We start from the raw sequence: 72,089 nt of genomic DNA on the forward strand, positions 1-72,089 counted from the left end.
TTTTTACGGAAAACCATGGTGATTTCTGATTGCAACCCCATGACCTATATTTTGACTTGTCAATTACTTGGGGGAAAATACTCCAAAGGGATTGTTATCCTGTAGGAATTTGATTTGGATTTTACATCTGCCAAATCAAAGAAATCACTTGTTTTCTCCGAGCTGGTATGTACCCTTCCATGTGCAAGTAATTCTACTGATTTTACTAAGAAGATTCTTGATGAGACTTTATTTCTCATCAGCACTCTTGACCTGTGGTATGGAGATATTGTCATTTATCTTCAAACCCAAACCTTCCAAGCCTAGTTGTCTCGATCTAACCGACGCTGCATCCGAAATCAGTCCCAACCTTATCATATTCTTGGTGATACATTGCACTAAGTTGGAGTTCAATCTGTTCTTCACAGATGTCTCACGTTTGAAGAAGTTGAATAGGTCTTGAATGACTGCCACTCTAGGGCATGTGGTGGTCATATGTCAGGCTATGCCACCGCTCAGAAAATCCTTCATGCTAGTTATATCTGGCCTTCCATCTTTAAAGATTTTATTATGGCTAATCATAAATGGCGCGTGTCATATTTTTAATCGCAAGTAGCACGCCCCAACAACACCCTTACACCTAGTAGTTACCATTGGCCCATTCACTAAATGGGGCATAGACTTCATGATATATAACCCTCACTCGGCCAGGGGGCATGGCTATATTATCATCGTCGTCGACTACTTCACTAAATGGGCCAAGGTGATGCCGACATATAATGCTGACGGTATCATTGTTGCTCAGTTCCTCTTCAACCATGTCATAATGCGTTTTGGCATTCCTCAAGCCATTGTAACTAACCATGGATCACATTTTCGTCAGTATATGATGAAAAAGATGACTTCTCAGTAGGGCCTTCGTCATGATAGCTCAACTCCTTACTATCCACAGGCCAATGACCAAGTCAAAGCAATTAATAAAGTTTTGATTACTATGCTTCGACACACCATTGGGAAGCATAAAAACGACTAGCATCTCATGCTATTATCACCTCTCTGTGATTACAGGACCTCCACTAACATGGGCATTGGATTTACTCCATTCCAGTTGGTTTATTGTGTAGAGGCAACTCTTTCGATTGAATGCGAAATCCCTTCGCTCAAATTAGCATTCAAACTTCTTCCTGATACCTCGCCTGAACAAGAGCAGTTACTCTACCTTGAGAGGCTTGATGAGACTCGACGCATTGTTGCGATGGTAGTCAAAGCCCAAACAAAACATGTCAATGCTCATTTTGATCAAACCATTTCTCCTCGTACTTTTTCTAAAGGCGACCTAGCCCTCCTTTATGATCAGGCTAACGATAAGTTAGGCACTGGAAAGTTCAAACCTGTGGCATGGGACTGTTGAGGGCCCCGAAATCGGGTCAACAACAAGGGGGGTACCCACCCGGTCGGGAACCTGGTTGGCAGCTCCTTGCCCGTTTGGTGTGGCGGGTCTGACTGGGGATGATGGGACCAGCTTCCCAATCTAAAAGATGTGTGTGTGTGTGTGTAGATTTTGAAGACACTAATCTAAAGGTAATTTTAAACTAATTTAATTCTAGACTCTAAACTGACTCTATGCTACTATAATCTAACAAAAACAGCACATCTAATCTATACTAACCCAGAGTAATAATTCTTTCATTATGCGATCTAAAAATATTTCATACAACAATTGGTAATAAAGATCATTCAGCTATCATAAGAATATAAATCAATTTAAGATGAACCGTTCTGCATAAGAAGTTAGGCAAAACAATTGTGAACAACATATCGCATAATCAGTTATTCATATGTTAAGCACAAACAAATGATTCCACCGTACAAAAGTGCCAAATGGTAATCCAGACATTCATACATTAACATATAAACAAATCAGCTGTATATTACTTTAAGAGTATGAGCAGAAATTAATCAAGAGATAAAAGTACCATTTATGACTGATTTCACTCACAAACTTCAAGCAATAACGATTTATCTCTACTTACTTCTAACATCTACTAAGATTACAGAAGTGCAACATCAGTAGCAGACATTAAAATGCAAACATAAATAAATCTCGATCCATCCGTTCATCAAAAACCCCCTCCGAGGGTGCAAAAGTGCATGTTCTGAGGACAAGTTTTTTGACAAATTTCCGGACCCTTCTCCAAATTCCATGAGAAGGGTTAAATACTACTAACTAACTAATCTTAATTACACAAATTTAGGGAACGACTTCAAATGACCGCCCTTTTACTAAAGCAAATTTATTTCTAAAAATTGAATATAATTTCTAACCGTTTCTGTATCTGCTCCTTAGTGCTGTAAGCAATGTGAGGTTCGCCTGGAAAGAGTCGGTTGGTTGTCTTTTCCTTTTGCCCGGGCGATGAAAGTAGAAATAACAAAAGTTGGCACCTCTTTCTGACAACTCGGAAGATATTTTTGAAAATCTCCCTCTGACTGGGTGTTTTTTGCTGTGTGTATACTTAGTATAACCCAGATTTCTTTCAAACTGATTGTGTTGTTGCTATTTCGGTTTCCGGCCGTGTGAATGACTCAATGAGTTAGGGATTTCATTTCCTGAACAATCTTACGTATTGAAAATGGCTTCCATTCTTTGTTCCAGGCTTTTCTGAAGCATCATCCCTTTTCAGCGTTTTTCTTTTTGCTTTACCCAATCTGAGCTTCAGGATCTTTTGCAAACATGTTGCTTTTGTGCGCCTTTGACTCTGAGTCTTGGATAGTCTATTTTCATCAGTGTCTGTGGAGTGATACTCTAGACTCCGTGGCTCTGCTGCATGCGGCATTCACTTGCGAAGGCATCTCCTCTCTGTTCTTCAAGTATTGGCGCTTTCCCCTTTTCATTGGATGTTTCCTGCATATAGATTTATATTAGTTGCTGCCTTACAGTTTACGCAAAGGAAAAGAGATATGAAAAGATTGACGTGAAAGCTTTAAACTCTAATGAATGCATAATCATGACACTCATAAGGACTTGACTCTTCGAAAAACGCAACATGATCATCTTTGGATACTCAGGCGTGCCATCATTAATTTCGCTTAAGGTGAGCGCTCGATTTTGGGTTTACAGATCATGCCGAAGAAAATTTGCGATGAGTGATTTCTGCGATTTGTACTGCAGCAATTAATAGTTTCATTCGTTGCAAATCACAAATCGCAAAATCGCAGTTTGTAGGATCGCAAATCGCAATATCGCAATTTTCATTTGCTCGTTGCGTGCTGATTTTGCGACGTTTGCGATATGCGACGTTGCACATCGTCTGTCGGCGATTCCTTCTCATTTTCTTTTAAGGGCGCTTTCAAAATATGCGATGCGATGAATTTCACATCGCTTCTTTGCAGCTTATTTATGCGCATAGGAAAACTCTTCACTCTCTCTCTGCGATGCGATATAGCTTTTAGGGAGTTAAAATACAAAAATTTGGATAAAAATATTTTTGGGATTTTTGTTAAGGGTCCCCCTTTGCTTGATATTATTGCTAATACTAAACAAAGAGGGGGGTTGTTGTTGACCACAACAATGGCGATTCACTGTGAAGAACCAGTTATCTCTGTTTTTCTATTGACATTTTCACTTCCGAAACAGAAAAGTTTCATATGTCTAAATTTTGTTATGGACAGATAGAGTAGATTACCCCTCATCCTGTCAATGATATTTTGTTTCAACCCTTATTTTATTCCAATTGTCTACTTCCCTGGGCTTAGTTCTTGCATTCATACCAGACATTACTCGGTTCTTTTTAAAAGATAAAATAAGGTCTTCTCTGCGTGCTGGCTTTAAAATATGCTCATTTGTCGTAGGTAGAGCCTCTGCTGCCCGCAAGCGTCCATAGCCTCGACAGGGTTACCATGTTATCCAGCAATGATCCTTTTTCTTGCTTGAGGTTATTTACAACATTTCAGAGAAAAATCCTTTTTTGGCACTTTTTCCTTTTTTACTCTCTAAAGAACAATGTCTTGGTTTGGTGGCCAAATTATGACACAGTCATTCACTTGATTTACACTTTTGCTGAAGAAGCTGGCTCGTGATGAGACCCCTTGTCTTTTGATTGCAACAATCTTGAGTCGTTGCCCTGTTTTGATAGACAGTTTTGGCAAAGTCAGCAAGTTATAATATCTGTGATCATGATAAGCCGGCTCGTGATGAGACCTCTTATTCTTTGAGATATAGTTCTTTCTCGGATTGTTTCTCTGAATGTTGCGGTTTCCTTTGGCAGGGAGGAAGTCATTGTTTTTCCTTAAGAAAGCTCTGGACGAAAATAATAGAGCTTTGAAAATCACAGCTTTGCAGAGAATATTTATTTTATTATTGATGATACCTTTCATTGTGCTGGGATAAAACAATTTTTAACCAAAGGTTGATTTCATCAAAGTCTTTCGAAAGGTTGAAACTAATATCATTATTCAGGCTAAAGTTAACTCTATTTTTCAATAATAAAAATCAGACTTTTTGAAAAGTTTTGCTATTTGTACAAGTGAAATCAAAATCTGATAGAGAGTTAGTGTGCTCTTTCATGAATCTTATTCAATGATCATTTACAACCGGTTTTATTTATAAGAAAGAGAAAACAAAAATAAAAGAAACTAAAACTATCCTACAAAAAATAGAAGAGTGATCTTCTATGGAAAATACATTTTAAGAATCTGTCCATTCACAGGCAAAGAATCTCTTCTACCTGCCAAATCTTGCAACACAAACGTCGATGGGCCTATGACTTCTACAATCTAAAAAGGACCAAGCCACAGCTTCTGAAATTTTGTATGTTTGCCCTTTTCTTCATGAGCCTTATCCCATTTCAAAACTAAATCTCCCATCTGAAAGTTCTTTCTGGTTATGATGGCTGAGTCAAAAGAGGATTTTATTAGCGCTTGGTGGTGAGCATGGGTTTTCTTAGCTTGTTCTCGGTGTTCTTCTAGTTTGATTATTTCCATTTGTCTTAATTGCAAAGAGGAAGTAGATACTTCATCGATGTGTTGTACTAGAGACAAAGAGGGAATGACTAAGTGAGTTGGAAGAACCACTTCTTTCCCATAAACTAAATTAAAGGGAGAAGTGCCGATTGAAGCTTTCTTCGTGATTCTATCTGCCCATAAAGCATTTACCAGCGCTTTGTGCCAATTCTTTTGGTTTTGGTCGACTGTTCTTTTGATAATCCTGATTAGGTTTTTGTTTGTTGATTCAGCCAACCCATTACCTTACGGATAGTAATTAGCAGAATATTTCAATTTGAACCCTCTTTTTAATGCAAACTCAGTCATTGCATTTCCAAAAAAGTATGATGCATTATCAAACATTAAGGCCATTGGCAATCCAAACCTAGTGATGATAAATTGATCTATGAATTCAATAATGTTTTCAGAATTAACTGCCTTGAGAGGAACTGCTTCTACCCATTTAGTAAAATAATCTTTTGCCGTGAGGATATACCTATGCTACTTAGAAGAGTGAGGAACGATCTCACCTATTATGTCCAAGCCCCATTGGTTGAATGGTTGCTCGATGTTGACCGGCTGTAGTGGCATGGACGATTTCCTTTGTTTCCCCGCAGCAGTCTGGCAGATTTGGCATTTCCTTACGTAATTGTATGAGTGTTTGAACAGCGTGGGCCAATAATATCCTGCACGTAAGATCTTATGCACAGTAGTCTCTCCAGCATAGTGTCCACCTGCCGGTCCATCGTGGAGTTCCTGCAAAACCTTTTCGGCTTCAGTTTTCTCAAGACACCTAAGAAGTACAGAATCATAATTCCTTTTAAAGAGAACATCATTTACGAGCTGGTATTGTTTAGCTTTCAACCTCAGAGCTCTTTTCTTGGTGTGATCCAGGTGTGATGGAGCATACGCATTCTTAAGATAATAAATGGTGTCCGCATATAATGTTTCTGCGTCATTTAGGCTTACCTCATACGTGTGTACCTCTTCAGATGAGTTCTCCGGAATTTGCGATGCTCCAGCTAACATCTTGCAGAAGCCTTGACCTCTTACGATGCTTGCTGGTTTGATCTCAAGATCATATTCTTGTAGCGCGGTAATCCAATTTGCTCTCTTTTCGCCCACATCCTTTTGTACCAAAAGGTTTCTTACCACTGGAAACGGTACTACAACTTTGGTATGGGCTTTAAGTAAGAAAGGTCTAAAATATTTGATCACTTTGAAAACAGCATAAGCCCGTTTCTCCACGTCTGAGTAATTGAGTTCAGCACCTTGTAAGTTCGAGCTAAAGAATGCGATTGGAGCTTCCGCCTTTTCTTGATTTACTTGAGTCAAAATCGCGGCATAAGATTTCTCTGAGGCAAAAGTGTATAAGATGAAGGATTCTGAAAATTTGGGGTATCTAAAGATGGAGCATTGATGATAGCTTGTTTGATCAAGTTGAATGCTTCATGCTCATCTATGCCCCATTTAAAATTTGAATTCTTTTTTATCATATTTTGTAAAGGAGAAATAATACGTGAAAAATCGGGGACAAATCTTTTTACAAAATTGATTTGTCTGAGGAAAGATTGCATGACCTTTTTGTTATGGGGTATGGATATTTCGGAAATTTCTTTGATTCTGTCAGGTTCAATGTTAATACCAGATTTCGACACTATGAATCCGAGCAATTTCCCTTCACTTAATGCGAAAAAAGATTTCTTTGGGTTAAGTGAAATTCCATACCTTAAGCACCTTTGAAAGATCTGTTTCAGATCTTTGAGATGGTCGCTTCGCTTCTTGGAGTACACTGTTATATCATCCAGGTAAATCACTATTGATTTATTGACCAAACCTTTAAATGCGATGTCCATGGCTCTCTGAAAGGTAGCGCCGGCATTGATCAGACCAAATGGCATCTTCCGATATGCGTATGTGCCCCACTTGGTTCGGAATGTGGTTTTCAACTGATCATCGGGATGCACCAGCACTTGATTGTATCCTGAAAATCCATCCAGGAAAGACATTAATTCTGAGCCCGCTACTGCCTGTAGTATTTGCTCCATAGGTGGGAGGGGAAAATTGTCTTTTTGACAGGATTTGTTGAGATTCCGGAAATCAATACAGATTCTAATATCTCCGTTTTTCTTCCTAACAGGCACCATATTGGATACCCATTTGGAGTGTCTGACGGGGAAAATTATTCTGGCTCTCAACAATTTATTTAGCTCAGTCTTTATCTGATTTTCTAAGTTGGGGTGGATTTTTCTGAGCTTCTGCTGGACAGGTTTTTCATTGTCAATCATAGGGATAGTGTGTTGAATGATAGAATTGTTGTATGTTTTCAGCTCATCGTAATTCCACGCAAAAACGTTTTTGAATTGTCTTAGAAGACGGATATATGCTGATTTTTCTTCAGGAGCTAGGCCGTGGCCCAGATTAACGTTTTGCGGCTTCTGATCAGCTCTTAGGTTCACTAATTCATAGTTCAGAGTTGAACTGTAGAGTTTAGAATTGGCAGACCTTTTAAACCAACTTTTCAAATCATATAAATCTTCTAACTTAACCACTGATTTAGGTATAGCGTTATCAGTGCTATTTTGCTGAATTTGGTGATCATGATGGTCTTCGTCAATTATTTGATTTGAGTAGGATCCTTCAGAAGTGAGGAAATTTACGATGTCTGGATCGTCGTTGAATACTCTCCAGTTGGTGATGTTGTCAGGGATGGATGGTTTAAAGATTAATTCTATTGAAAACCTATCGGGACTAAAATCTTCCGAGGGAATCAATCTAGAGGCTACATTAGCTAACAGGTCTGCGCTCGCATTTTGGAGTCTTAGGATTGACGAAATATTAAATGCTATGAAATGTGAAGTCAGATCTTGTACTAAAGATTGATAGTGCTTTAAATGACTTGACAGGCAATGTATGGTGTTACGTACCTGTTTGACGACAATTTTGGAATCTCCAAAGACTTGAAGATACTTAACATTCAAGTCGATTGCTTTGTATAGGCCTTGCACCAAGGCTTTGTATTCCGCTGTATTGTTTGTGCAATCGAACTCAAGTCTGCATGTAAGCATGGTCTTGTTCCCATCTGGGTTAACCAGAACGCATCCTGATCCTGCTCCCTCGTTAGATTTAGAGCCGTCAAAATATAATTTCCAAAATAAAGATGTATTTACAGAACTATCTAAAAAATTAAAACACTTTGAATCATCAGTTTGGGAAAAATTTTCAATTTGGGACACAACCGAATTTTCTAAGTAAGGTGAAGTGTGAGCATTGAAATTGCCGAGGAAAGAATCTACCGAGTAATTGCCTATGATACTGTTGTTGTATGCTATCGTTTCGTTCTCTCCTTCCAATTCTGTCGCTATGTACTTTTGGTGCAATTCTCGTTCAACCTTTATTTGATTGGGTTTGCCGTTGTAGGGTAACCACATGTGCGACCAGTCGGTTGAGAAATATCCGTGGAGTTTCTCGGACCAATCCCTGCTAAGAATTAAACCATAGAATTCAGGGATATCAGCTACTAGAATGTCGATAACCTGACAGACTTTCGGGTTAGACGACAATCTTATGGTCACCTGGTTAAGTTCACCAATCACTTCGACTTGAGATCGATCAAGTTGAACTATGCGCATTGCAGATTTCTGAGGTTGAACATTCAATTTGGCACATATTGATCTGGGTAGAATATTCGTTGAAGCGCCAGAATCAATCAGGCAATTGTGCACGTTTTTATTGAAGATTTCATAAGTGAGGAGAAAAGGAGGAGTATGGGATCTTGACCTTCCTCCAATCAAGGCAATGTCATTCGGATCAATCTTATTGATCATGTTGGTTGGAGGTCTTCCCATGTTGTGGGAAGCTACAGCTGTAGGTAAAGATGTAGTAGGCACGGCATGTAGTTCTTTCATCATTATTTTCTGTTGATGTTTCAGTTTGCTCAATTCGTAAAGAGTGATATTAGCCCTAGTCTTTTTCATGTCGTCGATAATGTTATACTCCATTTCATCTGACACTATCAGTGTTCTTGATGGAGGTGCTTGATCTGATTGGACTGGGCTAAGTTGGGTCGCTCTAGCGGTTGTTTTCTTTGTTGCGACCTTTGCAGGGCTTGCGCCCTTCTGTTTAGGGGTAGTTTGGGGAGGATCAAGTTGATTTTTGCTTCGTGTGCTAACCGGAAATGCTTCTTCATCTTCTTCTTGTGGGAGGATGAAATCCCACATTCCTTGTAGTTCCACAACTTCTTCATCATCGGTCTGCCCTTCAGTGGTATTCTCTTCTTCTTCTTCTTCTTCTTCAGATACGACGTTTGAGACAACATTGGGTGGTTTCACCTCCATGGGAAGGTTTCTTTTAAAAGATTTGTAGGGCTTCTTTGAAGAAGTTTCTGCTACTTGCTTTCTTATGTCAATCATCTCGTTGGACATGGCCTTTAACACCTTTTTTAATCCTTCCATATCGAAAGGATCTTTCGTTTGCTTCTTCTTGGTGTCTTCTTTGAAAGAGATCTTCTTAGATTTGTGTTCTTCTATTGCAGTTCTCTTTTCTAGGGCAACTACGCGTTTTTCTACTGCTAGCGCCTCAGTTAAGTTTTCAACTAAGGTTGTCTTGCTTGCCCTATCTACGAAGATAGCCAAGTTAGATGGTAAGGCCGTGATGTACCATTCACATCTTACTTCCTCGCTGGGTTGAGAAGCAGCGGGAATCTTGTTGAGGATCTTATTGAACCGTAAGTTGAAATCTTTAATGGGTTCTCTAGCCTCAGCTTTAAGATTAGATAGGTCATTGATCAATGTCGTTTTTGATCTGTCATCGCCGAACTTGGTGAGGAATTGACTTTGAAAAATGTCCCAACTTGTGATGGACCCGGACGGTAACGAAAAGTACCATGACCCGGCTATTCCTTGCATTGTGTAAGGAAAAAGTCGGACGACAGCATCTTCGTTGGTAACTCCGTTGAGATTAACAAAAAGCATGAAATTATTGATATGCTCTTCAACTAGCATGCCTGTTTCTGGATTGAATTTAGGTAGCCACTTCTCAGGATGGGCCGGTATTGGGCTCAGGGGTGGAGGCATTAAAACCACCCCGGGATTGTTCCATGGAGCCTGGGCCATCGTTGAGCCGCTAGTTAATGAGAGTGCAGAAGACGGTCCTTGATGCTGAGAAGATGAAGGTATTATGATAGTTGATGATTGAAGAGGAAGTGTGGAAGATGGATGAGTGATTTGGGATGAGGATGTGGGTGGTTGACTTCGCGGTGAGGGTGTTGAAATGGACGAAGTGGATGAAAGAGTCTCACGGTCAGACTCTGGTGGTGCTTTCCTTGCTCTTTTCCTAGTAGGGAGAGGGAGTTCACTTGGTTGAATACCAAATTTTTCACTCTTCAATCTGGTCAGAGGGTGAGCAAGATTGTACTGCAAAGTCACGCTGCTGTTAGATTTATCAGACCTATGAGAAAAAATAGAGAATCCCTGGAGTTTACGAATCAAATTTTGAATTTCAGGGGATTCAATAATGAGTTGGTCTGATATATTGGAGTAGGTAGCAGTGGTGGATACTCGGGCGACTTGTAACTCTGGGTTTAACCGTAGTGGAGAAGTCGGGGGAGTTGGTGAGGGTGATTTACTCTCAGAATGGCATTTAGATTTTGACTTAGTTGCCATTCATAGTTCGTGCCCTCCTTCTAGCGCCAAATATGTTGAGGGCCCCGAAATCGGGTCAACAACAAGGGGGGTACCCACCCAGTCGGGAACCTGGTTGGCGGCTCCTTGCCCGTTTGGTGTGGCGGGTCCGATTGGGGATGATGGGACCAGCTTCCCAATCTAAAAGATGTGTGTGTGTGTGTTTATTTTGAAGACACTAATCTAAAGGTAATTTTAAACTAATTTAATTCTAGACTCTAAACTGACTCTATGCTACTGTAATCTAACAAAAACAGCACATCTAATCTATACTAACCCAGGGTAATAATTCTTTCATTATGCGATCTAAAAATATTTCATACAACAACTGGTAATAAAGATCATTCAGCTATCATAAGAATATAAATCAATTTAAGATGAACCGTTCTGCATAAGAAGTTAGGCAAAACAATTGTGAACAGCATATCGCATAATCAGTTATTCATATGTTAAGCACAAACAAATGATTCCACCGTACAAAAGTGCCAAATGGTAATCCAGACATTCATACATTAACATATAAACAAATCAGCTGTATATTACTTTAAGAGTATGAGCAGAAATTAATCAAGAGATAAAAGTACCATTTATGATTGATTTCACTCACAAACTTCAAGCAATAACGATTTATCTCTACTTACTTCTAACATCTACTAAGAGTACAGAAGTGCAACATCAGTAGCAGACATTAAAATGCAAACATAAATAAATCTCGATCCATCCATTCATCAAAAACCCCCTCCGAGGGTGCAAAAGTGCATGTTCTGAGGACAAGTTTTTTGACAAATTTCCGAACCCTTCTCCAAATTCCATGAGAAGGGTTAAATACTACTAACTAACTAATCTTAATTACAAAAATTTAGGGAACGGCTTCAAATGACCGCCCTTTTACTAAAGCAAATTTATTTCTAAAAATTGAATCTAATTTCTAACTGTTTATGTATCTGCTCCTTAGTGTTGTAAGCAATGTGAGGTTCGCCTGGAAAGAGTCGGCTGGTTGTCCTTTCCTTTTGCCCGGGCGATGAAAGTAGAAATAACAAAAGTTGGCACCTCTGTCTGACAACTCAGAAGATATTTTTGAAAATCTCCCTCTGACTGGGTGTTTTTTGCTGTGTGTATACTTAGTATAACCCAGATTTCTTTCAAATTGATTGTGCTGTTGCTATTTCGGTTTCCGGCCGTGTGAATGACTCAATGAGTTAGGGATTTCATTGCCTGAACAATCTTACGTATTGAAAAATGCTTCCATTCTTTGTTCCAGGCTTTTCTGAAGCATCATCCCGTTTCAGCGTTTTTCTTTTTGCTTTACCCAATCTGAGCTTCAGGATCTTTTGCAAACATGCTGCTTTTGTGCGCCTTTGACTCCGAGTCTTGGATAGTCTATTTTCATCAGTGTTTGTGGAGTGATACTCTAGACTCCGCGACTCTGCTGCATGCGGTATTCACTTGCGAAGGCATCTCCTCTCTGTTCTTCAAGTATTGACACTTTCCCCTTTTCCTTAGATGTTTCCTGCATATAGATTTATATTAGTTGCTGCCTTACAGTTTACGCAAAGGAAAAGAGATATGAAAAGATTGACGTGAAAGCTTTAAACTCTAATGAATGCATAATCATGACACTCATAAGGACTTGACTCTTCGTAAAACGCAACATGATCATCTTTGGATACTTAGGCGTGCCATCATTAATTTCGCTTAAGGTGAGCGCTCGATTTTGGGTTTACAGATCATGCTGAAGAAACTTTGCGATGAGTGATTTCTGCAATTTGTATTGTAGCAATTAATAGTTTCATTCGCCGCAGATCGCAAATCGGAAAATCGCAGTTTGTAGGATCGCAGATCGCAAATCGCAATATCGCAATTTTCATTTGCTCGTTGCGTGCTGCTTTTGCGACGTTTGCGATATGCGACGTCGCACATCGGCCGTCGGCGATTCCTTCTCATTTTCTTTTAAGGGCGCTTTCAAAATATGCGATGCGATGAATTTCGCATCGCTTCTTTGTAGCTTATTTATGCGCATAGGAAAACTCTTCACTCTCTCTTTGCGATGCGATATAGCTTTTAGGGAGTTAAAATACAAAAATTTGGATAAAAATATTTTTGGGATTTTTTTTAAGGGTCCCCCTTTGCTTGATATTATTGCTAATACTAAACAAAGAGGGGGGTTGTTGTTGACCACAACAGGGCCATATATCGTCAAACGTGTCTTGCAAAAAGGTGCCTATGAAGCAGTTTATTACGATGGAAATGCATTGTCGCAGCCCTAAAATGGGTTGTATTTTCAAAAATTATTATGCCTTAAATTCATGTAATTACTTTTTGTACATTAGTGTGTGAATTCATTGGTGTGTGCTTGTTGATTTTTGGCGTGCTTGTTTGCTTTACAGACATGTTTTTTCTTTTTACCTTGTGTTCCACTCAGTTTGTAGATGTCATCAAGTCATTATGTTAGTATTGTTGATGGTGCTTGTCATAGCACATGGAATTTGTCTTCCACAGCTTGGGCACTCTTTGCCCCTGATGGCAAGTTGATTGGATTACAAGGTATATGCCTCGGTTGAACAACTAACAATATTGCGGAATACAGTGCAGTCATTGAACTATTGTCAGAAGCAATTTCTCTTGGCATTAGAGATTTAGTTGTCAATTTAGATACACAACTCGTTGTGCTATAGTTAAACAATCATTAATCGGTAAGAAATCCACAGATATTGCATATGTATCTATGTGTTCGATTATTGGAAATAAATTTTGATTTTATCTCATATCAACATATTCCATGCAATTTGAATACATTAACAGTTGCATTAGCAAACTATGTTCTTGATATACATTTGCGTAATTCATTCAACCAATCACATCATCATGATACATGAACACATAAGTAGAAAATAAGGCATGCATATGTATATATGTATGTATATGTATGTATATATATATATATATATATATATATATATATATATATATATATCACGTCTATTAGAGTTTTTACATCAAAATCTTAAAAAATAAAGTGTCCTGAGACACTTGGCTTTTAAAGCCTACAAAATGTGTAAAAGCAACTAGAAAGGCTATCAGCCCACATGATACTCATGGTAGCACAAGACTGCATTGATCACTCAGCCTAACAGTCAATGTAGTCTCGCTAACACACCTATAGTGTGCCTCTGCCATCACAGTGGCACCTCATCTTTGGTGGCATACTCTAGTATCCGCCATGTAATCACATCCAGGTTGCACTCCATCTCTACCAAGAGGTTCACCCCTTCACCATAATCAATGCCTACTATCTGATAGTTTTCCTATCGTGCTATTGGAGACATTCCAGGCAGTGTTTCTGGTCCAACATCTTCACATTTATCATAATTTAAATCTCAGTTACACTTTTACAAAAATTTCATAAACTTAAAAAAATCCAAAAACAAGCTATACCTGCGTCAATCCACTATTCTCTCAATGGTCGAGGTAGATTTGGATCCAATTTGAAATCTGTTCCACAATAAGAATAATTGTTAACAACAAGTAACTAATGATGTAGCCAACCAAAAAGTTGTGGATGGAAATGCATCTGTTGGCCCCCTCCTCCTCGAGGCATGAGCTCACTCCACCGCACTAGCCTCAGATCCTGGGGGGCAGGATGTGGTACCTCTGCACACTAGTTCCAAAACAAGGTCACCCGCCCTAGAAAGAAAGTAACCAGTATCAAATCGAAACCAAATTGTTTCAGGTTCCCTCGTTTACCCTTGGTTAATTGTCTCTTCATATTTTCGAGTAGTCCTCCAGACCAGTTGAATATTGTGGGAGTCAGAAAATCTACTGCATATCAAAATTGTGACTGTGAGGCTTCGTGAAGAGCTTGCATGCCAAATATGCGAGCTATGGTGAACATAATCATTCTTAGGTGGTGATTAGTGACTTTTTCTATCTTCACTTTCCCACCCGTGGTCATCTCAGAATGTACGCAATGTCTCCTGACTAGACTACTCATACTCTCACCTCCTGGACAAGATCTAAAGAGTTGGACTCTCTCTCCCCTCCTAGATAATCTTGTGATGAAATAAATGTCTGTTTCTTTGAACATTAGCTCCTGGTCTTTTATTATGAAGAGTTCCTGATCAAAATCCCATAAGTTTATCAAATAAAGCAGCAACTCCATTTGAGCTCTCAGTCCTGTAGTTCTGAAGAACTTAAGTAATCCACAGTTCCTAAGAGCATTGATACATTTGGAATCTTGGGCTACCTGATGGCCCTGTTCTTTCCATTCTAGCACCATGGTGGTAGAAATCTCCTGCGAAACATCATTCAACACAAGTTAGAAAAATTTTCATGGATCAGAATTGAGAATTTTTCCTTCAAAAAATTCAACCTTGGAACCAACATGCCTATTTTTATTAACAGATCGATGGCATCACTAGGGCCTTTTTGCTCGGGAGCGATCATCCTAGGTTCGATGAGAAAACCTACGATGACAGCCCGTGCGATTTAAAAACACAAATCCTCCTACTGAAAATCAAAAACTGAATGAAAAATCATAAAAATAGAATGAATTGCAAGAGTACAGGAAAATATCTTACCTGCTAAAGACGGCTTGAGGAATGATGCACTAGATCTCCTACACTGGTCATTTGAAAATCAAGCAAAATAGTGCACAAACGCACTCTCAAAACTTACTTTGGTGAAATGGTAAAAATATTTTTACTTATGGCCTATTTATAAATTTTTAGCTCATTTTTATCAATATTTTATAATATTTTATTATTATTTCTCAATATAAGTGATGGGTGAATTTCCTTGTGCAGTTACAGGTACTTTCTTGTGAACATGTGATTATTATTGACTGATTCAAGATGAGTTTTTGTTTTATCTCTTTTCCTTTCTCATTAAAAATAAACGAAAAAGGAACCCCCTAGAGTCATCTTTAAGGTCTTTTTTGACTCTCAAAACATGAAAAGATCGTTGAGTACTTGTCATTACGAACTTGTTAAAATAAATGAATTGAGATCATCTTAGTATATGTTTACCCTTTTTTGGGCTGATATTGACTATTTACAAAAAAGGTACACCTTGGTTGACATGGTCAAGAGTTTCTCTCGAATATTGTTTTCTACATTTTTGGATTCGAGAGACAAATTACGAAAAGGAACATGATGGATTTTTATTTTTTGTCTCTTTTTAAAACTCTCTAAATGTGAAATATATATCGAGTTATTATTAGGTCAAACTCATTAAAATTTTACGATGAAAGACTCGTCACCATGATGAGACCAAGTTTCTCCTTCCCAGGACTCGTTAAACTTACTAGGATGGATTCATTTGAAGAATGAATTTACGTGACAAGCATATGGTATCCTCTTCAAGCTTGTGTAAAAATAAAGAGGTACTCACTAGAAATAGAGGGGAAACTAAAAGTGAAACATCTCTTGTATAGGAAGCATGTCGCTCTTAAGCATGACACTCATCTGTATCTCATGTCAAGTTTGGGATTTCCTTTCTCAATCACTTGTGTTTCTAGGTTTGGGTGATCCATTTTGGCTCTCATCTGACTATTCCACTTCATCATTATGACCCTTGGTCCTATGTTGAGTCTAGTGCTGCCACACTATGGAGTTGTGTCGCCAATATGTTCAAGAGAAGTCCTATCTTCAGTCTATTACCTATACATTGTCTGACACATTGTTACAGTCTTGGATATTATTCATTTCATTCCACTTTATTCCTTGTTTTTTGTTGATGATGGGGGACTCGTCGTGGCCCTCCTTCAATGGGTTACTTCCTGCTGACTTCAGCTCATTATCTAAGAAGATGACTTAGAAACTCCCTTTCAGTTCATTAGAGCTTGCATGCCTTAATAGCAAGTTCTTTTCATTTGACGATAACATTTTGTCATTGGCCTTCGATCGGATGATTCCAAGAGTGTTTGACTTCAACTTCATTATCACATTCACGTATTGTACTATTGTACCTTGAGATCCATTGTTGTTATTGGTGGTTTCTCTTATGCCTGTTAACAATCCACATCATTGGCCGGTAATCAGGTGGTTTTCTAGCATGTTTGACTTTGACACATTCATTCACATGTTAGAAATCATACTTTGATCGGATTAGGATGGAGCACAAGACCATGAATCTTGTCTCATATGACTCAGGTTGCATGGATTTATGTATTATTCATGATTGTACACATGTTTCTACTATATCGATGGTTGTGAACATACCGTGGGACATTACATTTATGGTGATCCTTCTATCTTGGATGGCTGCATTCATACCTTGGATCTTAGATTTGCATATGATCCTTTTCGTTTGGATGATTGTGCCCATACGATGGATCCTTTTATAGTCCTTTATCTAGATGGTTGTGCCCATACCATGGATTCATGTTTGATATCAAATATGTATATGTATATGCATCCTTGATTTGTGGGTCTCCTGATAGTGTTTTTTCTCGTCCTTGCAAAAGCTCCTAAAGCATCTCAGCCATCACTGCCTATTCTACCTTCATGCTTTAGGGGGCATCTATTACACAGTATTTTGTCACACCTCCCGCACTTCCTTGTGACATATGCCGAAGTGCCAGAAACTTGACCATCATGCAGTGTGCTTATTCATATATGCAACTCAGATCCTCCCTAAAACGTTGATTGGAAAATTTCTTGAGTTTCCCCTAAAGCAAATAGCTCTAAAACCCTAATTTGAGAATCATCACTCTTATGGGACTAAAAACCGTGACGGTCGCTTGTTTCACTATACCATACCCATGATGGCATCGCTTTGTTTGCTTGTATACCCGTGACGATCCCGAAAAGGGAATTTTCCCAAAGAGGATGAGAAGCTTTATGATCTAGAAGCTTCCAGAGTGGTGATCTGGAGGTTTTTTCAGCATAGATGAGGTCGAGTTCTCCCAACTTGGCCACTTGGTATTATCCCTATGAGCTACCTCCTTGAGATGAGGGCCTAATCCTATCACTGGAGAGAGCCTAACTCCCTTTCCCTGGCTATATATTCATCTTTTTCCATTCCCAAATGGTTGTTCTATGTCTATTTGCACCCTTATGCTAAGATAATGCCTATATGCTACTCATTTAGCTTGGAGAAGGAGTGCTTGGAGAGCTTAGCTTGGACTTGGACATTCATTCAATGACAACCTATCAACATCAAGGCTTGGTGTTGTACAAAATATTTTCACCATGACATTTTGCAATCAGTGTGAGTCTATCACCACTCATACTTTCCTCCTATGCAAGTCTTAAACCTCAGCTCTTCATGTCAAGCCTTGAAAAATGAGAGAAAGTCCTTGAAAATCTCTAAAACTCGGGTTCCGCACTTTCTCTTAGCATTACCTGTGGTCCCGCACTCCCTGGTCATGTTCCCTATGGACTTGCTCGCTCTGTTTCTGTGTAATGGGTGCGGACCCCTATAAAAGTCAAAAAGGCACAAGTACATTCTTAAAAACTCACTTTGGGTTATTTCTGGAAGCTTCTATAGGGAATCTTGAGGTGGCAAGTTCGCTCCTTGGTTGTTCATGCATCCCATAACTAAAGGAGCTAACCCCTTGATGTGAGGAGCTTATCCCTTTGAAGGAGGAATCTATCCCTTCATAGGTGGACCTGGTAACTTCTTTCCTCTGCACTATAAAATGAGGCATTGGGCTGGTTACTAGGGAGGTTGAAAGCTGAATATTTTTAGGGTAAATGCTGTTGGAATTTAGACTTCCTAATTGAGCTTGAGAGGAGAGATTACATACCTTTTGACCTCATTGGGAAGAGTGTGAAGCTTGTCAAAGTAGAGGAGATTCTTGCTTGGACCCTAGGAGGAGCTTGTACAACATCAAGGCACCAAGGTTGTAAAGTTCTTCTTTGTTTAAAGTTAATACAATCAAGTTTATTTTTCTTAATAAGCTGTCTCTTATGGTTTATTTCATGAATTCCTTGATCATCATGATGAATATGATTTATTATATTGGCTATGCAAGTATTATTTGATGTGTGCTTGTTTGTATTTGCAGGTTCTTAAAAGGAAACTCATTTGGACGGTCGAAGCGTGGCTGCCACAAACTAGTGTTGGACTTAAGGTAGGGTCTAAAACACCTCTTGGCTTTTATTTATAAATCACAATATTTAGAGAAAGGTAGAATTTGCTTGTTTTGCTTGTTGCTAGATATCTGTAGATACTAGGGAGATCGGTCTTGTCCGCAATAACGATTTATCTGGCCAACAAAATGGCGACCATACTGGGGACTTGAATTTTGGTTTTTTGCCTTTACTTTTACTTTGACTTGAGAAACTTTTCTTTGTTTCTGGTTTTTGCTTGATGTGTGTGGGATTGGGTAGTTTTTTAGATCCTGAATTGTTTTTTGTTTTTTCATGCTTTAGAAAGAGAACCACACGTTCTATTTGTAACACAGTGCGGACATCCCCGTACTGTTGCTTTACTATACAGAGCGGTACCGCACCTGGTTATACCGGAGGTCTGTGGAGCCTGTCAAATTTTTGAAAAAACCTAAAAGCTTTTCATCTAGTTAAGCTTAGGATTTGTTTATGTTTTTTAGCCTCTGCCCAGATCTGCATGTGTCTTGTCAGAAACTTCTTGTAGGTGAATTCCATTGGCATTTTGGTTTTAGGTGATTTTCTAGAAGTTTTGTGTGCGTGGCTTGATTTCCGTTTGGTCTTTGTAGTAACTCGGAGTTTAGAAGCCTAAGAAACCTCAGATTACCTTGGTTTTTGCTGGTCTTGTTTGTGAGTCTGACCAATTTGTAAGATCTGCCTTTGGTGAGAAATAGATCTTGTTTTCTCTTTGCAAAGCTTTGAAAGAACTTGTTTTGAATTTCATTTTTAAAAAAGAAAACATAAGATGGGTGTTTTTTGATTAATTTGTTATTCTGAACGAATTAGTCCTTAGTTTGCTGAATAACTAAGTAAAACGTCCTCGAAAATAAATCTTGTAAGCTTTTTCTTCAATTAGATTTTTAGAAGTTATAGGTCTCAAGATTAGATTTTTCATAGTTTTGAGTGTTTTCTAGAAATTTTAGAATCTCTTTTTGAAAAAAATTTGTTTTTTGGTAGTGTTTGAGTGTTTAAAAGAAAGGGATATTTTTCGTGAGCATAATTAGTAGTCTCGTTTTTGAGTTTATTGAAAAAGACAAAAAAGTTTTTCTTTTCATTTGTTTGTTAAGGAAAGATTTGTTTTTCAAGCAATTGTATTCTCAGCTCTTTCTTTAGCTAGAAATTCATTGAAGAAAAAGGATTTTTTATCATCTTAGGTGCATTTTTAGTGTTTTGGAGTCGAGTCTTCACACCATAAAGTTTCATCTCCATGCCTTTTGACTTAAGAAACAACCAATAAAAATAAAACTTAAAGTAAAATTTATCTAGCAATCTTTTTATTTCTAGGGCTCTTTATCACCAACATAGCTTAGGCTAGTATCTTGGAGTAGGGAGTAATTAACTCTCCAAGATAGTTAAAACAAACAAGTAGCTATATCTTGTGGTAGTTGATAAATTCCAATTGTTACATCTATACTCTGGGAAGCTCCTCTTAAAGGAGTCAAGTATGAGATCATATCCAAACCAATGGGGTAATCAATCCTTCCTAATTGGGAACGATAGAAGATATACACGTATTAAAAATGGTAAACCTTGGATTAACCATTGTCGAGGAGCCTAGGGTCACTTGTTGGTAAACCTTGGATTATGTCAAGGAGCCTTCAAAGGGATTGAACTTTGTTACTCTGCCCTTGCGTGTGTGTCGGATCACAGACTATTCCCCCAAGTATATTTGTTTCTGTTGGTAGCCATAGTGACCATAATCTATAGGATTCTTTCCTAAGGTGACGGTGGAGGGAAGATCCCACTGTACCTGGAGCAGACGTCAACTAGACTCACTTGGACTCTCTAGGGGGTTCTCTTCACTCGAGATGGTTTAGTGAAGAAACTTGTGCCAGTCTGTTTCATTAAGCGGGTTATCGGGGTAATTGTTCCAACCGCCATTTCTGTATTGAATTCTGCGACGTTGGATTTCATCACCAACTAGTGTTTTCGGTACAGAAAGTTACTGTTTGTGTGTGGTTTGTACTCCTAGATTCTTTAGGTGTGTGATTCAAATTGTTTGGTTCTTTAGAGACTTTAGGTGGTTTTATTGAGACTTTTCTTTGTTTGCATGTGAAGTAATTAAAATATTTAATTGTGGTTGAATTACCGAGGCAGTCCCGTAGACTTCGAGGGCAACCTCCTGAGTATTCACCAAGCCAGCTTGAAGGGCTACGAGCTCTTCTAACTCCTAGTGACAGTAGATTTGGGTCACCGGAAGAAGGAGAATCTTCTTTAGTTGTTCACCCTGATTATCAAGTTCAAGCAACAGAATATATTTCGGAACCAATTTCATTTTCCGAAGTTACTGGTAGTGTTTCCTCTACTAGTGAATTAGTTGAAGAACCTGAAATTTCTAAGCCTGAAACTAAACCTGCTACTACTCCATCATCAGGATTTGCTTCTCCAACTTCCAGTGGTCATGTTTCACCCAGGGTAGGAAGGCTCATTACCCAAAACTTAGGGAGCGTGAATCGATCTTTTACAGTCCACCTAGGAGGGACGCTTGGTATCTTTCATTGACCAACTTTCTAGAAAACCCGGGACTAAGTTTTTTGCCACCTCACATTCCTTTTCATCCAACACCTAATATGTCGAGATAGTCATCCATGTTTTCTCAATCTCTGGAAACATTTTTATATGGCAATCCTTCTGTTCCTTCTTGGTATCAGTCACTCACTGCTACTTTTTCAGGAGCATCTCCTCAACCCATTGAACATGGTTTATCAACTGGTAATAATGGAACTAAACCGCTAAGTGTAGAAGACATTCTTATGATGTCAAGTACCATTCCAAATCCGCAAGCTCAAGATAGTCAGTTACCACCTATGGGGCAACCTCAAGGTACTCAATTATCACCTGGGGGGAACCTCAAGGTACCTAGTTACCACCTGGGGGGCAACCTCAAGGATAGTACATACCTTCGGGTCAGTACATTCCTCAAGGTCAACCCCAGACTCAGTACGTACCTCAAGGTCAACCCCAGTATCAATATGTACCTCAAGGTCAACCCCAGTTTCAGTACGTGCCTCAAGGTTATCAACCTCAAGGTCAGTACCCAACCCAAGGTTTCCAACCACCTTCAGGTCAATCATTTGTCCAAGGAGTTGGAAATGTACCGTTGAATTATCAACCCTACCCTCAACCCGGTTATGGTCCTCAATATGCTCAACCTTCTACGGGTCCATACCCCGGAATGAACATAGTGTGGGATCCATCTCAATCTCAACAGATCTTGCAACCGAATGTGCAGTTGTCATCTAAATCTGGACAACCTTTGGTTTCTCGTTCAACCCAGCAACCTGTCTAGCCTACTATTCAAACTTCTGCACCTAGTGTAGTTTCTCAGCTTGCGCCTAGTTCGCCCAAACTCTGCCTCAAATGACTACGGCAACTACTACAGCATCTGTTCAATCTACCCCGCCTATTTCTGGAGTATCGGCAGCTCCAGTTTCTACTGTTCCTGCATCAACTCCTCAAACATCTTTACCTCAGTCTGGACCTACAATTTAGACTTCGGTTCAGATGTCTGCAGGACAACCTGGTCGAAGTATGGTTGTCACAAGTCAACCTCAATTTACTTATCAACCGTACCAGGGACAGTACCAATTCGGTCCTACTGTTCAAAGCCCAGTCTACCAGCATTAACCATACACTGGATATACTTATCAGCAACCTCAACAACCCCAGTATGGTCCGGTTAATCCTGGTTTTCTGAGAGGATATAATATCCCAAATGCAATTCCAATTCCAAGTTATCCTGGATATCCTCCTCCTGGGGCTGGTCTTATGACCCAGGGTTTTTGAGACCCTAATCATCAGTTACCATTCATTGCAACTTCGGACTTGCCTGATTTGTCGCACCTTACGAATGATCCGATTAATTATCTTCCGTTTTGGCCGCCAATGCCGAATAAGTTGCCCAGTGATATCCCAAAGTTTGAAGGTAAATCGGGAGAGGATTTGTCAAACCATGTGATGACTTATCACCTCTAGTGTGCATCTAACTCCATTATAGATGATTCAATTCATTTACATCTTTTTCAACGCACTCTGATTAGTCTTGCAGCCAAGTGGTACATTGAGTTACCGTGAGCATATTTTTATAACTTTAGTCAGCTAGCCACTTCATTCTTAACTCATTTTCAGTTGCCTGTCAGATATGAAAATGGCACGAAATTATTAACTTCATTAAAATAGTCAACGTCCACTTATATTTTAGATCACATTCATGAATGGAGACGTCGACGGCGTTTAGTGAAAGTTTTTATTCCGGATCAAATCTTAGCAGAATGGTTTGTTAAATCATTATTACCTAAAATCACTGAGGATGTAGCTAAGGCAGGAGTTGTTACTGAAGAGCAAGTAATTTCTCAAGCTCAGTACCTCGACCTTGTTTATACACAGTCCGGTACTTTACACGAGAAAATCCCCGACCTTTCGAAACAAAATCAAATAACTGCAGCTCCTTTAGGGTCTCATGCCGCTGACGGTATGATTGGTTCAGTTAACACCAAAAGTAAGAAGAAATATTCAAATAATTCTTCTCCTATCATAACTCTACCAGATTCCCCGATAGGAGACTCTTCCACTAAAATTCCTGCCGATATTCATGTCGTAAAATCATCTACGGCCAAATCAAAATCCAGCAGTAAAAAGAAGGGGAAGAAGAAAAATAAGCAAAATTCGAAAGATAAATCAAATAAAACGGAATCTACTGATGAGAAACGTAAATGTCATTATCCTTGTATCATTTGTGATGAAGAGCATTTTACACGAGACTGCCCTCATCGTGCTGAGGTTGTGAAAATTGTCAAAGGTTCTCAAACGCCTGCTGTCTTGAAGGATCCTTTTCCTAGTCAAGACAGTAAGATGATTGGTTCTTCCTCCAATGCCTTGGAAGAAACCATAATGATGATGTCCCATGTTAGGATTGCGACACGATCGCAAGATTATGGAAGTAAAAGTCCTCTTGGTGGTAAGGAAGCAGAATCTTCTAATTCAAACCCATCAACTTCAACTCCTGGTTCTGATCCGCTACAGATCGAGAAACCTAACCCAGACTTAGTAATCAAACCGCCTGCTAAGGGTATACTTTGAAAGTCAGCTTTCAATCCACATGCAAGAGCTGCTCAGAACTATAACATTGTTGAAGATTTAGCTATTTCCCCTTTAGCAATGTCGGCTTTGGAGGTTCTGCAATCATGTCCAGAACAACGTAAATTGCTATTGTCGGCTATAGGAGCTGTTGATATTTATGACTTGAACCTTATAATCTTCGATTTAGAATATATTACACCTCGTTTACCTCATAAAATGGCTTTTCAGATTCCAATGTTAGTAAAAAACGGACCTTGCTTTAGAACTGTGATTGATGAGGGAGCTTCAACATGTATTATGTCGATCCAGTGTTGGATATCGCTTGGTTCTCCTACACTTAATCAATCCCCGACGATTATAAAGGCTTTTGATGGCCATGGGTTCCATCCTTTTGGAATTCTATAGGATTTACTTATAGGGGTTGAAGGAAAAACTGTTAATCTAGATGTGGAAGTGGTTGATGCCCCTCTAGATTACAACCTTCTCTTGGGTCGTAGTTGGTCTTACGCTATGACTGTTGTTGTTTCATCGGTATTTCAGCTTATAAATTTTCCTCATAATGGAAAGATCGTAACTATAGACTAGCTAACCTACTTTTCATTTGACACAGCCTCTTCTGAAAGTATCCAACATGTCGGCAAAACAACTATCCCTTATAAGGATGTTGGGGTAGGATTGGTTAAAGATTCTGGTTTACTAGGAAATTTTTCCTTTCCTCCTCCTAACGTATCGCCTTCTACTGCAACCATTCATATGATTTCATCAGACACTATTGTTTATGATGATCCTTGGATCGTACCTTCTAGGTCTGAGGTGGATTCATTTGGTGATGCTATGCCTTTGAGTCCCTATGAAATTGTGTATCAGGTTGTACAGTCATTTTCCGACCCTTCTTCAACTAGAATTGATCTAATGAATGTGGTCAATGGAGCATCACTTTCAACATCAAACTCAGGTTCAACAAACTTTTCTGAACTTGTTCATACTAATGAGAAAATTCGTGAACTTTTGTCTGTTGATGATTTACCATGGGAAGATCTTCATCATCGATCTTCATTTCTACCTGAGATTGATCATTTTGAAAATGGTTTTTCATCTATTTTTACCACTGATTATGTCAGGGAACCACAAAATCCATTGCAAAATCCTGATTCAGAGTTAAATTTGGGAAATATTTCTCGAACAATTCCTATTTACATTTCAATTAAACCTGGAATTGTTGAAAACATTCATATAGGTGCCTCCTGTACGGAAAATGAACTTCAAACATATAAGGTCCTATTTCAGGAATTCCACGACGTGTTTGCCTGGTCATATAAAGAAATGTCGGGAATTGATCCAGCAATTGTTGTTCATGAAATCAAAACTTACCTAGATGCTAAACCCATCCGGCAACGTTTGCATTAGATCCACCCGCAAAAAGCTGTTGCTATTAAAGCAGATGTTGAAAAATTACTTAAAGCAGGTTTCATTTATCCAATTCCCTTAACGGATTAGGTATCAAATATTGTTCCTGTTAACAAAAAGCAAGGAACGATAAGAATATGTATCGATTATAGAGATATTAATCGAGCCTGTCCCAAAGACAATTACCAAACGCCCTATATCGATCAAATCATTGATGATTGTGCCAATAGTGAAATTGTCTCCTTTATGGATGGTTTTTTGGGTTACAATCAAATTAACATTCTACCTGCCGATCAACAAAAAACGGCTTTTATTTGTCCATGGGGGACATTTTATTATTGCAAATTACCTTTTGGGTTGAAAAATGCCGGAGCAACTTTTCAAAGAGCTATGTCTTACGTGTTTCATGACATCAAGCACATTGTACAACCTTATCTCGATGATTTATGTTCTCATTCATTACATAGAGTTGATCATCTCACTCATTTATGAGCAATCTTCATGAGATGAAGGCATTATTGAATTAGGTTGAATCCACACAAATGTGTTTTCTGTATAGAAACAGGTCGTTTACTAGGATTTGTTGTTTCGAAAGCCGGCATTCGTGTCGATCCCTCGAAGGTTGAAGCTATTGTCAAATTGCCTCCTCCTTTGACTTTTCGCCAACTCCAAAGTTTGCAAGGGAAAGCAAACTTTTTACATCGATTCATTCCTAACTACGCCGAGATAACAAATGGTTTTACTAGGTTGTTGAAACAGAATACTCCATTCTTTTGGGATGAGATAACTGACAAATCTTTTGATGCACTTAAACACGCGTTGACCCATGCACCATTATTGCATCCTCCCAACTACAACCAGGATTGCTTCTTGTATCTCGCCGCCTCTCATTCCCCATCAAGATGGTGTTAGTTCAGGAAGATGAACTCGGTAGTGAACATGTCATTTATTACCTTAGTCGAACCTTGAATCTGACTAAGCTAAAATATTCACATGTGGAGAAATTGGCCTTGGCAGCTGTTCAAGTTGTCCAAAGATTTCATCATTACATCTTACTACGCAAAACTACTGTAATTTCTGATTGTAACCCTATGATTTGTATTTTGACAAAAAAATTGTTAGGGGGCAAGTATTCCAAATGGATTGTTATCCTGTAGGAATTTGACTTGGAGTTTGAAAAATCTAAGTCAGAGAAATCTTTAGTTTTTGCGGAGTTGATGTGTGACTTTCCGTGTGCTGATACTGAAATTGTGGTGGAAGAGCCCATTGTGGACAAATCCTTGTTTCTTATTAGCACTCTTGACCCATGGTATGGAGATATCATTGTTTATCTCCAAACCCAATCTTTTCGGCCTGAAATTTCACAATCTCAGAAACGAAAAATACGTTTCCAATCCCAACAATACAAGATTATTGGAGATACACTCTACGGTCGTGGGGCGGACTCTGTTTTCCGACGTTGTTTAAATCATGAGGAAGCTAAAAAGGTTTTAAATGGTTGTCACTCTGGGGCGTGTGGCAGTCATATGTCTAGGTATGCCACAACCCAAAAGATATTGCGCGTTAGCTATTTCTGGTCGTCTTTGTTTAAAGATTGTATTGATGCGCTCTGAAAATGCCACAATTGTCAAATTTTTGATCAAAAGATGTGTGCTCCACCTTCTCCTCTCCACCCTATAATTGTCGTCGCTCTTTTTTCAAAGTGAGGTATCGACTTTATTACATGTAACCCTCACTCGGCCGAGAGGCATGCGTATATCATCCTTGCGGTAGACTATTTTAGCAAGTGGGACGAGGCGATGCCTACATTTTCGGCAGATGGCAAAACGCTGCGATTTTCATTTTCAATCATATAATTACTATGTTTGGTGTTCCACAAGCGATTATCATTGATCATGGGCATCATTTTGAAACATCATGATGACTGAACTAACAGATCAACTTGGCCTGCGTCACGATAGTTCTACTCCATATTACCCATAGGCTAATGGTCTAGTTGAAGCGATCAACAAAGTTCTAGTCATTATGATCTGACGAATCATTGGGATTCATAGGTCGAATTTGCATAACATGTTATTTTCAACACTTTGGGCGTATCGAACCTCAGTAAAAACATCAACTGGTTTCACTCATTTCCAACTAGTTTACGGTTTGGAAGCTGTGTTACCCATTGAATGCGAAATCCCGTCATTGCAAATAGCCATAGAGTTACTCCTAGCCACTTCCGAAGAGGAGAAACGTTTGTTGTACTTGGCTCAGCTAGATGAGAATCAACGTGATGCTGCACTAGCAATCGAAACACATGCCAAACGAATTAAAGCTCAATATGATCGAAATGTTACACCTCGTAATTTTTCGGAAGGAGACCTAGTCTTACTATACGATCAAGCAAATGATAAGCTAGGCGCTGGAAAATTCGTACCTATGTGGCATGGTCCTTATGTTGTTAAGCGAAAGCTGGCAAAAGGGGCCTATGAATTGGTAGATTTTGACAGTGTCTCTTTAGGTAAGCCCAGAAATGGTCTTTATCTGAAGAGATATTATGCTTAAACCTAGGTGTGGAGATTTTAGTTAGATTAGTTTTCTTTATAGCTGGCGTGTTTTAGATTAGAAAAGTGTGCTTAGTTTAGAGAGTGTTTTTTTCATTATTCCTGCTTATCTTGATTTTTCTCTTGATATTGCAGATGTCAACGTCTCTTCAAACATACATTGGTTTTGTTGATGGTGCTTGTCGTAATACACGAAACATTTCTTCCGCAGCTTGGGTTATCTATTCACCCTCTGACGAGTTGGTATCTATGCATGGGGTAAGCCTCAGTCAAACAATGAACAACATTACAGAGTATAGTGCAGTGATTGAGTTATTATCTAAATCCATTTCATTTGGGATTCGGATTTTGATTGTGAGGTTAGATTCTGAACTCGTTTTATTGCAGCTTAATAGAGTTTATGCCATTAGAAATACGGTGTTATTAAGATTATTTTTGAGAGTTCGTCTCTTGGAACGTGAATTTGACTATATTGAATATCAGCATATTCCAAGATATTTAAATACATTAGCAGATGCAATTGCTTCTCGAATGTTAAGTGGACATTTGAAATAATCAAACAGTAAATTTAAAAACATTCCATAACATGTTTTACAAGATTAGCCAGTAATATTGATATAGCATAGCATAGAATTGTGTCAAATATACATCGTCTTCGATCATAGGTTGAAAAACACCTTATGATCGACAAAAATGATAGTGCAAAAAGCAAAAATGTCATATGAGTCTACAAAAGGCGATCATCCTATCACTGGTGATGATCACGATAAGGAACCACTACGCGGGCCACCCTACAAAGGAACATCCTGAAAGGTCCTGGGACCCCAATCATATAGCGTTGTAACCTAAGAGGAATGTCATCTATGCTAGTCTCTGGAATGTCTGTTGTCAAACGCTCTAGATGCTTTTCCAATTCGGCTAGGGTCTCTGTAGATTCGTCCCATGGGGCTGGTACTGCTGCAGCTAGGTGTCTCCTCTCATAAGGCCGAAGAGTGGCTGGTTTCCGTGGACCTACATCTGCATTTGAAACTTTTTACTATCAGTTTTGGGATGATTCAAAAATAAGAACAAAAAAAATTAAATTAGAAAATGTTGAAAATGAGTTTACCTGAGTCATCCCATTGCTCTCCTAGTGGAACAGTCATTTCTGCGTCACCACGATAATCCATCCCAGCATAAGGAAAATCCTAAATCGTGAAAACTTGGTTCTCCAACCAATGAAAATAATCAGGAGTAAATCGAACAACCTCTGAACCCTCCTCAGGAAGATGGGCCATAACTGCAACCCAATGCATCAACTTGGGCTCTCGGGGAAGTCCAGCTCCAATAGAAAGATGTTGTGGAACCAACATCGGGACCCTCTCTAGACCAAAGGTCACAACGAAGAAACCATATCCAAAGTTTTTCAGTTCTATGTTTTTTGCTCTAGTCAGTTGGCCTTTTACATTAGCCAACATAGCTTTGCACTAGTTGAAGATGGTGCCTCGATAACAGACTACTGCCATCCGCATTTGGGATCTGGTGGCCATATTGTTATAGACATTTTTGTGCCTTACAGCATGGAGCATGAAATGTCAATAATCTGAGGGATCCAAAGTCCCTAAACATGTTGTTCCTACCCCTAGAGGAACAAGGTCAGCAAACCACAGCACTTCAGATCAGTTCTCCACTGAAAAACACTCAAAAACAGGTCAATTTTGGATCAAAGCAGCTGCTCCACTAAGCATCTGCGCTGAATGTCAAAAGCTCTATGGTGTACCTGCGCTGCATAGCAAGTGCAACAAAGGCTACCTGCGCTGGGCATACTTTGACATGTGGAGGAATCTTTTCTCAATGTGCCAGTGCCCAGGAAGCTTCCAAAATGACACTTGGATCAGAAGATTCGCCTAATGATGAGTTAAGAGCTTCTAAAACTCCAAGTGGAAGGTAGAAACTCTGAGTGAAGGACTGAAGAACAACTGGAGTTGAAGAGGACAACAAGTCACACATCAAGCTGACTTATCTTCACTCCAAAACTCTATATAAGGATCTCATCCCATGGGATCTAGGAGGCCGGAATTTAGTGCAAAGAATTGCTGTTGGTTTACAGTTGAGAGTATTGGGTGATTGCTTGAGGGAGGTGAAGAGGAGATTTCTTTCCGTCGGGAAGGTGATGCTGGATTGGACCTCTTACGGTTGTATCACCGCCTGAACCTTACTTTCTTCCATTAATAAAGCATTTGAGGTTCTTCTATTCGCATGTGTTTCAATGATGTGTTGTCTTACTTGCGTATTTGATTTATGCTAATCCTTGAATCAATTATGAATGCATGCTTCTAGTTTCCTTTTCTCGTCTTGTTTGCAGGATCTTGTGTAGCTGGACCCGTGAGAAGACTTGGAGCTGGGAGCAAGCGGCAAAGAGAGAAGATTGGATCGACCATTTGCGCAAGACATCGGTAAGTGGATCTCTTCCTTTCCTCTTTTGCATGTCATAAAGAAGTAATCTTAGATAGCTTTGCTTCGGCTGTTGCTAAGGAACTATCACCCTTAGAGTGGGATAGGGTCATTCCGTGTTGGATACTTTTCCCCACAACACATATGCAGTGTTGCGCTCCCGCAGAGTCTAGTGACAGTAAATGCAATCACTTTGAGTTCACGACGGGAGATGGTTTTGATATCAATCCCTTTGTCCTTGGTTTGGGCATTACAAAACTCTAACCGGAGACTATCGGCAGATTGGCCACCTGGGCTAGTCCTGAATAGAGTCAAAAGTTCACCTCTCCTAGGAAAAACCAGTCAAAAAGTAAATGTCCTCTCGCTCCATTTCGAGCTGGTGGCCACCAATAATAAAACACTGGTCCTGTATATTCCACCTGTCCACCAGCCACTGCAAAAAGTCTACTTGGGTCCTCATGCCAGGTATGGCCCGGAATTTAAATAACCTGCATGCCTTCAATGCATCTATTGAAGGTATATGATTAATTGCGGCAAGGTCCACATCTTCGTGCTCCAGTTCCCGCCAACTAGGCATAGTGTATATCCTACATTGAAAGAAAAGGTGGATTAGAACATTTTAAATCAATGTTTTTGGGCGGAAATTGAAGAATTTGAAATTGTAAAACCTATGTCGCGGGGACCGCACTCTCCAGTTAGAGACAGTGCGTAGGTCCACACTCTTCCCAAATAGAAGGTGCGTGCCCCTGGCTCTTTCCTGTGTAGGAAAAAGTTGGGGTCCGCAGGTTTCGGAGCTGCGCCTGCGGACCCCCGTGAGCGGTCTTTTAAACTAAATTTTTCCTAAAAATCAAAATAGAAACCTAAAAACAAAATTCAAATGGTTGAAATGCAAGATAAAGTGATGTGGATTACCTGGAGGTGATGGTTTTTTATTCCAACAGATGGATTTTCCGCAATCTTCACGGGAAGTTTCTTACCCAAAAGCTCTCTTTTGTCACTCTGAAGTCAAACGGTAAAAATGAATTTACAAAAACCCTTTTTATAAGCATTTCTGAATAAATGAATTTTTAATTTGTTTATTTTTAACTTTAAAGAGGTAACTTTTTGATGCATTTTTATTTATTTTAAACAGGTATGAGTAATGTTTGAGTTTTTGTGCAGAATATCAGATTTTTTAGGCAAAATTGATCATTTTCAACAAAAAAATTGGAGTCATCTTCAAGCTCTTTTCTGACTCCTAAAATATGAAATGATTGTCGAGTTTTTCTTTTTAAGCTCGTTAAAACATAATTAAAAGGACGGTCCATTTACAACTCTTTTTTGACCGTATAAAAATAAAAAGATTGTCGGATTTTTGTCGTTTCAAATTCGATATTGGTTATAAAACGACATGTCGTTGATCGCTTTTTTACTTTTTCAGATCAGAGACACTAATTATGAAAAGTACTCCTTGATCGTAATGGTCAAGCGGTTCTCTAAAGTATTATTTTATACTTTTTCGGGCTTGGAGACACAAATTTATGAAAAGGACAACCATGGAGTTTTCTTAAGTTTTTCTTCTGACTCCCTAAAATTGAAAAACGCCGATTTTCTCCTATATTGGACTCGTTAAAATTTAATAGTAAAGGACCTATTCAATTGAAAACAGGAACAGACCACTCCTTCTTAGGGTTCGAATTTATAACCAAGGATGAGCTTATAACCAAACAAATGTTATCCTTCTCAAGCTTGTCAAAAATAAAGAGGTACTTGCTAGAAATGGTGGGGGGAAAGAGAGAAAGATGACCTTGTTTGTTATACTTTGTGTCTCAGAAAAACATTTAACCACTCTTGAACACGACAGTTTCTGTTCACCTGGGTTGGGAAATCCTTTGCCTAATAGTTAATCAAACCATATTGAAAGTCTTCAACCGATTTCTGGGTATTAGCTTTCGGTCAATTGTCACCAAACCATTTGCAGTGTCGTTATGTATTCAAGAGGTCAGTGCAAATAAACCATTCATCTGCAAAATATCTATCATCTATCCTGACCATCCCTGAGTCAGTACTTGCAGATTATATTTCTTCAAACTTGATCTATGATTTCGTGTTGTGGGCTTGCCTACGACGGATTGCTTTGTATCGACTTCAGCTGATTATCTAGAAAGATGATCTAGAAATCGTCAGTACCTTGAAATCTGCATGCCTCAATGGTAGGTTTCTCGCCTTCAATGACAGGTTGCATCATTGACCTTCGATCAGAGGATTCCAGGACATGTTCGACATCAACTCATATATTCACATTTCATGGATTGTACTGATTACTTTGAGATCCATTGACATTATTGGTGGTTTCTCTCACACTTGTTAACAGTTTACATCATTGACTAGTAATCAAGTGGTTTCTACCATGTTCGACTTCGACACATTCATTCACATGGATAGAATCATACTAGTTTAGGAAGCAGAAATCAAGACCCTGGATCTAGTTTCCACAATCCAGGTTGCGAGGAATTTTGTTATTCATTATACAGTGCACTATTCATAAACAGATGGTTGTGCCCATACTGTGTCTACATATGTCTATACTTGTGATGTATTACAAGATCATTCCTATATCAGAGCATTTTAGTTAGTTTTCTAGTCAATTTTGATCTGAGTATGGGAATGCCTACCTCAGCGATGATATGATCACATATATATATTTTGTATTGAATGTTTTTACAGGTTCCAACCAAGCTCTCCATAGGATGATCCTTGAAATGATAAAGTACTTCACTCTTCTTAGATGAAAAATATTATCTATTATAGACTTCACACTTTAGGGGGCAATCTGTTGCACAAAATATTGTCACCATGACATTCTGCAATCAGTGTGAGTCTATCACCACTCGTACTTTCCTCTTATGCAAGTCTTAAACCTCAGCTCTTCATGTCAAGCCTTGAAAAATGAGAGAAAGTCCTTGAAAATCTCTAAAACTCTGGTTTCACACTTTCTCTTAGCATTAATTGCAGTCCCGCACTCCCTGGTCATGTTCCCTGCGGACCTACCCGCTCTATTTCTGTGTAATGGGTGCAGACCCCTGTAAAAGTCAAAAAGGCGCAAGTACATTCTTAAAAACTCACTTTGGGTTATTTCTGGAAGCTTCTAGAGGGAATCTTGAGGTGGCAAGTTCGCTCCTTGGTTGTTCATGCATCCCATAACTAAAGGAGCTAACCCCTTGATGTGAGGAGCTTATCCCTTTGAAGGAGGACTCTATCCCTTCATAGGTGGACCTAGTAACTTCCTTCCTCTGCACTATAAAATGAGGCATTGGGCTAGTTACTAGGGAGGTTGAAAGCTGAATATTTTTTAGGGTAAATGTTGTTGGAATTTAGACTTCCTAATTGAGCTTGAGAGGAGAGATTACATACCTTTTGACCTCATTGGGAAGAGTGTGAAGCTTGTCAAAGTAGAGGATATTCTTGCTTGGACCCTAGGAGGAGCTTGTACAACATCAAGGCACCAAAGTTGTAAAGTTCTTCTTTGTTTAAAGTTAATACAATCAAGTTTATTTTTCTCAATAAGCTGTCTCTTATGGTTTATTTCATGAATTCCTTGATCATCATGATGAATATGATTTATTATATTGGCTATGCAGGTATTATTTGATGTGTGCTTGTTTGTGTTTGCAGGTTCTCAAAAGGAAACTCATTTGGACGGTCGAAGCATGGCTGCCACAAACTAGCGTTGGACTTAAGGTAGGGTCTAAAACACCTCTTGGCTTTTATTTATAAATCGCAATATTTAGAGAAAGGTAGAATTTGCTTGTTTTTCTTTTCGCTAGATATCTGTAGATACTAGGGAGATTGGTCTTGTCCACAAGAACGATTTATCCAACCGACACTTGGTTGTGTTCTTCCCCTTATTTTCTATTAATATGAAACTGCTAGTTCATTTTCCATTGATTTGTATGCTCATGTATCATCTATCTTAACATTCCTTGATCAGTTAAGTCGGTTGATTTTGAATATGTTATTGGTATTTGCATGCCTTGTTGTGTCTTGATCTCTTGTGTAGGTGCACAAACGCTGTGAGCAGCAGGAACGAGCCTGTGACACAAGTGATTCAAGGTCTTTAACAAAGGGGATCAAGATAGCATCAAAACAAGGTAGGCCATCTTCTTCATCTCTCATTTCAATTGTAGCTTAGGAAAGTGTCTCATAGATTGTCACTTAGGTTGCTAGACCTACTCATTGGGCTAGAGGGATCGTCTCTGTCCGCAGAGAGGATTTACCTAGACAATAGAAAGCTAATTAATTCTAATTGTTTTGTGTAAGTGCTTTCTGCTTCCAATGTCTACTCTCCTATTGATGGTGCTGGACTCACCAACATGTCAGAGGATCTCCATGGTAATAATTCCCAACTAGACCTTGGACTATTTGGTGTAGGAGTCCCAGCAGTGGGGTAGTATAGTATCGCCTTGACCGCAGTTGTGCGCAAGCATGAGTAAGATGTCCCTGTTGGTAGCAAGGGTGTGACATGCGCAAAAAGTTAAGGAAGGTGCATGAATGGGTCTAACACACATAACGTGGGTATGAGTGTGCCCTTTAGAAACCCGTGACAACACGCAGCTTCAAAGGGAACACGCAAGAAAGATACATCACAAGATGGAAACAAGGTTAGCCAATGATCCAAAGTGATGGTTAAACAACAACACATCTCGATAATATTCATACAAACATATATAGAAATCTCCATACATACATGCATAAACAACAAACACATATATCATTAGAGTAACCAAGATTGCTGAAATACAATAACAACATATGCATGAAATGTGTTGGCTCTATTATATTAAGAAAGTGAAAGCTCCAATCATACATAAAACAATGACCAATCACTATTCCTGACAATGTAATGTTATAGTTACTGTCGATTGCTCCTTGAAAGAGATATACTAGCTCTACACTATGGAGAAGCTAAGGCTTGTTACAATACACTCCAAGCTTTCTCTAAGATACACATATAAGAAGCTTGGCTCCCAAAATCTTGTACAATGAGTTATGAGGTTCTCTAAATAGCAAAGGGTGGGGTGACCCTTGAAATTCCCCTTTTTGACTCTTCGCCTACCGTCATGACTCTTCAACTGCTACATGACTGTTATATTCTACTATAGACAGTTGGTCTTTTATTGTTACAATATGTTACATTACAATCTACACATGTACCCATGTGACACAAAATATGCTTGAGAAAGCCATGCATTACATTACTAAGACTCAGACAGTTGTGGGAAGACCAACTCTTCGACATCCTCATGATGATCGACGATGGCGAACAAATGCCAAGCTAAATAGTCTGTTATGGTGTCTGTGTGCTCAATGGTGACATCCTGTTGAAAGTGAACTCTCGCCTTTGTTGCATCCAAGTACACTAATTTGGTAACTCGGTTCAACTCGTCTGATAACATGCACATAATAGCCTTGAGTACAACATACTGATGCATAGTGTATGCATGGATCTCCAAGTCTACGCTAGTGGCTACACGGATCAACTCATCAAGTACATGTGGAGTTCCAGTCAGACTTGGTTCTTTGACTTTTCTTCAGTGAGTATGTCAATAGATGGGATAGCGTGCGTGTGCATAATGACATCCATGCTTCTGAACGCTTGTGCATGTGAAGCCTGCAAATTGGTGATGAGCTGTGAGAGTTCCTCGTAGTTCTCGATCTAACTCTGGATGTGTGCCTTCAAATCTACTACCTTTAGCTTCATCATCTTTGGAAAATGCAATGGGGCTCCTTTGTACCTCATTGTCCATGTTCGCATGCGGTCAGCAGAAGTGTGCAGATTTGACAAGATGTGTGCTCTCCTAGCACAACGCTGCTGCCAACCGTTGAGATGGAAAACTAACTTATGCACGGTGCCAAATTTGGAATAAAACATCTGCATGACTGTCTCGAGGGACGATACTTCATCTAGTATCGCTCTCTTCAAATCTTCTCTGGTAGATGATGTAACCTGTTCTCCTCCCTGCTTGGCCACTTGTAACTCCTTAGCCATGCACTCATTCTCTACTATCAAGAATCAAACACTCGAGCTGGTGGCTTCGGCATATGCTCTGGTAACATCGGCCAATATTGTGGGATGCTTGCACACATCGGATACGATCACTTGTTCTTCAAAATGTGCAAGAGATATGTGAACATCCGGAGTGGGCACTCTGTGTGACTACACAACTCTATGTTGTGACTCGTTAAAACATATGTTGTGCATCTCTTCTTCCAGATTGTCTTCAAGGATCTTTGTGTTTCATTGATTGCTTGGGACTTGCTCTTCTTCCGGATCTGGTAAAGTCGGTGGGGTGACCTCTTGGTTCCAAGGCATGAGGTAAATATCCTGATCTAACTCTAGCTTAACCATATTCGTATCCATCTGCTCTAGCATATGTTCAATCTCTTGAGCTAAATCCTTCTCCTGCGACTGCTCAGCCTATCTTCTCTGTACCGGCTACTAGGATGAGCCTATAACCTATATGGGCATAGTTTCATCAATCTATGCATTCTGCACCCCCTATTGTTCCTATCTCTGATGTGCTTCCTTCTCTCTTCTACATAGTTCATGTTCTTTCCGAAGTTGTTGCTTCAACTCCTGCAACTCCTTTTCTGTTTCCTCCATCCTCTGTTTCTCTCTTAGCTTTTGTGTGATCCTCTTGTCGTGTTGTCGCCTCTTAGCCTCAATCTCCAGAGCTTCTTTCAACACAAGTGGATATGCTTTGAACTTGCAGCTTTGCTCTGCCTCTGTGTTGTCAACAACCTTTTTCTTGCCTTTGTCACGCGTAGGTATGTTACCTTCTGTTGATGATGATGATGGTGAAATCTGATATACTACCTATTTCTTCTTTGGTAACCACTCTATAGCTATGCCGACCGGTTCATTGATCGTGGAGAAGTGAGAGAAATATATCTATGGGTCTTCCTCAGCCCAATGACATGCCCTGTGGATCCAAGGAATCCACACTCTCGCACAGTGGTCCTTCACCAAGTAATGCGGGTCATACGAATTGAAACTTCTGGTGCCAAAGGTGAATCTTTTGAAGTCCTTTGTCTTGGCCTCAGCATGCTTGATATTATGTATCTTGTACAACTTGATCTGCAAAGGAAGAGAGGGCGAAGGTGCCTTCCTTTGCATGTGCAATCTTGCTGACAACCCTATTGAGATGTGATATGACATCTCTTGCATGACAAGCTTGTCCATGGCAAACTTTGGTAAAACATTCAGAGCCTTCTCCACACTGTACATCCATACGAAGGTGCCAAGGGGTGAGGCATACCAATATTCTATGTGGATAAATGCCTCCATCGTTGCTTTTGGCATGCAAGGTGGATCCTGGCCAAATATCATTTTGTACACTGGGGTGACAAAGTGGTATGACAATTGTGTGATAAATTTGTTGAAGCTGCATTTGGAGAACGATCTGCAATACTTGTGCATAAAGGTTTTTGAAATTGTCCATGCCCAACACAAGCTTGAGAACTGCTAATGGGCACAGATTTCATCAAGTATGTATGCAAACATGTATATCTCCACTTGCTGACCCTTGGGCGGATGTTGGACTTCTGTCACCTGTTCCTTCAACCCGACAGCCAACATGTAAGACCAGTTGGAAGGTCTTCCTTCACTAGCTAGTTGGTCCAATGCAATCACCCAACCCTGCAGGAAGGTTTCGGTGCTCTCTTGACTGTATAAGCATCATGCAAAGATGACCAAATACGGATATGCTTTCTGTAGTATCTTCGTCTTGTAAACATGGCTGGGTGTTGTCCTGAACTTGGCGGGCTCTTTCACCCAAATCTTCAATATTGAGTTGCACTGATGCTAGTTGTGTTGAAGGGTGTCTCCATTGTGATCACCAGTTGTGGAAAGTGATACATCTCGTAAAACTTCTTCACCCTGAAGGTAGCAAGTTTTGTTCCACTGGAACTGCTCAACAACATCATCTCGGGATCGGTGTGTGAGACAATCCAGTGGATCATGGCTGTGCATGGAAATGCGGAATACCTGCATGAAATTTCGTACAAGCCAGACTTGTGAATGTTGACATAAACCCTACGGTCTTCCAATTTTTTCTCAAATGTGTCTGAGAATATATCATTGTTGTCTTGCCATTTCATCTTGATGTCCTGCCATTTCATCTTGATGTCCTTTTCTATGAACAAATTGGTGTCTTAGTAGATAGGCAAGCTCATAAACACTTGTTCGACTGCATCTCTAGTTTCACTTTCGATGGTGTCCTTTGACCCTGCTCTCTTGGAGGCCATTGAACCTGAAGTGTTGAGAGATGAATGAACACCTGCAATACTTGGAGAGATAGAAACACTCATGGCAAGCAATCTATCGGTTGAAAACCAAAAAAAATTGACGACTGAAATGCAACATACCTGGGTGACTAACAGTGAAGATTTCATAATTTTCACTGGACGCTGGGAGACTGAATGCAAAAACTACACAAGGCACAGTCCAAGCTATCAAGAGGTTGACTAACTCCTAGAATTGTGTAGTCACAATCCAACCTAGACTGCTGAGGAATGAAACTGCGTAATGCACAGTTTCAGTAAACAATGACATGCAAACCCACAAACTGCATTGCACAATTTCTAGGGCCAGCAGGGTACTACCTCACAGAATTGTGCAATGAAAGCTTGGAGATTAGTGTTGGCCCGATTTGCACATTTTCTGGGAGGAAGGAAGAGCCTTCACTATCAGAAATGTGCATTGTTGTCTGGGCAAGGCAAGGTCCGGGCCAAGCCCAAACGTGTCGACGGGTGACTCAAAACATGAAAAGTTTTGAATGCATGGCGAAGCTAAGTGTAAAAAAGAGTTCATGATCATGCATGCAAACAGTGAGTGCAGGATTCAAAAAATAGGAAAACAAGCATGTGTGTGAAGCGGGTTGATGCAACAATGACCGTTAGTACAGAAACAGTGTCATGCATGCGACAATAGTGAGATGCAATGAAAAACTTGAAACAATGCTTCTATAGGCTAACACACATTAAAACGATAGCAGGCATTCAACAAAACCAAAAAAAAAACATCATACTAAGAGAAATACAAAAAGCGATAGAAAAGAAGAAAAATACATGAAAAGCAGACTTACCCAGAAAAAGTTGAGTTGAATGTGTCAAAGACTCCTATATGTGACGTGGGATGTCAGAGCTCCAAGATCGATGTGAGGAATGAGCTTGATAGTGTTGAATAAATAACTTTGATAAGGATGAGGCTTATGACATGCATGCCATAAATCTAGAAAAAGTGACACTTGGAGGGAAGTTTCTAAACGATCTTTGCATGTAACCTCCAACTATTGAAAATATATCCCTAAAATCTAGGGATGCTTTTTTGCTTTTTTGGGAAAAGAAGCCCATCCATACAAATCAGGATTGCTCAGTACAGGAGGGAACTGGTCAACCTGAAAGCACATTCAACAGTCTGCAATCCTAGGGATGAGATTTGTGCAGTTTTTGGGTTGAGAAAGACTAGTTATCCCTCATGCATTGCACAATTTCCGAACTAAAGCCCTAGCTGTTAGTTAGAATTCCACAATTTATGAGTTGAAGCTTAGTTTTGGGCTAGATTGCACAGTTTTCAGAGGGAAGGGCCTGGATGGATTGCGCATTTCGGGATCGCAGCAGGAAGCCCAACAGGATTGCACAATTTTTGGAGGGAAGGCTAGTTCCCCTCCAGAATTTCACAATTTTCAGGGGGCGCATCTCAGCCAGAAAAATGCTTAAGTCCAGAATGACAACCTGTGGTCAGAGACAAACAAGTTGACATGCATAGGTTGAAAGGCCACTGAAACTCAACTGAATCCTATGTACTTGGATAGTGCAAGACATGCTGCTAAGGATGGTAGTTAGGGAGGCTCCAAAATGAAACAAAGGCAAAAAATTGGAGGGTGGTTGTATCCACTACAACATCTTTTTGAATATTGCAGTAATAAATATTGGTAATTTAATTTTAGAGTAGCGTTGTGAGAAACATTGTGAGGAAATTTGAATTTCGTGCATGAATAGGTCCATTTTTAGTAAATTGATAAGTTACCTAAGAGATCCATGAGTTAACAATAGTCATAACTACTCAAATGACCTTCAACTGACTCAACTAATGACTAAAGCTCAATTAACTAAGTTCAAGTAACAATAACTCAACCAGATTGCTAGATCTTAGCAATCAACTCATGCACAACTCTACTTCTAGCCTATAACTAGAACTTACTGACTTAGCTAGTAGACAAGTTCATGTCACTCTAGTTAAATGCAATCCAAGTCATCTTGCTGACGTGGAAAATCGATTTGTTTCGATTTAACTAAGGCACTAGTCAAATGAAGCCTTTTCTTGCTACATTCTAATAGATTAATAGTTAACTATATAGCTCTACTAATCCCTATCAGTAATGTTAGTTTCTAATTTATATAATTATTAGTTCATAAGTTTCTAATTTATATAATTATTAGTTCATAAGTTTATAGTCCCTTATAGTTAATAGTTTGTTGTTATAGGCATAACTCCACTGCTAGGGATTCTCACTGTGATGACCTATCTAAACTACAATTCAATTCTTTACATTGATTTAGTTGTCCTCTACAGAGTAGTTGTTGAGTCTAGTCTATCCGCTATTGATCCTTATATTGATTCTCGCTATGATAGTGAATCGGCACTTCGTTGAGTGAAGAGATAAGTCCATGCAACTATTAATTATCCATGTAGTTACTCTTATGATCTATTGCGACGTAGTTCAATTAATCAATAGCTCCGCTAGATAATCTTCAATGATAGGTTAATCTTCAATGAATTATTGTCCCTATTAGTAGTTTTCTTTGTCACCATTACCTCCCATCCTATTTGATTACCCTGATGTGTGGTTGTACTTTCTCAAGCCTAAGCTTGAGGGTATCGCTTTCCACGGAGAATTTCAAATTGTGTATCTCCTAGGTGACAACAGAAGACATGATTAATATGATGGAGAATAAAATATGGAAATGCAGGTTGAGAGGTAGACGGTTCAAGTCGAGCTAAGAAGGGCGTGCACAGTCAATAGTAGCTGCGAGAATGTAGATTCCACTGTCAAGACTGATGGGCTTCCCCTCTTAAATAAAGCCATTAAAGTTTAGTAAAGTCATATGCGAAGGTGGGAGTGTGCAGGTTCGGAGCAAAAGCATCCTCCCGCACACATAACCTCCTGAATACTCTTTCTCCCACGCGATTTTTTGATTTGTGAGCCTTCGAAGAACCATTGACCAACGTCCGTCGATTTGTACGATATGATTCATGTCCCGAGATCATATTAATCTCGAGAAGGTCATGTGTGTGATAAAGTGCGAGAATGACACGAAAAAACTCAGAGATAACTCTGTGAATATGACATCCCGTTGAACATCACATATTTTTGAGCTACCACGCATACGCAAGTGGCATTGTTCTGCTTCTACACTACATGAGGTTTCCTCACAAGCAAAGTGTTTATTAAGTTTATTGAAGAGGGATGAGTAGTGTGTGAAGCTTTGTTTGTGCTGATCTTTCTGGACAGGGAAAGCACAAGAGGTCTCATAATGAACCATTGCGTACGTGTTTTGTGTAGGATACCTAAACACATAGCTAAACACATAGTAGTTTGAAAAAATATTTAAATGTTTTAAATACATTTTAATTAGTAAAAAATTATGATTTGATAATTAAGTGAACAACAACAATAACAGTTTGAAAAAATATTTAAATGTTTTTAAATACATTTTAGTTGGTAAAACATTGTGATTTAATAATGAAACCTAAGCTTTACTTAATGAAATAAAATATTTTCAAATAAATCGCAATTCTCTTATCATTTCTCTACAAATGTGATATAATTTTTAGCACACAATGTATCAATGTTTCCTTGGCACCCCCTACCCCCTCTCCCACATAAGGGACCTGCAACATTGGGCAGAGAAGTAGCATTAGTAGTGTCAGAGAACTCACCAACGAAATGACCACTCGGAAAATTGGTTTTTTTTTATCAAACACTGAAAAATACCGAAAATAAAACACCCCCCATGAAGGGAATTATGTCTCATCGGAGCTAGCTCATGCAATTGAAAATTAGAAATAAGATTTCTAGGAAATTAGAATATTTTTTTCTTTTTAATTTACAAAAAATAGAAATATTCACCATTTTCATGAAAATTTGGTTAAGATTGCAAAAACATAGCAAGAAAAAGTCAAGTCAATGCGCTTTAACCACAAAATGAATGCTATAGTCCCAGCGAGGCAAGAACTAATAAATCATTTCTGACCTTCAACTTCAAGAAAAGACACCTTTAATGCCACATATTTGCCCCTATACTTATAATAATGTTATTTCTCATAACTATGTGTGAACTAATATTGTGACATCCACTAACCTATTTAGACATTCATCTTTCTTGTTTTTTTGGAGTTATTTTCATGACATTCAATAATAATGTTATTTCTCATAACTATGTGTCAACTAATATCGTGACATCCACTAACCTTTTTAGATATTCATCTTTTTCGTTTTGTTAGGGTTATTTTCATGGCATTCAAAGGAAACATTAATTACAAGGAATGAAGTTGGAATAAAAAATATTTACACATCCTCCGCCCAAAATGAAATCCAAAAGTAACCAAATTCCAAACCCTAAACTGGGAAAGAATTCAACTATAAACTAAACTTGCAATTAAATTTTTTCTTTAATGTTTTTATGTTTAAAGAATTCAACTATAAACTAAACTTGCAATTAAATTTTTCTTTAATTTTTTTATATTTTTTAAACAAGTTTCCAACATTCAATTGTTAAGCTATAAATGCCACTATTTTTTTAATTAATTTAAACTTATTGAAAACATATTTGTAAAAGTAGGTAACTAATTAAATTTAAGTTAAGAGGTGACTTTAAAAATATTATGATAATTGATTTAATTGATTATAATTAACCACAAAAATCATAAATTTAAATCTATATAAAAACAATTCAAAACATAAAAAAATTTAAATTGGACTTTTAAATAAATAGATTAAACTTATCTATGAACCATAATAAGTTTATGTTTTGTGACATAAGATATTGTTCTTTATCTATATTACTCCAAAAGTTATTAATTCACCATGGTTCAAATAAATAAAAAAAAATCTATAAAATTGGGCATACTCTACCCCATTTAAATTTGAACTTGCTAGCTTTGAACTTAGGACTTATCAAGAGGAAAACCATGTTATTAACCATTAAATTTAACCATGCAATCTATAAATCACAAAATATATTTAAGGTTGTACATTCTCTACCTCATCTAAATGTCATAGTCTAATCAAACTACTTTTTTTCCCTAAAAATCATGGAAATTCCAACAAGATTTGGATAAAATCCGTAGATATTTTCGTAAATCCAAGTTAGAGTTGTCAAACTTCAAGGTTTTAGGTGCCCGGGAGATTTTTGATGGTGCTGAATCCATTTCCACCATCAAAAACATGATTCAAATAGTGTTAGTGCAAGATTTTTGGAAATTTGTTTCCCTGGATTATGGCCACTTTTGGTCGTACGGACAATTCTCCACCTCGACTGAAATTGACCTTTGGACAAGAGACCTCTTAGGAGGAAAACTATGTTCTTAACCATTAAAGTTTAATTGTGCAACTTATAAACCACAAAATATTTTGAGAATATGAAAACTTTAATGAAGAATTAAAAAAATAAAATATAAACATAATCAACCATGGGTAATCATATTTAACTAACTATATAAAAATTGTTAAGTTTAAATGTGCTACTTTTTAAATTATCCTAAATTCTAAATGTTCTTCCGCTTTGTTTTTTTACTCGAATTGGGAATATAATTCTTGATAATATCACAATTTTTCATTAATTAAATTTTATTTTTGAATGCCAATATAGATTCCGTACTCATATATTCTAAAAAATTAGATCACTCAAAGTGTATGGACTCAACAATTCAAAACTAGAATTCTAACTATTTTTAAGTAAATTTTAACTAAAATTGATTGGAAAATATACTAAAAAGCAAAAAACAAAATATTTAAAGTACACTAAAAACTAGTATATAAATAAAACTCTCAATATATAAAAAAACATGCAAACCCTAAACCCATATATGTATGTGGATAAAACCTAGATAAGAAGTTAAAAAAAAAAAAAAATTCAATGAAACCTAGATAATGAGAGTCAACTTTATTAAATTGATAGATGACACAACCCATAAACCAAATATACATAGTAACAACTAAACACTTAAAAGAAATTAGAGTCAACTTTATTAAATTGATTGATGACACAACCCATAAACCAAATATACATAGTAACAACTAAACACTTAAAAGAAATTAGAGTCAACTTTATTAAATTGATTGATGACACAACCCATAAACCAAATATATATAGTAGCAACTAAACACTTAATGTGGGAATTTTGAGTAATCATATTTAACCATGTTATAATATAATAAAATTGGTTCATAAATTACTTACATAAATTGAAAAAAAAACAACAACAAAACATTAAAAGAAAAAAATTGAAAAAAAGATTAATCATAGTAAATGATATTTTATTGACCATAGTTTAACTTTATAAATTTATAAAAACAATTATACTTAAATTAAAAAAGGTATATCCATATTTCTTTGACTATGATTAATCATATAACCTTTAGAAATACAAATTCATAGCAAAAATTAAAATATTAAATTAAAAATATTATCGAGTATGATCATATTACCAAGTCGCAATGAAAATTCATTGTATCATGTACTTTAAGGAACACATTTGGGCACACCCACTATTGTTCACCACCCTCTTGATATATACTATGACATAGATCTACATCATAATTTTATGGTGGATATGATTATCATTTGATAACATGCACCCATCGCATACTCTCTTAGGTGGTCATGATCTTATATATTATTCCATGAATATGTAGTGTCTTTTATTAATGGTTATGCTTTTTACATCTTGGATCAAGTATGGGGAATCCCTACATCAAGGATGTATAACATATGTATATGGTTTTCAACTTTTGTAGGTTTTAACAACTTTCAAGATTCGAGGCACTTTCCAACTAGCACACTTATTAATTTGATGTAATGTATTTTGGTTGTAAGTTTCTCTTTTGACCTCACACATTAGAAGCCATCTATTATAGCTCAATTTGACACTCCCTTGAATGTTCCTACCCTTTATACAAAGAGAATTATGGTAGCTATGGTTGGTGGAGTGAGAGGATAAGGTCTAAAATGGTCAAAGTAGTAATCAAAATGAGGATAATGATGACAAGACCATGTCAAATCAAGTCAAATGTTTCTAGATTCATCCCATCCAACTTTGTAAATCACCTACAAAACAAGCCTCCACCATGAAGCAGAAAAGGAAGAAACATGAAAGTAAGGTAATGTTGTCAAAGTGACTAGACCACGCTAACTTGAGATAAGCCTACATGTAGATGTTCAAATTTTATAGGCCCTGGATTTGGTCTATGATTAAACTTAGCACATAAACACACCAAAAGCCCTTAACTAACAATTTAGCATAGTGAAACAAATTAGCAGTGAAATCAACAACATCAAGCAAGAGTATTGACCCAAATCAAATTTCTTATAATTCCATTAACATGAAAATGCTAGGGATCCTATACTAGGGATCATAGCCCCTCATATATTTGATACAAATGACATTTTACAACAACATACATAGTATATACTTTGATTGATCTAGGGCTTGGGATCTAGTCCTTTAGATCTTCAATCTTCCCAATAAAAATAAGTGCATACATGAGCTTGTCATTCACCTCACGGTCCTTTGATTATTTTCAGTCCTTCGCAACCAATCCTTCTACAATCACTTTACCAGTCAAATCTCCTTGTTGTTCACAATTTCTTTACCAAACAGACTTCATAGATCTACTAGATATGCTCATCAACTCACATATTTTCTCCTTAGCTCATAGATATACTCCTCAACTCACAAATATGTCTCTCTTCTTCAAAGATAAGATCTGTTGTGGCCAAATATCTTCAACCCTTAAATTTTCACTAATAGAGGCTTATGATCACACTTTTAGCATAGATTTTCCCTCTAAGTCACACGACCTTGTCCTGTCCTCTTCCTGAGGCCCTTCACTTGTTGCCCAAACCACTAAGGTACCTCCTTTCTAGCTCAGTCTGCATTATTTGGTAGTTGTGACCTCATTTAAAGACTATTGGTCAAGTCTGTTACTGGTATCTTCTTGGCTACATCCTAGACTAGGGCACAACTAGTCTTGCAACCCCTTCACAAACAACTTGGCGTGGCCTTATCAAACCCTAACCAGTCTCAACTTCCCTTGAAATGCTTCTCAACCTGTAGCAAACTACTTTTGCCCCTATTTTCTTATAGAGGATGGCCTAACCATGCCTCCTCCCCTTGCAAACAATCTCTTGTCTTCATGTCCACATTGTAGAGGCTTATCAGCCCTACCAACACTCAAATATAAATCCTTTAGGCCTCCTTCAATTGACTATTCAGCCTTCTCTTAGAGTATCTACAACAGACTTCAAGGTTGCATGGATTATGACTTGAACTCGACCTTCCTTGGTCTACCAAACATGGCCTAGCCTTCAATGATTTAACTATCTTAGATAGATCTCCCTCTCACTCATGAATCGCTCTCATGAATTATATCTTACACAATATTTCATTAGGACTCTCCATTAACCTCTATTTATAATTTACTTTTAGGGTTTCTTATTAAAACTCTAAATATTTTTAGAGTTTTAGCCCACTTACCCCTATAATATTAAGTTGTTTTCTTCTCCTACCTACTTAAGGTTAGAACCCATGATTTGGGTACTTTATTCACCTCCTCATAAATCAAGTACCCATGATATGTGGGTATACCTCCCAAGCTACATAAATGAACACTCTCTCTTAGCAAGGGAGGTACTTCCAATCCATGAGATTTGGGTACTTTATTCACCTCCTCATAAATCAAGTACCCATGATATGTGGGTATACCTCCCAAGCTACGTAAATGAACACTCTCTCTTAGCAAGGGAGGTACTTCCAATCCACGAGAGTACATAATCTACCCATGTAAGAACATGATCCTCCTCTAGGACTTCTTTCCACCATGCATCCTCCTCTTCCTCTACCACAACAACATAACCTAAATCATGAACAATACTCTTCTCGAGTTTCATAATATCCCTTTGAGTCTACAAACTCCCTCTCAAACTCAGCTTCTTCTGATTCTCAAGAACCTTCTTCTCTCATTCGTTGATGGTTTTTCCCAACAACCCACTCTCTTTGACTCCAATTATTGCTCTTGTACTAGATTTAGAGCCCCTGGGCTTAACTATCACTTTTACATCCTATAACATCATCTGAAATCCCTTAGCCTCAACAGTTGAGATGGAAAACATGTTGCATTTAAGCTATGGTACCCATACTACTTTCTAAAATCGCAGTAGCCCTTTTGACTCCATCCTGAATGGTATAGTCCTTGCTCCTTTCACTATATTCAGACTCCTATCACCAATCTTCACATGTAATTTAGGCTCCCCTTCTATCAGGATCTCAAAAACTTCTCTCGAACCATTCATGTGCCTCAATGATCTGTTATCGATGAATCATGCACCCTTAGAAATGGTTCCCTCTGAGAATGAGAGACATGAGAAAAGTCATCATCAAATCGTCTCATGAAATCATCATGTTTAACAACAACCATGTTCATTTCCTTCCTTTTCTCACTCCCCCCTTTCATCTTGCATGGGAACTTACTTGCATAGTGATCAATCTCACCACAAGTGAAACACTTCACCTTACTTAGATATTTCTTCTTCTTTCCATAGATTGTTCCTTTTCCTTTACCCATCTTACTAGCAAGAGCAACATTTTCATCATTGGTATTCTTATTTTGTTGAAGGTCCTTGTCCCAAATTTCCTCTTGGTTGAAATAATCCCATAACTTATTCCAATCAAGTAGCTTCTCACAAGAGACTACACCTTGGATAAATGGCTTCCACTGATATGAAAATCCCTTCAAGGAAATCCTCACTAACTCAGGTTCTTAAACATCATCATCAGTTGCACTCAATGCATCATGACCTAGTTAAATTCTTGTAAGATATGAAGTCATGTCTTGTCCCTTTGTCATCATGATTTCCTTGAGCTTCTCTCTCAATCCCATCTTTTGATTCTCTTTCTTATTTTGGAACAAGTCTTGAATAGTATTCCACCTCTCATATGTGGTTTTCTTCCATAAAATATGAGGTATCAAGTGATCCTTGACTCCATAAAATATGATCAACTTGGCCTTCACATCTGACTTCTCATACTTTTACAAATTATCTAGATCTATTGGTTTGGTAATTCTGTTTTTGGAAAATTCCCATATCGCATTTACAATAAGCACCAGCTTGATCATTTATTTCCATGGACAGTAGTTGGAAAAACCATCCAACCGGTCCTTATACCTTAATTTTGTTGACAAATGCAGCAAGAAATTCTCAATTTGATTTTTCCTTTATTAAAATTGACAAAATTTGAATTTCCACATCAGCAAACAACTTGGATGCGATTAAATTGTGTTACATGGCTTGTGTCTCCTAGCTTTCTCAGTAAATTCGAGTTAGAGGAGTTAGATTTCAGTTAAGAATGTGTGATTACTAATTTATAGCAATCAAGGTGAATTATTTCAAGTTTTTATCAATTAAACTAGTTCCAAATATTGGAGGAACTAGAGGAAGATCATTTGTGTAGTCATCTAGTTAAATGATCAATCAACCCAAAATAGCAAGTGCATGTAGAGAATTCAAGTTCCCCAATTGTGGTGGAGATTCCAAGGAAATTTAACATTAGTTGTAGAGTAGTCTTGAGTGTACAGGTGTTGCATGTAGTTAGATGATCAACCTTGGGAATTATGACAATTTGAGGAATTTCCTAAATAATAGGGGCATAATTTCTCAACGAATTGTGAAAGGAAATAGGGGCCCAAGAGAGGCAAAAATTGAGTAAGTCTGGATTAGATCTTATTAGTGAGTAGAGATATAGGTTATTTGCTTGCAGGTTGTGCTCAATTGAGCAAAGAAATTGGAGTACATCTCTATTCATCAGATTAATGCAAGAAGACATAGGGATTTTTAGCATATTACTTTCCCTTGGAAAAATATTGTGTGCATGTGTGTTATTTCTCATTACATGTTTGTGGTTGATGTTTTAAATTGTGAATTGAATTTCGCAAAGTAGTAGTGTAAGTTTGTGTCTTATGATTTTGATTAAAACTTCATAAGATGTTGAAAATCTACACCATAATTTTTACATGGTATCAGAGCACGATTCACATTAGAACAAGAATTTCGAAGTTGTTTCTTAGGAGATTTGAATTTGTAGTTCAGTGTAGTAGGATATCTTTAGAGTTGGGAAGATGACTTACAACAGGATGATACTAGAGTATGCCTTTGAAGGCAGCTCTAATTTAATTTCATGAAAGGATTGCATGGAGGTGATGTTGGATGACAATGGATTGCTAAAATAAATCAATAAATATGTTGCAAAACCACAAGCATATGATGCAAAGAACCTAACCCAATGGAATAAAGATGTAGCCAAAGTGAGGAGAATAATCTTGGAGCGAGTGTGAGACCACATTATCACAAATCTCCATGGGAAAGAAATTCCTTATGCAATGTGGAAGGAACTAATAGATCTATTCCAAAATAGCAACAACATAGGAAATTAGCACTCAAGGATAAACTTCAAAATATTAATATGGAGAAGAATTACACTATTCAAAAATATCCGAGTAGGTTCACACAAGTTCGTGATGAGCTTGTAGGATTTGGTATTACTACTTCAGATTATGATTTGGTAATCCTAGCCCTTCTAGGCCTTCCCAAGAGCTGGAAAAGCTACCAAGATTCAATGAAAGGGAGGGACAAATTACCGAATTGGGAATTCTTATTGTGTGATTTGGTATATTAGGAAATAAGGTGGAATACCATAGATGGAATTTCATCCAAAGGAAAGGATGAAGAAAAATTTTCCTTGGTTTGAAAGGGAAAGAAGAGAAAAGGGAAGAAATCTCAAACCAAACCAAAATCTAGCCAAGGGGACAAGAAGAAAGATTTGTCAAAAATTAAATGCTTTAATTTTCATGAATTCGAGCAATATGCCATGAAGTATCCACACAAAAAGTCAAGCAAGAAGACCATGGGAGGAGTAGCAGGTGAAGCTTTGGCTTCACAATTAGAGCTTGACATCACCCTTATTGTATGCATGACCAACATAGTGATGGGGAGCATGTGGTACTTGGACTCAAGTGCATCATTCCACATGAAAGGGTGCATATACTTTCTTAGTGACTTAGAGGAGAAATATTTCCAGATGCAATCTAGATGGGGGGTGATAAAAGATACAATGTGACTAGGATTGGTACTCAGAGTTAGCCAGGCTCCCCTCTCAAGCTCAAGGATGTCATGTTCGTCACAGGCCTAAAATATACTCTCATCCCTATTGCATTTTTGGAACACTGTGGTTATGATGTGATCTTCAGCAAAGGGAAAGCATTCCTGAGACACATGGCCACATGATAGGTGAAGTGAATTTGGGTTTGTGTGAAGAACCTATATAAGCTAGATGTGGAAGATTATGTTGCATTAAGCTCTAAGCTAGAGAAAGTGCAGAGCCACAATGTTGGTGAACTTTGGGATAGAATACTTAGCCACCTGTAACATGGCGCCTTAAATATTATGTAGCAAATAACCACTAGCCTCCCCAAAGGAGAACATGAGAAAAAAGATGTATGCAAAGGATGTACTTTAGGGAAGTACCCAATATCCACATTCCATGATCGAGATAAAATAGCACATGCAGTCTTGGAAAGGATCCACTCTGATTTTTGTGGACCTTTATCAGCAGCCTCCACTGCCAGACATAAATATTTTGTCATTTTTATTTATGACTTCTCAAGAAAGTGTTGGATCTTCTTCATGCGGAAGAAAGATGAGACATTCTCCAAGCTCCTAGAGTTCAAGGCACTGGTTGAGAAAGAAACCGACAAGAAGGTGAAGTCTCTCAGGAGCATTAATGGAGGTGAGTGTGTTTCAAATGAATTCAAATATTTTTGTGTGAAAGAAGGCATTCGAAGAGAGATGACAACACCCCACAACACACATAAGAGTGGGTTGGCTGAGAGAAATAATTGTAGCATTGTGGGAGATGCGAGAGCTATGTTACGTTGTATTTCATGATCGATCCAAGCATATAGATATTTGGTATCATCATTTGCGAGACTGTGTGTAGAGGCGGATAATGTTGCTATAGTACATTTCGACAAAAGAACAAGATGTTGACATTTTGACAAAATCTTTATCAAGAGGGAAGTTCGAGTTCCACATGTGTAGGTTAGGGGTGGTTGATAATCCCTTTATAGATGAGGGGGAGTGTTGAAAAATGTAGCAAGAAATTCTCAATTTGATTTTTCCTTGATTAAATTGATAGAATTCAAATATCCACATCAGTAAACAACTTGGATGTAGTTAACATGTGTGACATGGCTTGTGTCACCTAGTTTACTCACTAAATTTGAGTTAGAGGAGTTAAAGTTCAGTTAAGCATGTGCAATTGCTAAGTTTTATCAATAAAGGTTAATTATTTCATGTTGTTATCAATTAAACTAGTTTCAACTATTGGAGGAACTAGTGGAAGGTCAATTATGCAGTGAGACTTCAATTTAACTAAGTGATAATCGAAATAACTGATCAATCAACCCAAAATAACTAGTGCATGTAGAGAATTCAAGTTCCCTAGTTGTAGTGGAGATTCTAAGGTAGTGTAACATTAGTTGTAGACTAGTCTTGAGTGTACAGGTGTTGCATGTAAACAGATGATAAACCTTGGGAATTTCATAATCAATTTGAGGAATTTCCTAAATAATAGGGGCATAATTTCTCAAGGAATTACACAAGGAAATAGGTAGAGGCATAAATTGACTAATTTTGGGTCACAGATTCTTGATGAACAGAGAGACAGGGTATTCACTTGTAGGTTGTGCTTAGTTGAGAAAATAAATTGTAATACATATCTATTCGTCATATTAATGCAAGCAGACATAGGGGTTTTTAGCATAATTATTTCCCTTAGAAAAATACTATATGCATGTGTGTTATTTCTCATTGCATGTTTGTGATTGATGTTCTAAATTATGAATTTAATTCTGAAAGAAGTAGTGTAGGTTTGTTTCTTTTGATTTAGATTAAAACTTCATGAGCAATTTCAAATCTACACCATAATTTCTAGAAAGTCTACAATCATCTTTCATATGTAGTGTTTCCCTCAACCACATGTCACCAAAATCCCGCTTAAGTTTCTTCTTGTGCACACTCTAATCCAACTACCTTCAATGTAGCTCTCATACCATGTTAAAATTACATAGGCCCTAGATCTGGTCTATGACTAAACTTAGCACATAAACACATTAGAAACCCTTAACTAGAAACTTAACATAGTGGAACAAATTAGTAATGAAATCACAAGGACACACAAGAATATTGGCCAAAATCATTGTTCTTATTAGTCCATTAGCAAGAAAACACTAGGTCTCCCATACCAGGGATAATGGCCCTTCAGATATCTGATACAAACGATCGTTTACAAAATAATACATGGTTTTTCCTTTGACCGATATAGGGCTTGAAATCTCATCCTTTAGATCTTAAATATGCACAATAAAAACAAGTGCATACCTATGCTTTTCCTTAAGCTCATGGTCCTTGGATTGTTTGTAGTATTTTTCAACTAGTCCTTCTGCAATCACTTTAGTAGTCAAATATCCTTGTTGTTCAGATCTCTTTTACCAAAGATACTTCACAAATCTACTAGATCTTCTCCTTAACTCACAAATAGCCCTCTTCTTCACATATTTGATCCACTGTAGCCTGATCTTCTTGTCCCTCCTCAGATCTACACTACTACAAACTTTTGATCACATTTTTAACACATATCTTCCCTTTAAGTCACACAATTGTATTTTTTCATCTTCTTGTGGCCCTTCATTTATTTTCTAAACCACCAAGATAACTCCTTTCCAGCTCAGTTTGTAATGTCTGACACCCTCGACCTCACTTAAAGACTCTTAACCAAGTTTATTGTTAGTTTCTCCTTGGATATGGCCCATACTAAGGAACAACTAGTCCTATGACCCCTTTACAAATAGCTTTATGTGGCCTTATCAGATCCTAACTAGTCTCGAGCTCCCTTAAAATGCTTCTGGGCTTGTAGTAGACTACTATGACCCCTCTTTTCTTGCAACATATTTCCTAACTAGGCCTCCTACCCTTATGGTTGACCTCTTGTCTTCTTATCCATAGCAAAGAGGCCTATCAACCATACCATCACTTAGATATGAGGCCTTTAGGCCTCCTTCAATAGACTATTCAACCTTATCTTAGAGTATCTGTGACACACTTCAAGGTTGCATGGACTGTGACTTAAACTCAGAATTCCTTAGTCTACCAAACATGGCCTAACCTTCCTCATTGTGGCTATCTTAGACATATCTCCCTCTCACTCATGAATGGTTGTCATGAATTATCTCTTACACAATATGTTATTAGGCCTCTCCATTGGCCTCTATTTATATTTTATTTTTAACATTTCTTAGGAAAAATACATATCCTTTTAGAGTTTTCACCCACTTACCCTTATAATATTAAGTCTTGTTTTCCCACTCACTTAGGGTTACAACCCATGACTTGGGAACTTTAGTCACCACCTCACAAATCAAGTACCCATGATTTGTGGGTGTACCTCCCAAGCTACAAAATTTTATAGTAGTAAGCTTCATTATAAGTGTAGGTTGAGGAGAAGCCTCTAACTAAAGATCATAGAAGTACTACAAGTTTTGTAAGTACTATTATCTAATTAAATGCCAATCCTTTCACCCATGTTTTAATGTCTTATTTCATCTAAATGAATGTATATGTATCTATGCATTTAAATTCTTTTTATTATTATACTAAAACTTATATAGGAGAATAGAGTTTAGATAATTTATGGTATATATTTGTAGGAAATAGGTTCTTAGATCTAAGGTGATTTTTAAACTATCGTGTATATTCCACTCAATAGTTCGTCACAACAGGTATGATAATAATATATTAAAAAACTAAAATTTTACACTATTACAATTTTATTAAAATTCTAGATTTGTAGATTTAACTGTAATTAGTGCATGCACGCAAATGGAAATTATGAAAAAAAGTAGAGAATAAAAAAATAAACTCATTCACACACATAAGACACAATATATTCCCTTTGGGAAACCCTTTCGGAAGAAAACCCAACTAGAAGGTGAGGTTGCTTCGCTTTCTTTCTCTGTCTGGAAATATCACTACGGGTACAAAGAAGTAATGTCAGTGGCCCATGGGATGCTACAGTGCATAGTTACTCTCTATGTGCTCTACCTCCTATCTCTCTTGTATATCTTTTCTCATCTACGGAACAAAATTCTCTCGAAAGAATGGAATGCCTCTTCCTCCCAGTGGCTCGATTATGACACAACTCGATAACCTACTAGTGGTTAAGTTTGACTACATCAACTCTTAACTAGAGTTACAATATAGACTATTATAAAGTCTTTTACATCACAAACACATGGCTAAACCCTTTTCCATGAATAATGGGGGCTAATGTGACATCCTCCCGAACTATAGGTGTGAAAACAGGAAGGTCAACTTCTAAGTGGCAAGTCTTTTGTATACGGACTCCAATTGATGCACTTCTTGTGTCGTTGGGAATATATTTGTGTGTAGAACAACATTAAATGGTGCCTTCTTAAAGCAACAAATTTTTACCCCCAAAAAATGCCTCAAAATGCTCTTGAAAGGTTTCAGATCTTTTTTTGCAAAACCAAGTCTCGCTGGTAAAAACAGTCTCGTGAGTTGATTCCTCCACTTTTTCCACTCCAAATGCATCGAGATGGATGAAAAAAAATATATTGATCCAATCCAAATCATAAGGATAGTACCCTTGGAGAATAAAACTAGTCAAGATAAGTTAGGATCAACCTTCAATATTAAGGTGAGTCCCTACTCTCTTCCCTTTCCATTTTTCAAGTGCATGTATCTAGGTCACTAGGGGAAAGTAAGTGGATAACTACCATATTCCAAGCTAGTGGGAAGGCTCATGAAAGATGGAATTCTTTCAACAAAGAGGAGATTTAGGAAAACACTAAGGAGGGATTATATTCTATAGAAGTAGTATCATTTTCCTCTTACCTCTCTCAACAAATTTTGGTTTGCACTTCTTCTCAAAATTCCCTACTTTAGCACATTTTCAACATAATTCCTTTAAAACATCTCATGGAGATTTAGATCAGCCTATAGACTTATATTTCCCTCATGTAAACTTATTAGTCTTTCTTTGGAATGACCCCTTACCATTAGGGCATCCATGATATGCTCTCCAATGGATTTTATTCACATTTTCTCAAATAACAGGGATGTAATTATGTCCTCAAACATTTAATGTAGACTATTGACTAGTACTACCTATTGCTGCAACCAAATTATCCCAAGAATCTGGTAGAGAACATAACAAAATAAAGAATCACATTTTTCCTCCAATTTAATATCAATAAAAATAATTCGAACTACTAAAGTAGAAGGAGTTCAAATGCTCTATCACAAAGTCGCCATCTTTCATCCTAAGATGAAACAACTTCTTTCATAGAAATAACTTATTTATGAGGGACTTTGACTGATACAAGTTCCCTAACTTTTCCCATAACTTGTTTCAAAAATTTTCTCCAAAGATATTTGACAATACAAATCAAATAGGAAAGCAAAATAGTACCCCTTACCTTTCTTTCTAACTTTTCACAATCCTCTTTCAACATAGTAGCAATTTTCACACACAAATCCATAGCCACCCGTTATTTCTAAGCCACTAGAAGATAATTAATTTTGAGCTTCCACACCTCAATTTTTTTTCCAATGAACTTCTTAATCTCCACTATAGAATTGCCTTCCATTATTTTGAATAGGTTTATCACAGGCCCAAGACAATCCAAATTCTTAGCACCAAAGTTGTCCCCCTAAAGCCTATATATATATTCTCAAACTTCCAACACGACAATTCCTTAACCATAATTTTATTACAATGGATTATAATCATTATCCAAAAATTCAACAACTAAAAAAAAATTGGTTGAAAAACCATGCGCCAAAATCATTAACTCTGAATTCTCCCTAATATTACAAAGAATAGAACACATATCCATGACATATCTAGTCATGCATTTAAATACAACACTCCTTTGAATATTAAAATAGTAGGATATGTATATGTATATGTATATGTATATGTATATGTATATGTATATATATATATATATATATATATATATATATATATATATATATATATATATATATATATATATATATATATATATATATATATATATATATATATCCTCAAACTTCTAACACCCCAATTCCTTGACCATAATTTTATTACAATGGATTATAATCATTATCCAAAAATTCAACAACTAAAAAACAATTGGTTGAAAAAACATGCGCCAAAATCATTAACCCTAAATTCTCCCTAATACTACAAAGAATATAACAAATATCCATGGCATATCTAGTCATGCATTGGAAAACAACAACACTCCTTTGAATATTAAGATAGTGGGATATATTAAAAATATAAAGGTAACATTGTTCATTTATTATAATCGTAGCCATAATGATCCATAAAATAATGTTGATGTTCCACTGGACAGTTCGTCGCAACAGATATAATAAATTTATACTAGAAATATGAAATATATACTATGATGATTGTTTTCCTTAGATTTATGGAATTATTAATTTACCATTTTTATGCATGTAATATAGAAAATTCACAAAATAGAGAATAAACAAAAAGTAGAATCACTCACAACCATAATAACACAAGGTATGACATGAGAAACCCTTTCAGGAGAAAACCCAACTAGAAGGTTAGACTTCTTTGCTCTCTCTTTCTCTAAATGGAAATGGATGTAAGCACAAAGACGCAAGACCTATGGCCCATGGAATGTTACAATACACAATCCCTCTCTATTTTCACTCTCCTTGTCTACTCTCAGCTACTTTCATCTATGGAACAAAATGCACTCAAATAGAATGGAACCCCTTTTCCTCCTAATGGCCTAGTTATAAATCAATCCAATGGCCTATTAGTGGTTAAGTTTGACTCCTTCAACTCTTAACTAGAGTTATAATATCAAATCTTCTATAGTATTTTTCATCATGATCATGTGGGCATCCCCTTTCCCATGAATAATAAGGGATGGCGTGCCATCCTATCGAATCATGGTGGTTAAACCAGGAAGGTCAACTTCCAGGTGGCACAACGTTTGCATATGGACTCCTATTGAGGTGATTCATGAATCGATGGAAAGGAATATATTTATAGAATATTTTAGGAATGCATATCTTAAGCGAAAAAGTTTTACCCCCAAAAAAATTCCGTTTGATGCCTCAATCTTCTTTGAAAAGTTTTCACACCCAAATTCGCCAAACTAGGACCTGCTATTAAGAATGGTCTGGTGAACTAATTCTTCCACATTTTCCAGTTTGAAAGCATCGAGATATATGAATCCAATATGGATCACATAACTTCATTAATTGAAAATTAGCGAAACTTCTCAATTTCATTATATATCCATCACTAGATTTTCAAGTAATGATTGTAGGTGGAGGTACCATAAATTGTTCAAGGAAGTTCCCTAGTATTAATCTCACTATGGGGAAGTATTTATTGGATATCCCAATTATTAAAATATCAAACGGTGATGTCGATTTTGTATTAAGGGTCCAATGGTTACAATCATTTAGAATAGTGACTCTTATTTTTTAGAAAGGTCTTATGATATTTTCCTTGAAAACAACAAAATTGGACTCGTAGGTGTACAAGGAATTTTTTTTTAAGTGATAACCTCTAATAATATGACCTAATTGTTAAAAAAGGGAAACCATGGCATAATTACATGATTGTTCTTACTATATGATCAAACATATATACCCTTTATTCCTATGTATCTCCAAACAATTGTCAACAATCATTTCAAGGTATTTGGAGAGGTGGCTAAAGTTTTCCACCTTCTTGAGATCATGAAGATAATATTAATTGGTAACCAAAAAGTGTAACACATATCATTATACCTTATAGGTATCGTTGTGCACAAAAGAGTGACACTGGACATATGGTTCAAGAATGTTAGATGTTGTCTTATTTAATGTAACAAAAGTGTTTTCTCTTCACCAATGGTGATGGTTTACAAAAAGGAAGGTTCATGGAATATGTGTCCAAATTATAGAGAGGTAAACAAAAACACCATTAAAGATAATTTCCATATTCATGTCATTGAATAATTATTATATGATCTACAAGGATCAACTTTCTTTACCAACTTGGATATTTATTCATCAAAATGAGCGAAGAAGATATCCCCATAACAACCTTTATAACACATGAAGCTCATTATGAGCTTTTGATGATATCATTTGGAATTACTATTGAACCTTCCACATTTCAAAGCTTGATGAATTACATTTTCAAACACTTCTCAAAAAAATTTTATGATTATTTTTTTGATGATATACTAATATACATCAAATTTTGCAAAGAGCATGTATAAGATGTTGACATGGTTTTAGAACTATTAGAGTAGAAACAACTATATGTGAAGTATTATAAGTGTCCCTTGGGGTTTAATAAGTGGAATATTTGGGTCATATTCTATCTCAAGAAGGAATTAAAGTGTTCCCTAACAAAATAAAGCTATGATGGAATGGCCAATCCCCCAAGAATTGAAGAAACTTAGAGGATTATTAGGATTGATAGGTTATTTCCATAACCTTGTCAAGTATTATGATGAAATAGAAACATTATAACAATATTATTAAGAAATGATGAATTTTATTAAACTTAAGAAACAACCAAATCTTTTGAAAAACTTAAGGAGGCTATGTGTATAAATCATATCCTAGCCACACCTAACTTCACAAAAACTTGTATTATGGAGTGTAATTTCTCAAGTCATGTTATTATTGTAGTTTTAATGCAAGAAGGAAGGCCCATTTCCTTTCAAAGTAGCAATCTTAAATTAAATAGCTTACTCAAACTCATTTATTAAAAGGCAATGTTGACCATATTGCATACAATTAAGAAATTGCACCCTTACCAAATAAGAAGACACTTCAAGGTAAGAATATATCATGATATTCTAAGGTACTTCTTGGAACAATGATTATCTTCAAAATGGGTTTAAAAAATTCTAGGTTATGACTTTGAAATTATTTACAAAAAAGGAAAAAAAATGTGGCAATAAATGGACTTTCAAGGAAAGAAGAAGACATGTAAGGCTAACTTTGTTAACTTTTCATTTCACAATCTAATTGGGTTGAAGAAGAAAGAATATAATGGAAGTAATATTGGAAGTTACGCAAGATCATCAAAAATTACAAGAGTACTTAAGGGGATTGGAAAACATTTTTTGGAAGAGAAATTCACTATTTTATCAAGATCGCATATATTTATGTAAGTATTTGAAACTCAAATAGAAGGTCCCTTCGGACTTGCACACTTCTCCTACAAGAGGACATTCAAGGTTATTGAAACTTACCTCATGATGAAGAAGGAATTTTTAAACAAGGTCTTGGCATTCATGTTCAAATTTTTTTGGTTGAATGTTTGTTTTCCAATATAATAAGTGAGATACAATCAAGAATCTCGGTCTTCTACAACCATTAGCCATACCAAGTAAACATTTGAAATAGGTATTAATGGATTTTATTATAGACTCTCCAAAGTCCAAAGGAATTAATGTCATCATGGTAGTGGTGGAGCATGGTTCACAAAGTATTTCCTATTTTTCTCTCTTTCTTATCCTAAGTTAAGAAAGTATAATAGCTACAAAAGTCATCGAAATAGTTCAAATCTGCATCGTTGCAAGTGATAGATATCCAATTTTGACTGGTAATTTTTAGAATGAATTATTTTCCTTTTTGGGTTGTCAATTGGCTCACAACTCCTCTTCCCATGATTAATCTGATGGGATAATTATTATCGTGAATAAATGTCTAGAAGGGTATCTTCATTTCTTTATATTTAATAAATAGACACAATGGGTGAAGTGGTTCTCCTTGGAAAAATGGTGGTACAACAATAAATTTTATATTTCATCAATATTTTCCCCATTTGTGGAACTTCATGGCTATCATCCCCCATCCATCACATCATCCTTGAGAGGAGAAGAAAATATTCAAGCAAGGATAGGCCACATAGAGCACTAATAAGAGGTTCTCCAACTATTGAAGGAGAACTTCTCTGTAGCATAAAATAGGTTAAAACAACAAAAAAATCAATGTCATAATAAAGGGAATTTAAAGTGGTGGATTTAGTGTTAATGAGGCTACACCATATAAATAGATTTACCCCAAGAGGAAAAATAAGGATAATAAAGTAGCACTAAAGTACTACGGTCCCTATAATGTATTATACATGATTAGAAGTATGGATTGCAAATTAGATTTTCCTCCATATCCATGCCTATGACTAGTATTCATGTTTCTTTCTTAAAGAATGTAATCATTAACAATATTATAGTTTAGAATACTTTACCAAAAACTAATGAAGCATGAAGATAATTATAGAACTAGTGAAAATACTTAAAGGATGATCAAGAAACTATGAAATTGAGAAATTAATGAATATTCATCAAGTGGAAGAGTTTACCAATAGAAGAGGTGGCATGGGAAGATGAAATCTTCAAGCATAAATATCCACAAACAATTAAGTATTGAGGGTGCCATTTGATTAAAGGGGAGGGGAATACTTTTTTTTTTCTACGTAAAGACTAGTTCTATATTAAAAAAGTGAAAAATATGTACATAGAGGTCAGACCTTCCAAGGAGGCCGAGGCCAGTCCTCAAACAAAAAAACCTGGACAATACTGTCGAACCGGTCAAGCGGTTTTACAAAATAAACCTCATAGTTGTGATTTGCCCTGACATTCTGACTAACTGGACTCGGACTACATTTACCATAAACAAGAGTAATCTTAACTAGACAGAAGCATTTAGCATAGCTGACTCTAGAACAGAGTATGATAACTGTATTGACTGAACTAACAACCAGGAGCATTAGACTGAAACAAACAGGAGTAAATTGATGCAAAATCCACGACACAAGTTCAAAAAAGCTTGACATATGCACCCGATGGAATTTAGACCGCATGGCTGGGCGACGCTTGCTGCTCCTCTTTCTCCGGACTTGGTGAGGCAAGCCAAGTGACATACCCTTCATCATCCAAAATCGGCTCTCCACGAGAGTCAATGACCAAGTGAAGGCAGCCAAATCCATGCTGAGAATGTTCGCTGGTCTTATCCTCTTCCCTGGCATGGTTGGATGGTGGAGGCTCTTCCTGGACCGGGGATTCCTCATACAGACAGTCAGCCCTATATACCAGACCATTCATATCCCCCAGGAGAATGCTGCTTTCCTGAGCGCTTGTGGAAGCATGGGAAGTCGAGCTGGGAGTGTGGCGCTCCTCCTCTGAGATGTACACAGTGAAATTTACAGTCACCGCTGGTCTAATAAGCCGACTTTGGAAAATGAGGCGGAAGGATTGATATGAGCCATTCGGGACAAATCTCTCCTGGTCCGATAGCGTGGATGAGGGAGGAACAGAGGCAATTGGGACCGCTTGCTACAAGTCCGAATGAGTGGGGCCAGTTCTGATGCTAGACCGACCCCCTCGTCGCAGAACTCCCCTGCTGCGCGGCATAGCACACTGAAGGCGTGAGGATTCCTGAGCAGAACACAAGCATCGACAGGAGAGTTTTGGCCATGAAATTGAACAGGCTGCACATTATAAAGAACTGATACATTCACCGCTGCGGGAGAATTACGCAAATCCATAATCCTGGTTCGCGTCAAGGACAGAGTTGCCATGCTCGCCTTGAATACGAATTTACCTCGAGCCTGAACAGAAGTGAAGTCGCCTGCCTTGAGCTTTAACTGAAAACCACCAACGCAAACCCTGGAGGACGCCTGCCTGCCATCCGTCAGGCTTGATGGTAGCGTGGCATGCTTCATTATTAATTGCTGGAGTGAACACCTGCATCCGGGTAAAGGGGAGGGGAATATTAAGCCATATATACCGAGTTATTGCATTTCTATTTTTATGTTAGTGACATCTTCATTTAACAATGTGTTCAAATATTAGCAATGTATCCAATCATAAATTGTAACTAAAGATAGAACAATATATGCAATGACAAAGAATACAACAACACAACCATAATAGGCAACATATTGGTCCAAGACCAGGGAAAAACCCCACAAGTGGGGAAACCCTTTCAAACCTTCTTCTTTATTAGATTGTCATAAAAAAATTTCAGCAGAGAGTACAACGATCCCAATACATAAACTTGCAGTAGATATTCACTAAACAAAAGCACATTGCATAACTATGGAATAACAGATAGAAACCCTTTATCCATCATACATTGAAGCCAAGTGAAGGCAACTGTCAAACCCTAGATCAAAACCTTGGACGCTTCCAACATGGTAGAATGCGTGCGACTCGAACATCGTGGATGCTCCCTTAGTCACTGTGTGCAAGCATCTATGTCTGACCCAAATGTTCCTAGGAATAATTTATGCGTGCATCTAGGGACAAGAACACAGATAATTTCTCCAAACCCCCAAACATCCCCCTCCATCTATTGTGCGAGCAACTGGGATTGCAAAAATGCACCCTTGACCACTCTGTGTGTGCATCTAGGGAGAAAAACTACCTGATCTAGTTCAAAAACCCTAGACACTCCCTTTAGGCTTCTGTACGAGCATCTGAGACTTCCTAGACACTCCCTTAGCCATTGTGTGTGTGCATCTCTGGACCAAAATACTCGTCAAAAACCCTAGAAACTCCCGGAACTTCTTGGATTCTCCCTTAGTTACTTTGTGTGTGCATCTAGGGACAAAAATTCTTAGTTAAATGCATGCAACTAAAAAGTAGAAACCCTAGATGCATGTGAGCTTCACCCCTGGAATTTTAGACCCTTCAGGAAACTTCCTCTATTAAACCTGTGTGAACCAAGACAATAGAATATAGTAGAAGATGAATTGATCAAATGTGTCCAAATGAGCTTGAGGTCTTTTCTATTTATAGCCTTCCATGAGGGTCCACTTGATGTTGAGGCCGACTTGTCCAATTGTACATGTCCTTAGGGCCAACCTATTCTGATATACATGAGTGAATAAAATAATTCAAAATCAACTTCTGCTTGTCCATATAGGGCGATCATTAGGTCGATTTTGGTCCTCTCAAAAAGACTAATTTAATGAAATCATCATCTTGGTCATTTAATTTTTCCAAGGTGGAATTTGCCCCTCATTGCAAAAATTAACACTCCCTCTCAACTAGGAATAATTCCACCTACCAATATCTATATTTTGATCATCACATCATCCTCTCATGTTGTCGTCATTCTTTGGTTGTCTCTATTGAACTTTGTCTTCTAAAAATTTCTCAAATTTAAAAGAAGAAGAATTAGGGAGCAATAACTTCCACCCATAATGAGAAATAGGATAACTAATCATACAGGGGAACATATCTTAAACCCTTGAATCTCATCAGGGAGTTCATTCTCAACCCAGAATATCAAAAGGGGCGAAAGTCTCAACCCAATCTGATTGTATACCGATATTCCTATCCATGACCCTCAATAGTCGTGCTAGAACACTTGCATCATAATCAACTTGGGTTGTACACCCCAAAGTAGACTCTCAACCCGTTGGCCAAATGGGAAGCTGTATTCCCAACAAACCTTGCTTAAGGGTATGATGCCAATTGGGGTATACTCTACATAGACCAGATGAGGGAGCAACATCTCCAACCTATGGAGATAGGGGAGAACAATCTCCAACCTATGGAGATAGGGGAGAAAAATCTCCAACCATACTAATAGATAGAGGAGTACCCTATTGTCCATATATCCCTCAACCCCAGGAGCCCTCTATATCAATTCCTCACCTTGGGAGCTCAAACAGGGTGGGAAGAGTTAGCTCAGTGTCCTTGATCAACATTTCCCCTAATTTGGAGGGGCCACATCCATCAGTCGAAGATACTCTCTGAAGACCAAGAACTTTCCTTTTGGTAATTCCTTGGTGAGAATATCTACAATCTACTCATATATCGATATGTAATGGAGTCTAACAACTCCCATTTGCACCATGTCTTGAATAAAGTGATATTGAATCTCAATGTGCTTTGACTTGTCATGAAACACAAGATTCTATGATAAGTGGATCCCATTCTTGTTGTCACAATATATCATTGTAGTGTCTAGGACATGCTCAAATAACTCTCTAAAGAGCTTCCTCAACCAAACTGCTTCACACCTATCCATATTAGTGACAATGTATTATGCTTCAAAAGTGATCAAAGCTACAAATTTTGTTTCCTTCTCATCCAAGATACCATGCCAGATCCAAGACTAAAACAACATCCATATGTACTCTTCCTGTTGATAACATTTCTTGCCCCAACAGCATTGATGTGTCCATGAACTCGAACATCTACGACAAAATATCTCAGACCAAGTGTGATCAACCCATGCAAATATCTCAATACATGTTTGGCAGTGATCCAATGTGTATGGAGGGTCTTGTTCATCAATTGAATCAATTTTTTTACTGCATAGCATATCTCTGGATGGGTATTCTCAAGGAACATCAAAGCCCTAATGAATTGTCTATACTCGGATGGATTTTCCAAATCAAGTCCTGCAGATTCTTCACATAACTTCTTGAAGTTCATTTCCATCGGTGTAGCCATGGATTTGCATTCAGTCATTCCAAATCTTTCCAACACCTTCACTACGTATTTTCCTTGTGAAAGGAAAATCTCATCAGGCCTTTGCCACACCTCAAGACCTAAAAAGTAGTGCATGATACCAAGGTCATTCATCTCGAATTCAAAGTCTATCTCCCTCTTACACTTGATCATCAAAGGTTCACTGCCTATCAAGAATAGACTATCAACATATAAAACCAAAATCAATGGCATACCTTGGACTACCTTGAAGTAGAGGTTGGGTTCGACATTGCATCTTGTGAATCCCAACTTCATTAAATAATTGTCTATGTGTGTACACTAAGATCAGGGAGCTTCCTTCAAACCATACATTGCCTTATTCAGCCTACAAACTTGCATTCTTCGGATCTTCCACTTCAAATCCCTGTGGTTTTTAAACATATACTTCTTCCTCTAACATTCTATGAAGGAATGTGGTCTTTATGTCCATCTGATGAAGAGTTCATCCCTGACTAGAAACAAGGGAAACTATCGAACAGATGGTTGTATATCGAGCCACAGGAGCAACTATATCATCATAATCTCTTCCCTCTTTCTAAGAGAATCCTCGAGCTATGAACCTTGCTTTGTATTTCTCAATGATGTTATCAATTCCATGTTTGATCTTGAATAACCACTATGAAGTCATGAAATACTTCTCCGTTAGTCTTTCCATAACATCCCATATATCATTTTTCACAATCGATTCATATTCCTTGGCCATAGAATCCTTCCAAACTTGATATTTTACACCTTCTATGAATGAGGATGATTAAACTTGACTCATAGTGCTCATGGATGCAACATATCTATAACACCTACATGGTGCTTCCTTTCTCTAAATGATCTAAAAATGGGGACATTTCTTTCAATATTCTATAGAGTATCATGGAGCCAAAGTTGTCTCTTCCTAGTAGGAGGATCTAAAGGATCCATACGCTCCATGAGATCATCAACAATATCAAACTCGGGCATAGAAGCACCATCTAGAATATCCCAATCATCATTCTTCTTCTTGGTAGAAGGAGGCAAAGGAAGGTCTCTTTCTTTTCCAAGAACTACATTCATCGAATATTACGTCCCTACTAATTTTGCCCTTCCTTTGACCAGGAATATATATTCTATATGCTTTAGAATTTTCACAATAACCCACAAATGTACATATTCTTCCTGTAGCTTCAAACTTATTTCTTTTATCCTTTGGCACATGAAAATACATGACGCGTCCAAATACACAAAGATGGCTAATATCGGGCTTGACACCTATGAATATTTCTTTGGGGGCCTTGTTTTATAATGCTTGATGAGGCGCCCTGTTTTGAACATATACAACAACATGCGTGGCTTATGCCCAAAGGAATTTTGGCACCTTTTGATCATGGAGCATGGCATGGGAAGCTTGTAATATAGACTCTGCTCCCTTTCTACTACACCATTCTATTCGGGGGTATATCACACACTTATTTATTTCTTGATCCCTTATTTCTTGAAAAATTCTATGAATTCATTTGACATGTATTCCCCTCCATTGTCGGACCTAAATACTTTGATTCTCTTCCTTGTTTGACTTTTTATCAAGGCTTTGAATTCCTTGAACATTTCAAAGGCTTCATCCCTGTGCTTTAGGTAGTATATCCATGTCTTTCTGTAGAAGTCATCAATGAAGGTGATGAAGTAGAGATGACCACCAATAGAATGTGTTACATAGTAATTTGTCACCATTGGTCACCGTCCCTGTTACCCCTTTCCCGCACTTTGGAGGACTCATTCCGGGACTTGTGAGCAGTGACATAACTTGAAAACACTTGCATTATGTTCCCCTAAGTATGGAATTCATATGCCTTGAAGACATCTCCTGCAAAATATCCTTAAAAAGTCCCCTTTTTCCATTAGCGCGGATCCACAGTGTATCACCCATGCCAATGAAGGAAATTCTCTAAAGAGGGCGCACTCATTGGCACTCTGTCTCAGAGTCTTACCCGCACCAACCAAGTTTGGAAAAGTTTGTTCACAAACGCATGCCCGAGAGTTTTTTCCTCTCGACTCATGTGGCTTTTCAGGGATAATGTCAATCTCATGGATGTCGAGAATCATCATCCACAATAGCTTTTCGAGGATAATGCTTATCCCATGAATGTCTGGATTCATTAAATCTCTTCCTCCTCCTCCATCTATAAAAGCTTGTTCTGGTGCATTTGACAAGCTAGTTTTGAGTATGGGGAGAATGATACTGTCAGAAGTTTGAGAGATTGTTGTTGAGTCTTCTTTGCATTCATAGTCAAAGAGAGAGAGAGGCTTGTTCCTAATCCCGACAAGCTTTGCAAGACATGTGTAGCTGATCACCCAGCCAAAGGAGGATTTGACGTCAGAACTTCGGTTGTATACTCCTTTGTTGATTATCAATAATAGATGACTATCATTATGGTTCCATTCTTGCTGTTCATCATAATGATGATTGAATTATATATTTTCTGACCGATATATAATTGCATCTATTGGATTTTATGCTTGTACTCGTATCGTTCTTTGCATGTGCAGGTGTCCATTCACGGAGATCGTGAGGATCGTGACCGGCCAGAGCAAAGGAACGAGAGCGTCAACTCTCCTACAACACTAACGTTGGAATCCAAGTAGGTTCTCGTAATCCACCTTTAATTTGCAATTAGGAACCTGCATGATAGTATTGTTTGATTGTTGCTAGACCCATTTTGGGCTCGTGGGATCGCCTCTGCCCGCAGAGGGGATTTACCTCTCCAACAATTTGGCGACTCCGGTGGGGAAGCTATTTGTTGTTTGATTCGTAAATTTTGGACGGAGCCTGAAGTACGCCCAGGTAGCCTTCGAAACGCTATTGCTCTGCATTAGCGAAGTAGATCAATGCCACTTCAGTCAATCTCCGGTTTGGTTTACGAACCAAACAGCTTGGAGTTTGTCTTGCACTTTGGTTTTCTCTTGTTTGCTTGCTTAGATAAGCTTTCTGGGTTGGATTTTTAAGTTGTTTTTTGCTTCTTGGTCTGTCTGGATACTGTCGATCAGACCCTGGACTACTTGATATATTTTTAAGCCAGTAAACTTTATTAGCGCGATTTTTTACCTGACAATCGTGCCAGTGGGCGCAGGTTACACGAAAGAAACTCGCGCTAATCCCTTAATAGCGCAAGTTACAGACTGACAGTCGCGCTAGTCTTGTGAACTTTGCCAGTTTGCTTGTTCGGAAGCCTTCTGAACTCGGATTTCTGTCTTTTCACATCTTTTTCAGCTACTGGGGTGTGTCAGAGCTCTGTTTGACTAGTTTTTGACCTTCATCCTTCGGGTGTTTACCTCTTTCCATCGATCTCATATCCCATCCCTAGAGCATCTAGCGGCTTTGTACATCGAGCCTTCCGTGGGAGTTATTGATTCTTTGATTGTCCAGTCGACTTCTTGGCTGTTTTTTGCACTTGTCTAGTGGTTGTCAAAAAAATTTATTGTGTGCTTCGAGCAATCTACCTCTTGTTCATTTGTATTTCGCTTGGCTTCGTTTGGGCTTAGATCACATAGCTCATTGAGGTCTTTGTGATTCTTCTTGGCTTGACAGATTGTCTTGGTGTTTCAGACTTGATTCTATTTTCATTAAGTGAAATTTGTTTGTTTACTCTTTGTTATCATCTCTCAAAATTTGTTTAAGTGCATTATACCATTAAAAAAAAAACAAACGATCTTTTTGCATTGCATTAGTTAATGGAAGTTAGCATTCTTCACTGTTATTAGCAATTAGTCACTTTTAAAAAAAGAAAAGAAAAAGTTTCGTTTATTGCCATTAGCTGCATTAGAATCTTTGTTGATTGTTTGATGATTATTTTGTTTGTTTCAAAGATCTCAACTCTTCTGTAGTTAGCATTCATCGAATGGAATGATATATTTTGGCATATAGCTTGCATTTAGGAAATTGCGAGAGATCACATACGGTAGGACCTGAAAACTGAAACCTAATCAAAGATCAACTGTAAAATGAATTGAATGAATCTAAAAAATGCATTGGAACTTAACGCATACATTCTAGAGGTCTATGCTAGAGACGTGTTCCGGCGTCGTTAAACCTATTCACTGTTGTTTCACATTATGGTTGGGTGATTCCTCCTTTTGTGACTCGATAGTAGTCTAGCACGGATTTGTGCTCCCACGTACCATCGAGTATATGTGGAGACCCCACTAGGTTATCATCCTTTATCCACAGGAAGCCGTGTCTGCCGCCTTACAAGCCGTAATGCACTGAACACAAAATTCGGGAAGATTGACTGCAGTATGGGAAGTCCTTGGTTTTCATCTGATTGCCAAGGTGTATAAGCAGTTTTACGGATTGTTTGGTAAACCTTTTGCCTAGTTCTCCAGAGTAGTCACTTTTGACCCTTTTTGGACTCCCTAAAAGAAAAGGTTCACTTGAGCACTTGTCACTTCGGGCTCACTAAATATTCGAAGGAGACTAGAGTCATATTTTTGTCCTTTTCTCGACTCTTAAAACATGAAAAGGTCAAGTTCAGTTCCTTTGTCTTAAAATTTATTCGGCCACGATTAAAATTTACTTGGTTAGATCTTGTTTGCGTTAGTTTGAGTAGGGTCCTGTCTCGTTAGATTCCCTAGGATTTTGTGAAGTTTTCATCCTGGCGGAATTACCAATTTCGTTTTCTTCCTTTGCCGACATAACTGGTTGTGAGTGAAATTCTTCCTGTTATTCCGAGTATACAACCGATTAATTCTCGTGCTCCAGGCAACGAGACTTACGAGTTTCATTGGAATCCTGTTTGGGAACCTTCTGAGGATGGTATCCCTTTTTGGGAATACACTTCCCCTCGTGTTTCAGCCCCACTATTTTCTTCCGACATGGAAGACGTATCCCCTACTTCGACTGAAGAATCCGTTGTGACGAGCGGTGAAATTACCACCGCAACGGAACCTATACTTGTTAGTAGTACCCCTACTACTGGGAGACTACCTCCATGCTATAAATCAATAAAGGATGTTATGTCCTCTGGAACTCCCTTCACAAGTTCTATTTGGTCACAACTCGCTTTTCCCACCACGAAGCCTTTTACTCCACAAAGTCACAGTACGTCTGTTACCTCAATCCCAACCATTCCAATGGTATGTGTAGCTTCTTCGACTCCTATTTTCAGTCGTCCTTCGGCCTCTATATTCGGATTCTTTGATCCTACGTCAAACGTCCCAGCAGAGGGTCCATACAATCAGTATTTACCACATCTTGGTATGCCTTTATTTTCTCAACCGACTGTTGAGATTTCAGTTCCGCTGTCAATTGATTGGGGCCCCACCTCTTATCACGGTGGCCAAGTATCGTCTGCGCAATCCCAAAGACCACCTCATCAAGACCAACAAGGGCAACCCTGGTGGTTCGTCTTTCACCTCTTATGCTCAATCTTCTGGTAACTCAGGTCAATCTTCTGTTCAACAAGGCCAACCTGGTATCCAGCAAGGTTATCCTACTGGACAAATTGGTCAATCGTATGTTCACCCAAACCAACTTAATGTCCAGTATGGTCCAACATCTGGAGAAGCTGGTCAACCATATGGTCAGCCCATTGTCCAGTATAGTCAACCCTCTGGGCAAGTCGGCCAGCCTCAAATCTAATCAGGCCAACCAACTTCCCAGCCCACTTGGCCATCTGGTCCGTTAGGACAACCCTCAGTTGTGCAACAACAACTCCACCCCCAGCAAGTACAACCTTCTGGGTAGGTGGGCCAACCTCAATATCAACTAGGTCATCCTTCCGGCCAGATAGCCCAACCTACAGGACATCCTTCCGGCACTGCTCAACCTGGTTTTTTGCCCCGGGCTGGACCCCAGGCCCCATCTGGTCTTCAAATGCAAGTTGGAATTCAATCCCAACCAGTCTATCAAACTCAGCCTGTTTCTCAAACTCAGTTTGGAGTCCAGCCACCGTATGGTTACCAGCAACCTCAAGGGCAACCTTCGTTTGCCCCATATCAAAATTATCAACAACTGTAGGCAAATCCTTATCAGAATCATCCAAAACCGTATGGTGCTCCTGTAGGATAGTTTGGTAATCCATGGAACGCTGGGGGAAGAACCAAAATCCCTACGGACAAAACCCTATGGGGCCAAATCCGTCCGGACCAAGCCCATGGGGGCAACCGCCAGTTGGTTGGAACCCTGGTGCTCCATCCTACTAGAAGCCCCAGATGTCCTTCAATCCTCAGTTACCTTTCTTAGCGACTTTGGAATTACCAGATGTGTCCAAACTGACCAACGATCCCATTCTCCATAATCCGTATTGGCCTCCGGTTCCAACAAAAATTCCGGGTGACTGTCCAAAATTCGATGGTAAAGCTAATGAAGATCCTCAAGCTCATGCCATGACCTATCACTTGTGGTGTTCATCTAATTCGTGGCTTGATGATTCGATTCAGCTTCGCCTTTTTCAAAGGACTCTCACTGGCTCTGCAGCTAAGTGGTATATTGAGCTCACTCGCGGATCCTTTCAGGATTTCAACTCATTGGCTATGGCATTCCTCACTCATTTTCAGTTGCCCATTCGATATGAAACGGGTACACACCTCCTGACATCCTTAAGACAGACAACGGCTACGCATATCTCTGATCATATCCATGAATGGAGACGGCGTAGACGTATGATCAAATTTTGGATTCCTAACCAACTTCTTACCGATTGGTTTACAACTTCGTTCGTTCCTCCAATAGCTCGGGACATTGCCATGGGGGCGTGTGTCACTGAAGAGCAAGCTATCGCGCGTGCTCAGTACCTTGACTTGGTTTATTCTTAGTCTGGTACATTGTATGATTATTTTCCTGATGCCCCGAGACCAGGAACATCCAAAGCTCCGCCAACACCAACTGTTGACGGTATTATTGGTTCTGTTAACTCATCCTCGAAGAAAAATTCCGCGAACCCTAGGAAGAAAAAA

The sequence above is a fragment of the Pinus tabuliformis genome, chromosome 9, assembly GCF_031772625.1.
Source record: "Pinus tabuliformis cultivar Carrire ecotype Pingquan chromosome 9, CPIR1, whole genome shotgun sequence".
NCBI lineage: Eukaryota > Viridiplantae > Streptophyta > Pinopsida > Pinales > Pinaceae > Pinus > Pinus tabuliformis.